Raw genomic sequence first — 60,948 nt, 5'->3', positions numbered from 1 at the left:
TTATTTATTAACACATATAATTTTTTATTTGTTTGATTGCATGCATGCATAAATTTTTTTTATTTTCACTTAGAATCTTTTTAACAACAAAAACATATATAATTTTTTGTATTAAAAAAAAATATCTGACTGCAGTGAAAGGATAAATTTATGGGCTTAATGAATCTTAAAAGGTAAATTATTGTTTAATATGTTCCTTATTTCGTTTTTTAATCACAATTCATTTGTTAAACTTCATTAATGTTTTTTTACTTATATAACTATTTAATCTACATTATTTTTAAAAAAAAATTAATATATGTTATTTTTTTTAAGCAAGCTGACAATCTATGATTAGTTTCAGAGACAATCTTAATTAGGTGTCGGTTTACTTTTCAACTCGATTAATTTCTTAATGTATCAATAAACTTTCAATTAGGTATATATTTTATTAGTTTTGCTTATTTAAAAATTAATATATCAATAAACTTTCAATTATATTATTTTATTAGTTTTGCTTAACAAAATATTAAGTATTGATTTGAAGCCCATGTGATTTTTATTTTCTAATAGTTTAATGTAATTCTTTTGATCATCATAATATTATATAAAAAATATAAGGATTTTTATATTTATTTATTTAACATGTTTTATGTGTCAATCAAAACAATAATTTTAGAGAAATTAATTTTTTCAAGCAAAAGAGAATCACGTGAATTTCACATGGATATTTTACATTTTTTTAACTGAAATTGATTGCACAATTTAATATAAAAAAACCTAATTAAGAAACAAAATAGGTTGAGAACCTTATCAAGAATTCCCCTGAAATTTGTTTGGGAATGTAGCGGGCACATCCTTATTAAAAATTTGAAGTTTTTTTTATTGTGTTTTTTAATATTTTATATATTTATATTAAAAATAAATTTTAAAAAATATTATTTTAATATCTTTAAAAAATTATTATTATTAAATTAATAAGCAATTACTTTTGCTTTACAATTGCCGCCACCCACCAGTCCACCTTTTCAGCAGTATACTGCCGCTTTACCTAGCGACGTGACGTCTGAGACAATCCCCACGAGCGCACTGTCGCAAATTTAAAAAAAAATTCAGGAAAAAGCCCATGCCTTTTTTCTTACCGATAAAGGCGCAATTTAAAATGGTGCCGTTGTTTTTCGCCTTGAGACGAAACCATAGAAAACTAGCCGTTACTTCCCCTAGCGTCTTTACATTTCATCAAACCCTAATCTGTTTCTCTCATAACTCCCTCACCAAACACTGATTTCTTGCAATCAATCCTCAAAAAAACAAAACAAAACCCAATTTTCTTGTTCAAAAATCGAAACCCACATTTGATTCTTTTGTTTGAAACAGACCCAGATTGTTTTTTTTCCCTCTTATCTCCCCGTGTAGGTTTACAGTGTTTCAGTGGTGAAAGAGAATTATGGCATCCAGAACGGTTGCAAAAGACATAATTACTCTCCGTGGTTCTGCAGCGATTGTTAGCGAGTTCTTTGGTATGTGATAGTCTCAAACTCCCCATTTGATTCCTTTCTTGAATTCAATTTGTTAATTTGTTTGTTGGGTCTTTATCAGAGTTTTTGGCTAATCTTTTGTGTTTACTCTTTGAACCCCTTTTCAGGATATGCAGCAAACAGGTATATTTTATAGGATTCTGGTTTTTAATTTATTTTATCTTGTTTATTTCTGTTATTTGTATTGTGTGTTTTGAGGTTAATCTTCATTGGTTGATTGGTGTTTAGTATACTTTACAATCGAGGGGTTTATCCGGAAGAGAGTTTTGTGAAAGTGAAGAAGTATGGGCTCCCAATGTTGCTTACTCAAGATGAAGGTGTTAAATCCTTCATTGCTAACCTGAATGCACAGTTATCAGGTACCAGAGATCTATCTCTGTGCAGGTTTCCCTCTCTTTGTTTTAGCAATGTTAGATTTTTGCTTAGAAAATGTAGATAAGGAAAGCAGATGAATCAGTTTTTCTCATTTCCTAGGGGCAACTCAGAAGTGAAAACCCTCCCTTATTGAAACCTAACGCAAGTAGTTGGCTTCCAATTCTGAATGAAAAATTGTCTACAACTTTTGTCTTCTTTTATTTTGAGTTATTCCTTAGCATCTAACAAAAATTGATGCTCCTGTGATTATTGTTGTTGATCATTGGTTCTTGAATTCTGCAAAGAATGGCTGGAAGCTGGGAAATTACAGAGGGTTGTTCTGGTGATAATGAGTAAGGCCACGAATGAGGTCCTAGAGAGGTGGAATTTCAGTATTGAGACTGATGCTGAGGTTGTGGAGAAAGGGTATGTTCTTGTCTAGATTCCAAACTCCTTTATCACTCTAACATAAACCCTTCTTAAGTCTTAGATGATTGGTTGCATGATTACTGATTTCAGACTGTCAAGGGAAAAGAGTGACAAAGAAATTATGAGAGAGATACAGGCAATCATGCGTCAGATTGCATCAAGCATTACTTACCTGCCATGCCTTGATGAACCTTGTAAGAATTATATGTTCATTCCTGATCAATGTATTGTTGTGTTTTGATGATTTCTTGATTACAATCACTGAATTATGCGACTCTTTGTTGCTTTAGGTGTTTTTGATGTGTTAGCGTACACTGATAAAGATGTTACAGTCCCATTCACCTGGATTGAGAGTGACCCTAAACTTATTGCCAATCCACAAATGGTGAAATTGCATTCTTTTGATACCAAGGCAAGTTAGGAAATCAAGTTGTTAGTGAAAATATTTCCTTTTTGATGGATAAATGAGAGAATAAATGATAACCAACACTGACTTGGTTGTTGGATGATGCAGATACACAAGGTCGACACTCTTGTTTCGTACAAGAACGATGAGTGGGATGAGCAGTAGAGGTGGCCTATCGTTGTTTCTGGATTTCTCCTTCAGTGTGTCACTGTGAATCTTTTATTCACATGTTCTAAAAACATTGCTAAAAATGATTTGTACCTATTGTAACTGTCCATCTATGTGTGCTCTTGTCGAAGTTGAAACGAAGGATTGCAAATCTAGCTCTTATCCTGCTTCCCTGTCTTGTTATGCCAGAATGCACGTCGGTAGAATATGAATGGATCTTTTTTCTTTCCCTCGTATCTTTCTTTCTTATCAAAATGTAAGTATATTATATATAGCAGATCAAAATATATACCAGCAAATTCATAAACAGGAAGCAAACTCCCTGAAAAAACATATACAGGAAGCCATAAGAATAACAAACAAACAAGCTGAAAGAGCTAGCTGAAAAAAAAGCAAAGGGCAACACCAGCCACCTCAACCAATCAAAACAGACCCTCGTATCTTTCTTGCTGCCGGGGGTGGTATGCATGTCTCAACCCCAGAAAAAGGGGGAAACTAGGATTTTTCTGATTTTATAGGGAAACTGGAATTTACTGGAAGGGGGGATAATATCAACAGCAATCGGGGCTGGGGTTTTTTACTCGATTTGCGTTGCAAGTATTTTCAACCAGACTGGATCGACAGTCTACCCAAGTAATAAATGAAATTACTTTGTTGCCAATGAAAACACAAATTTACAAACACTGCATTATCGTTAAGAAAAAACTTGATCTAGTCCTACCATTAAACAAAATTACAGCATGCTGTACAATTGTGTGATACAATTACACCGCTGTGGCATTGTGATAAAATGAAGTAGCATGATAACAGTGACTTTATAGAGGTGATGTGAGCAATTAAAATGGATAAATAGCAGATACGAGTTGTAGCATATGCTTCAACTCACACCACGGTATATAGCATCATGCCGAAGATCATCCATGCTATCAATGCTTCTATAACCATCGAACTCCCTTAGACATGTCCAGCCCCGGCGAGATAGAAATTCACGGTAGTCATCTTCGGTATAGAAAATTTTCTCTTCAGTATGCACTGGCATGTGTTCTGACTCGTCATACAGGCAAACTTTGATTGCTAGTCCTGAAATAGATGATTTACATTAGTTTTTAACAATAATTCCGCAACTTTCATTCTGAATGTCCGTGAATAGGATTGAAATGATGAAGGTCATTAAATAATGCTGCAATTGATTTTGCCTATTGGTTGCTGCTATGTTTGGTATATAAATACTTGAAATAACTTTACAATGAAAAAAACTGAACACTTATGGTTGATATGGATTGTTTTTCCCTTTAGACACTCCATGATTAAACATGTCTTTGAAAAACAAGATTATTCATGGAATTTCACAACATAGAAGCCTACAAAGGATATCATACAGATTTAACAATCCATCAGCAGGTACTTAAACATAGAGCACAGGCTTTATAAGAATAGGACTGCATAGATGCTAAGTTACCTTCATCGAGGTGAAGAGTGTAATTCCCTGGAGGCATGTCCCTGTCAAGACTACGAATTATCTGGTCTTCATCCTCCAACCAGAATGCTCGCTTACTTCTTAATCTGAAAGCAGACTTGATTGCCTCCTTGATGGCATCTGCAGTGCCATCAACGCCAATCCTTCTTGTGTAGTCCCCATACTTGACTGATATCACCCTCCCACCATATGATTGATTCTCAGCACCTGCCAATAGAGAGATAATATAAAAGTCAACATAAGATCTCATCATCTTAATCAAAACAGTTGAAAGCCAGGCTCAGGATCACAAGGCTTGAACAAATTCATCTGGCCAAGCTGTTAAGAAAAAAATACATCTTGAATGGAAATAAGTTAACAAATAAATTTCAATTTAAAAAGCTTTACCATTCCCAGGGGTCTCCCTCCAATTCCAAGCAGGAACTCCACTTGCTGCAACTGCATCAGCTGCAGTGATGGCAAGAGGATGCCCATCGTGATCCAGACGTCTTTCCAGATTGAGTGTTGGCCTGGGACTGGCTGCATAATGAGGAATTTAAATGAGAGAAAGGCAAATCTGTTTGAGAGAATCGATAGGAAAAGGAAAGTAGAATGATAATAATAGACAAGTAGAATGATGAAGTGGCCAACTGAACTTGAAAGAGTGCTTAAGAAAATAAACTTATTATTGCCACAAAAATACTCAGTAACTTGTTCATTTCATAAGGAGATCGAGAACACATATAAAGGATATGACAAATTTATGTCAATTTTCCAAGGGCTGATCTACTAAAGGAACCCAGGTTTTATCTACACTCTTTAGTGAATACAAGAGTGTGTAGATACAATTCTGTTCTAGCGAATGCAAAATGGCACTGCATTGAACCACAGCAAATACAAACAATATAAAGGATCGGCAACGGACACTAGCATTGTATTCTCATTGACCAAGGAGCTTAACTACACTAATATGTTTTCTGGGCCATCTAAACTCAACAACCACGCACTACTTTCTACAGCCAGACCATGGTCTGCTTCACAAGTTCTTCTTTTTCTTTGATAAAAAGCTTGATTTATAACATGCAAGTACACCATTTAGAAAAAGAAAACTGCAGAAAACATGAAATGGAAGAAGTTGCATGAACATCATATCACAAAGGGCACAAGCCCTGATAAAGGACCTTCAATTAAACAATCAATACACCAAAAGCCTGCCATATTCAACATACAATATCACTTTTAGCATTCATAGGTTGCTCTCTTGACTACCTCTTCTAAGTATTTCAATTAGAAGCTTGTTCACTGTGAGGCAATTTTTTTTTTTATTTTATCTATTTTGTGAACTGTTTGAAAGTTCTCTTTATTTACCATTGCATGTTTTGCGGCGCATTTTTCATGTTTGCACTTTACTCTTATTCCTATGTTTTCTCTTAAAATGAGAACAGCATTGCACTTACAAATTTTTTCATGATAATATTCATGAACTGTTAATTTTTTTTTTTTTCATCTTCCACTACACCCTTCAGAATGCATTACTAAAGTTACACATCAGTAGGATCTCTTTAAATTTTCTTGAAATGGACTACCATTGCTAAAATTATGAGTATAATATATGGGTTCCTGGGATGAGTAAAATAGTGATTGCAGCTGCAAGTCATTGGAGATTGTTTGCAGGCTAGGTGAAAACTTCAAGGCTAAATATGAAAAATGGAGAAAGAACTTATTTTGGGTAAGATCGCAGGTTCCCAATTCTAAGTTCAAATTTGGCAAAGTGATATAGGATCTGAAGAAACCTTGTAACACACTAGTGGCTCAGAATACTACATGGAAGAAGGCACTTTCCTGATGCCCCTTCTGAGAAAGCTCTTGTGGTGTTGCTGTTGATGGAAAGCAGGACCACATATGAAATGATCTTGATTCCTAAGGGCAAGAGAAATTTTTTTTTTGCGACAAGCCTAGCACAAAGATAGAGGGAAAAACTCCATTGAGTTTAGCTATCTTGCATTTATTTGAAAAAGCTTAGCATCCTAAGGGCATATTGAGATTTGAGATCCTGAAGTTGATCAATAAAAGAACATCAAAAGCCCAGGATTTGCTATTAGGCAACGAAATAAGACAGTTCCCACAATGACTTCTGGAGAAAGTATATCTAGTCAATGCAGGATACGTTTCTCAAAGCTTTGATTCAGAACAAGTAGAACAATGATGATGTTTTACAACCAAGAGGATGAGATTTGCCTGCATTGCTATATAAAATAATAAGATAAACAATAGAGTTTTTGTGTAGGTTTCAGCTTCCTTCAAAAGCCTTTTTGGGAAAAATACTTTTCAGTCGAGGCTTTCCAGTCTGCTGAAGATGTACACTTACAGTTTTTCTCTTCATGTGAGTTGAGGGCATAAAAGGAAGAGGCTGTATCTAATTGCTCCCTGACTGCTGTACTGCCAGGATCTAGTTTTCTGCTTATAAGATGATCAAGCACATTGTAAAAGATAGTTTTGATTGGTTTTTCTATACAAAAACACATTCGACATCTGGAGTTGTGCCTACAATAATGTTGCGATCAAAAGGGTAGCGTGATGATTTGTTGACCTTATAGACCATGTCTTTTCTTTGCTTAAGTTTGATTAAGACAAAAAGCTACTTAACACACTTTTATTAACCCCCCCCCCAACACACCCCATTAACTGAAAAAGGTTTGTGCTTTCCACAAACATGTAAACAGGTGGCAAATAAACACGCAAAAAGATAACTACAATGCTTAGATCAGTAACAGTGATATACCTTCCACGGGTCCAAATGATATGCTTGTATCTTCAAAGCCTGCATAAGCCATACAGATGTTATGATGAATACCCAATCACAATGACGCAGCCATTAAGTTAAGTTCCGTGTAAGTTGTAAAGTATGGATCAGGTATCTTGATGGCAGTTGGAACTAGAAATACCATATGGCATTAAATTTATCAGAAGGAAGAAGCCAAGTATGTGGTTAAGAAAAGGCTAAATATACAGTTGCGTCCACAGGTCCCAGCTAAGATAAACAAATAGGAGAAAGGAAAGACACCTAATAGCTAAACACCCATACCTATTCCCCCAGGAAAAAAAAAAAAAAAAAAAAAAAAAACAGAAAAAAAATTATCAAACATGACAAGCTTCAGAATAAAGCGAGAATGCGACTCCCTAACGTACTGCATATGAATCCTCAGAAATCTAGTTTTGGTATGACATTATGTAGTTCAGATGTCATTGAAAATAAAAGCAGAAACGATAACCAGATAACAGGTTTTGAATCAAAATCTAATAATCATCAAAACATGCATTCGTACATATGAACTCCTGCTCAGATATAAGCACATGAAGTCAGAGAGCATGGCAATAATGCACAACCACAGTTCCTGAATCATTTGTTTAACGTTTTAGATTAAAATCCACCATGTGGAGTACAATGGAGAGAAATCCCTTCAAAAGACACAGAAACAAGAAACACCTGCTAAAGCATCACAGAACCACAAGCATCAATATAGTTAAGAAGCTCCTATTAACTCACAGGCTCAACGGCCCCTAATCATTACATCACCAGTCTCAGTTTCGGTAATAAAACAGGCCAAATCTGGGCAGCTCGCAGAGTGACACAGTGCTACACTTTCTATTAAGACCCAAGAGCCTCGCAGCTTCTATAATTATTACAGAAAATTGGTTCATGTCAGTTCCACAGACCTCAGTTTCAAGTCAAACATGGATTCACTAGAACAGCCTAAGTTAAAAGTACCAATTTTTCTAGTTTCTCATATTATAAGCCAAAATAGTTTTTCCTAATGCCAACCATAAACCCATAATTATGTTTTGATAACCCTAATCACTATCCAGAATCTCCAGCAACCTAGCAAGCACAAAAATGCCACCTACCCTCGCCCTCTCAAAATATACACCGTAAATCCCTTCCACCATCCAGAGATTCAAAACCATGAAACATTCATTTTAACATGCCCCAAAGACTTAGACTAATTCCTAGGTAACATTTTGCCGCGTTCTTTTTGCTAGCTCTGTCCTACATCACATGGTAGTCTAATTTCAAGAAAGCAAAAATATAAATTTCAAGAAGAAATTTCAAAGCAACACAAACAACTCTATTTTAAGAAAATTATATATATATATATATCATGACCAATCACCTGAAAATAGAAATGCTCGGAATCAAAACTATTCAGTTGCTGTGGTCTTAGTTTGCATCATAGCAAGAGAAATCCAACACCAAATGAAACAACCCAATTACAGTTAGCACCAAAATTAGCAAAAAAAACAAGACTCAAAATACCTTTATCAGCAAATTGCATGTAAGAATCAACTTTAGAAGGAATGGGACTCTTATACTGAGGATTCTTATTCCTTTCTCTCAAAATCTCATCAATCTCCTTATAATACGACATTTTAGCAGACCCACTTCCCCTATCTTTATGTTTAGCCTTCTTGAACTCTTTCAACAAGTTCCTCCACTTGTCGGTGCACATAGTCGGCGATCGATCGAACCCTTTCTCCCTCATTTTAGCCGAAATTTGCTCCCACAGATGCTTGTTTGACTTGGAAGTATTGAAGAGACCATCCATTTCTCTGCGAAGCCCAATCAAACTCCGCGTTTCGTCTTGAACCCACGTCTCTGCTCGCTTCTTGGGTGCTTTGACTTCGTGGTTATCGTCGCCGCTACTGTCGCCGAGAATCATCTGGTGTGGGTTAGTATTGGTGGTGGTCGGAAGATGGTGAGGTGGCAAATCACCATTGGAAGAGACAACTTCGATAATCATGTTGTCTCTTGAAGAGGGTGTCACTTCTTCTTTGTAGAAATCGAGAGGACGAGGCTTCTCTGATGAGTACATGTAGGTGTATGTTTGTTTAGCTGGTAAGTTTTGTGGTCTGGAAAAAAAAAATTATGAGTTGTTATATAATTATTTTTTAAAATATATTTTATTTAAAAATATATTAAAATATTATTTTTTTATTTTTTTAAAATAATTTAATATCAATCAAAACATAATGATATAAAAATATAAAAAAAAATTAAATTTTCTTTAATCTCTATTTGAGCCACAACCCCCCTCCTCACTTAGTGATTTTAAAAAAATTATTTTTAGTTGTGGTTGGCTAAAATAAAATCTATATATAATTAAAATTATGATTGAAATTATTGTTTAATCAAAAATATATCATTAGTTATTTAGTTGAAATTGTTGTTGCACATAAAATAACAAAAAATAACATAAATTTATTCTATATATAACATTAAACATTTTAATACATTGCAAGAGCAAAGGGAATATAAAAACATTTTTTATTGTCCAATCAAATTTGATGTAATCTCATCACAAATATAATTCATCCGTGAAGGCTTGTTGCCTCTATATATTTGTAAATGTGGAACCACATCATTAAAAATATCTCGAGAAACAAAATTTGAATGGTGATCAAACTCAGTAAATACCTCATCTTGTTCCAACTTTCTTCTTATATAATTATATAGAGTCATTGACGCAATAACAATTTGAACATGTGTCTTGTACGAAAATTTTGACGTGTTCTGCAAAATTCTCCATCTTTTTTCTCACACTCCAAAAGTTCATTCTATTACACACGGTATCGAAGAATGAACCTAATTGAATAACTCCTCATGACTTTATGGGTGGCCTCGATGATAAAATTCTAGAAGATGATATCTCTCACCTCTATATGGACCAAGAAAATCATACTTGTTTGGATAACCAGAGTTAACGACGTAATACTTTCCTGAAATAATAATAATAATAATAAAAAATTCTGCAAAGTAATCCCAATCACGCAACACCAAATATTTGTAATGAAATTTATTAACATTTACATTGTTCAATCATAAATACCTTCCGGTGGCTTTGAAAATTTGATATTAGGATTATCAATTGCCTCAAGAAAAATTCTTGTATTGTGTGCGTTACCTTCTCATCCAGGCTAGACAAATATAAATTGCATGTCAAAGCTACATTTTGCCATTACATTTTGCGTCGGTATACTTTTTCTGTCAATAAATGGTATTTGATTTTCTTGTAATAAACAAGCATGTGTTCCATCAATAGCTCCAATACAATTCTACATAAAAAAAATACATAAGAAAACAATAATTTCAAATGTAGCCACAAAAAAATATTCTTGTGAAATTGACATAATTATTAAATCATTAACCAACATTAATGTTACCTTGAAATGTGACATATATCTTAGATTCATTGTGATTTCTCTCGATGTTGTTGAAAAGTTAGGTCTTTTAGTTTGTTTACTTCCACTACTAGCGAGCACACGGACCAAAAAAATTTCATTGAAATATATACTAACAGTTTCACTAGAATGTTAAAATTCCTCTTGAACTTTCCTATTTGAAGCACATTAAACAAACATGTTGACCTTCTCAATAACGCTCATTCTCCTTGATAGTTTTAATTCATACTGGGTTTCTAAATCAAAGCACAAACTCCAAAACGTGGTTACATCCATCCTAAATATATTTACACAACGTATCTGATGCTCATTTAAAAATTCATTCAACTATTTTATTCTCGTGTTGAAAGACATCATACATGATTTCTTATAAATATAATTATTATAATACATAGTAAGTGCTCTAGTTGTGCACAACACTAGTTTACGAATATCAAACTATCCCAACCAAAACAAATCTCCTTCCTCATCATCATCATCATATTTATTATTATCTTCGTCGTCGTCATCTGTATTTCTATCATCACCAACACCACTATTGCAACTGAAATCACAACCACTATTTCTACCATAATAACCATATGAGACATATTAAACAACATTATTCATGACATTTTCATAATCCCTATAAAAAATTATTAAACTAATTCGCATCCATGTCTACAATGTAAAAGAAATATTTCACTTCAATAAACACATAATATTTATTATATATAGAGAGAGGTATTACAACCTTTATGCACACATTTCAATAAACTAAAGAACTATTACAATAAATTTAAATGACATTTAATTTAAATAATCATATATTAAATTGATTTGTAATTTGATGTTTTGCAGTGTTCCTGTCAATTTTCAAAAACTTGCTTTAATTCCTACCAAACATTCATACCTAATGTCATCACCTAAAATTCTAACTTACAGTAGCTTGCAATACATGACAACACAACAACAGCCTCAACATTACAATACAAGTTAAAAATAGGGTAAGTATCTCGTACACGCAGCAACAACAAGTTAAGTAAAATACAATGTCATACACAGCTCCAAAACAACAACACATTAATTAAAATACAATGCAAGAGACAGTAACTATACATCAGCAGAGTCATGTCTTCATCTACAAGAACAAGGAAAATTTATCTCTCATTATAGTTCCAGGCAGAACAGTAAAGCATGGGGAATTTCTCATGCAATTTGTTTTTGCATGACAAATATTACATTTAATATTAGGTTGTTGAAGCATATAAGATATAAATTAACAAATTTTAGGTTTACAAAGCATTTAACATGTAAATGAACAAATCATTGTATAACATCAAATGAAACTGTAATAACCTAATCAACAACTTCATGATTGAAATATGAAATATCTTGCATGCTTTCCTATCCTTTTTTAATGACCTATTAATTTAAGATATCAATTGTCAACCACTTGGCTTACAATAAATAAAGATTTAACTTCATTAATGATGATCATAATTAGGGCATGTTTTAGCCTACCATGTAGGGTTTCTTATCCTATCATATCTTATCCTATCAATTTTTGTTTGCGTGTGCAAATTAAGTTGAATTTAATTGGTAGTTTTTATTTTCTTCTTTAGAAAACTTCTAAAATTAATGTCAAAATACAAATCAAATCATGAGTAAAAATCTTTTGCCTCCTCATCCTCATCACAAATTATGAAATCATGTTAATCTTTTAACAGTCGATTTAGCCTCTTGTAGTGTTTCCAAAAGGAACCTTCATACTTGTTCCCCTTGTTTTTTTCCTAAAGTTTCTACTAGAGTAGGAGTGCTAAAGTAATTGAATGTATCAAAGGTCTTGTTTACACATTGATCACTCAAATGTTTTTTTTTTAAAAAAATAAGGTGACATTACTACCATTATGAATATAATATATTTTTTCACTATTTTTCAATCACTACACTTATTTTCAGTTTAAAGGACACAAATATTTCTAAATCAATTTTCGTATAATAACCATACTTTTTAGACAATATTTACTCTTTTGAGGTGATATAATTATTAGAAAATATATTTAGAAGGCAATATACTTAATATTTGAGCTAATATTTTAAGAATATCATTCAAATTCCAGTAATGATGACATATGAGGATTTCTATATGCAATATTGTGCAATGATAATTAATTACATATAAATGTAACTGTAGAGGCATAGAATTCCTACCACATAATATTTCTATATTCTACCATAAAAAAACAAACATATATGATGACAAAATCGTAAATTATTATTAGATGATCTTAAATTAATTGTAACGACTAGCATATTTTCATGCGTTTATACTTATTTTCATTGATCGAATATGTAAACAAATACGAGTAAATTGTTTTTTATATAAGAAAAGTCTCAACAACCTTTCAATATTTTTTTTTATTAAAGAACACAGTTTATCACAACTCTTGTTGAAATCATATTCACATAAATTATTTATAAGCTTATCTTTCTCTTAAAATACATATATTCTTTCTTCATAAAACTAGATAACTCGGTGACCCTGAGAAACTGATGTCCTAAAAAGAATTTACCTGTGACATACAAAAAAATTAAAATTAATTCATAATAAACATTTGCATCATCCTAGTTACTAACATTTAATAACTATATGATCAAAACCAATTTCATAATTATTTCTTTAAGAACATTGATCTTACATTAATTTCCAACATTATACATCTTCATCGTTCTCTGATAAGTTTTATTTCCAACATCTTATTCGTCACATTATCATTCTTATACAATGTTTCTTTTCACCTTGGATTTATTTCATAACTCCTTTTGTTTTAAGAATATATTCAGTTTATGTTATTATTTCATATCACATGGAATTTACACCACAATTTATTTCCTCAACACATATAAATCATATGATCTTTTCCTCTCATAACCATCTTTAATCCATATCGTAAATCATTGTATAATTATGTCTAATTCACATCATAATTTAATTCACAACATATGTAATTCAAGTCGCCGTTTTGTTTCCCTAGCATTTATTATATCTATGATACATTGTACATCAGTCCATACCACCCTTGTTATATTAAGAAACTTTCTCAATTCATTATTCATTCCACTTATTTCATGTCCATTTCTATTATTTATAATTTATCACATAAACTTCTATCACTTTTATACTTAAAAGACGTGCTCATATTATTTTTCCTTTCCGTTAAACTTTGTTCGTATGGATAATTTAATACTCAAACCTTAACATGTCAGCACAGTCAAACTCATGTACACCTTGCTTCATTACATGTTATTATTGCGTTCAATTGGTCAACCGAATAACTTATTAATCCCTTAATATGACAACCCCAACCATTCGGAAACCATTATGCATAACTGTCTTTTTAAAATAATTTAATATACACTACTGAAATTCCGGTGGAGTTTTCCTTATACTGGAACTATACCAATTTATCGACATCTTCATCAATATCTTAAATCCAATACTACAAACATAATCTACTACTCGGCACAATACTGCGACGTACCTGATATTTTATTTAATACCAAATACAATTAGCTTTATACACAATGATTATTTACTATTATCTTTTCTATATATTTACCCTATCAATTACTAAACAATTAATTTTTTATTTTATCCTTAACTTCACAAATCAATACAGTTAGCACAAACTAAGGACATGCTAATGTCATTTCTAGTCCAAACCGGATATTTGTTCAATTACCAAATTATTGGCTTCTTCAATTGCCCATTAACCAAAGTACTAATCCCATTAACTAAGAAACTAGTTTCTCAAATAGCCCATTAACCAAGACACTAGTTTCTCCAATTACCCATTAACTAGGGCACCGGTTTCTCCATTTGCCCATTAATCAGGGCACTAGTTTCTCTAATTACCCATTAACCAGGGCACGAGTCCCGTTAAGTTTCTCCAATTACCCATTAACCAGGGCGTCGATTTCTCCATTTGCCCATTAACTAGGGCACTAGTCTTGTTAACCAGGGCACTAGTTTCTCCAATTATTCATTAACCAAGGCACCAGTTTCTCCATTTGCCCATTAACCAGGGCACTACTCCCGTTAACCAAGGCACTAGTTTCTCTAATTACCCATTAACCAGGGCACTAGTCCAATTAACCATGGAACTAGTTTCCACACAATATTTATTTATCTGTTGGCTATCTCATATGTAAGTTATTTTAAAGCTCCCATCACATATATATATTTTTAATCCGTAATAGATCATACATCGAATCCCGCCAATACAGTCGATAATAATTCTTACATAGCAATTCTATCGTTGCAGTAAAAAATAATATATACAAGGTTTTTCTGCCGTTACAGTAAATCACATCTCATAATAGACTACCCATTATCGCCTATGCAATTAACTAGAACTTTTCAATTTTCTTAATAATAATATCACATCAATGTTCATATTTACAATGGCATTATAAGAAAAATTACAACATCTTAACATTCATAAAATTTCCTAAATAGATTAGGTGTCGGGCACCTACCTGTAGTTTGGTCACTGAATGCACAACCCTGATGTTGTCCTCCCATAGGCAACTCTCTTGTGCCAACAGAAATTACTAAATTACTTATACAATTATTTTTTTCTGAAATTATTTAAATTAATTTCACCATCGCGATATTAAATTTAAACTTCACATTCATAAATCACTAATAAACTACTTGCAATCCATATACCCATAATAAATTATCTTTATTTATAATACATTTATCACCATGGTTTATCCAACTAATAAATTAGTTGTATTATCCATTTCATGACTTCAATTCCACCATTTTCCCTAATCCTTATATATTACAATAATAAGATTAATCAAGGATTTTGTCACAATTTAACAACCAACTTTAACAATCGAAATCATTTATTTTCATAAACTTAGCCAAACCTTTATAAGATGGAAAATTCAGATTTTCCTTCCATCCTATTTAATTTGCAATTCAAACCTTCTCACCATGTTTCTTAATGTATTTCAACACTAATTTTATCATTACCCACATCCGCATTTCATCCTTTTATTTCTTTCCTCACTTTGCCAAATTTTTTAGTTTAGTAAGGATGTTATTTTTTTTTCCCCATTTACATCCTACTTGTTTATGCATTACTTAACCCCATTAAATATATTTTTATCCAAACTAAAATCCTAACTTAGTCAAATATAATTTTTCTCTTCTTCCATTTAGCCTTGCTGAATTATTTTTTTTACATCCAATGAGGGATCAATTCTTCTTTGATTTTAGTTTTCAAAACCTCATCTAAGGTTAATTTTATTCATTTGAGCATGGTAATTTTCCATTTCATCAATCACATACATTCCCTATATTTTTCTACCAATGCCAAAATTTCAAGTAAGGGTAGCATGAAATTTCTTCAACTTTTTACTCAATTAAACACTAACCAGTTCAATTCTCATGCCAATAAATAAAATTTCATAACAATATCACAAATTACTACAACTAATATGCTAATCACAAAGTTCCATAATCTCATATGCACATCATCATCCAAGCATACATGTATGAAATTTCTACAATCAATACAATAGAATCATACTTACTACTAAGATAACAAGGAATTTAATTAGAAGAAACCTTAAGGTGAAACCATCCTTTATTTCCATCCTTCTTCTTCTTTTCTCCACACTTCATTCTTCCTCCACAAACTTTAAAACCCTTAGATCACTCAAATATTTAGTGTAGCTCACCATAAACCTTTTTAATATCTTAACTCTTCATAATCATGCATTATTTTCAAGAATTGATGAAAGAGTTGTAGAGAAGATGTAAGAAAATCCCTAACTCCCCTTTCTCTTCCTATAACCCGCTGGACACTCCAAGCAAATTAGGGTTTATATAGTAAAATTTTCATTATTTGCATTTAAGCCCTTGCCTTACATATTTAAATTTATCTAGTCCCATGAGTCATTTTCTTTTCTTCTTTTCTTTTTCCTTTTGGTCGGCTGGAAATAGCCCTTTGAAGGCTGACATTTCAACTAACTAATATCATCTTTCTTTTAATTATATTACTATGTGTCTCTAGTATATATTTATTTTTTACTCGGTTACCGATATTTTTTCTTGTATATTTTAAAAATCACCAGACATAATATTCTAAAAATTCTGAAACTTTACCCCATGGTAAAATAATATATTATAATGCTCCACACAAAGTTTCAACTCAATTTGTCAATCATATTAAAAGTTATGCGCGATAGCGCAAAACTAGTCAAATTGCAATTTTCTTAAAAAAATCTCAATTTCTCTGAAAACTCTGAAATTTTAACCAAAGCTAAGAAAATATATTAGAAGTCTCCACGCAAATTTTCATATTTTTTTGACAACCCGATCGAGAGTCATGAACTGTTAACGTAAGACTAGTCGATTTATGATTTTTCGCCCAAAAATCAAAATCTCCTTATTTCATCCTTGTGTAAAGCACCCAATCATTTTACTGTCTCATCGGAGCCACTTTACTATTTTTTTTTCTTCCATTTTTAGTCATTTATGGCTTATTCCAGTGCCACAACAACATTATCGATTTCTCGTCGGTGTTTACACCAGCACTTTTCGTACCATTCTTTTTTTTTAACAGGGGTTTATATTAATTAACCATAAAAGTTGGATGGCACCACATTAAAAACAAACGTACTCAAACACACATAAATCAATTGCAATATGATTGGTTTTAAATGTTTTGGACATAATTTTGGTAAAACATTATTAAACATGAAACTTAGATTTAAAGTAGATTAAAAAGATTGATCCTTACCTAATGGTTTAAGGTTTAATATTCTCTCCAACACTAATTTCAGTCATGCAAATTTTCATTCGTTATTTCTCATTGCCACCCACATTTCCCTTCTACTTGTAACCATAAAAAACTCAGCAGCAAAACAATACAACTCACTACCAAAAACAACATCATTAATGGAGTGAAACTCCTTCATCACCTCTTCTATGCTTACACCCTTTCTTATCCATAAACTAGATATGCAATCACTCCTAGTAGAGATGTTGTCAATTGATCGATCTAAGCAAGAGAAAAGTTGCTCTCTCATTCAAGAACCTTTCTTTTTTGTACACTCTTTTTGGGACAGTGTTGAGGGGCTTTTCTCTTTCCACTACTACTATGGTTGCTACTATTATTGGAAACATTAACACAAGCAACCATATTATTGATGTCATCAATAAGATTTGGTAAATTATCTTCCCCTGAATATCTATTACCCTTTCATCATTGGTTGTATTTTTTATCCTATCACCCACTTCATCATCATCAGAAATCATACCTTGAAATGGAGCCCACATAAACTTACCAATAGTCATAATGTTAACACATCATATCATATTTACAACACAAAGATGATTTAATATCGGAATGTCTAAACTTTTTAGCTCTTCATATTTCTTACAACAAAGAAAATAGTTGTTATTAATGAATTTGAAGGATTGATATATAAAAGTTAGAGTGTTTGAAGTAATTATACATGTTGAACTAAATACTAACCTGAAATTTTTATTTCCACCACTCACCAGTGACAAAAATAATTCCTAGTTCTGAACTCCATCCAACTCCTATTTCAGAAATCAATTTTTTTCATATTCTCCAATCCTTTTTTATCTCGTCTCACTTATTCTTCAATCGTGCTTTAGTGAATGTATGGCTAATTTGCTCTTTAAAGATATTAGTAGCAAATTCTCATCATACCTTGTTGAAATGAGTGTTGAGTCTCATTCATTTCTTAATAGTCAACTCAAAAGACTTAGCATGTGTGTCGCTTGTTGAGACATTATTATACAATTTAAAAGTTAGAGTTGAAGTTGTTTATGACATTTTTAAAAGCTTTGTATGAGATATAGTATGGATTTATAATCTTCCTAATTAAGCTTACTGTTTGAGGACTAGTACTAGAAACTTGATTTTTAATGTAATAAAGATTTTGATTAGCATAGTATTGCGAAGAAAACAATGTAAAGGCTAGCATAGGTTCGAAACAGTAGGGCATGTCAAAAATTATAAAGTTTAAATGAAGTTATCTTGTTAATAAATTATTGTTGAAGTTGTTTATGGCAAGTTTGAAAGATCTGAATGAGATATAGTACGGATTTATAAACTTCATAATGAAGTTTAAATGTTTGAGGACTAGAACTAGAGAATTGGTTTTTAATGTAATAAAATTTTTGATTAACATAGTATAGTGAAGAAAACAATATGAATGCAACCACATGTTCAAAACAGTAAGGTATGTCAAAAATTTATAAAGCTGTAATGAAGTACTAATTTTAATAAAACAATGTTGAAGTTCATGTACACTACATTTGAAGGAAAGATTGTATAATTCATTGATATGCTAGTGGATGTAATCTTGTTTATCATTTCAATTATTTGTTCCATAAGCATTTTAGCTTTCATATTTCATATGACAAACTTAAGTTTTTTGAAAGTGTTTGTTTGAATTTGTCACGTAAACATCAATTCTTTTTTTAATTACTTTAATGATGTGGTTAATGAGATATTTTTCCTTTTACTTTTGAAGTTATATTAAATAAACAGCTTATGTTTTGTATTAAATTTGAAATCAAAAGAAATCAGATCACAATATTTTATGTCTTTTCTTTTTACAAATTGTAAACATATTCAAATTCATTCAATTAAATTGATCCTATAAATGTTATGTTTGCAGCATGACAATAAATTATTGAGCTATTAAACAAGGATGATGTGCATGACTCAACCCTCTTTATAAGTAATCTAAATAACACCAAACACAACCCTATAACAAATGTAGGTAGGCATAGAAGGCACTCCAACATTGTGTCTTTGTCGACTACATTAGTCTCACCCACTCAAGGACAATTTGTTAAGTTATTAAGTTTATGAATGCTTTAAAAATTAAGAAAGCCAAATAATGCAATGTGAAATTTATAATATGTCTTCATTTATGCACTCCATTACTGTCACCCACTACTTATGTTAAGCTTTCAATATTTTAAATTCTTGCTTCAATAACATGATTTTTAGAAAGATGGATGCAGTTATGAGCATGATTATTAATTATTCTATAAGCAAAACATTGTTAATATATTGTTGTGTATATCAAACATCTGTAAACACTGATGTTTAGAATAAACAATGCAAACTAATTCTATTATAAACAATGTCATTGTTTCGGCAACTTGATGAACCCGATATTATTCTGTTATTAGTCAACTAAAAGAGGATTAAATTCAAAATAACATGAAAGTTAAATGCATATTGCAAGTTATACATGGTAAGCATGCCACATTAAGGTAATAAACAAATTGATAGAATTCAATTGACAATAAAGAAAACTTCATAGAAGATGAAATAAATTGAAAATATGATAACCAGTGTTCAGTGTATTTTGTAACAAAACAGAGAAAAAAGATTATTGGTTTCTGAGTGCTAACCGAAGTTATAGAAAGGAGATCTAGGGTTCTTACAACAAAACATTGGGAGACAATTCAAAAAATGATGAAGAAGTTAGATATTTTAGTTAATATAGCAAATTTAAATAACATGCACAATAGTGGATGAACAATTATTGAAATCCAAAATTATCGAAATTTTGCTGAAGATTATAGTGGGGTGTGCATAAAGACAAGATTAAGAGATGAGGAAACCAGATCCATCGGAGGGTTATGGGGATCTTGGAAAGGGATGTTGGTTACTGCCAACATGTTATCTTATGGGTATTGAAAAAGTTTGTGCCTAAAAAAAAATGGATCAGAGCATCTGTAACAGAGGATTGAAGGGAGAAGAATTTTGTGAAAAAAATGGAAACAAGGGGATGATGAAGATGGTCAGGGAGTAAAGCAAACATGCAAAATAAAGAGGATACGAGAGGGATATTTTGGTTAGTTACAAATTGAACGATCTCTACTGACAATCATTATGGAAGAAATCAGTTGAAAAGCAGATATTAGTTGTTTTTGCTGAACCTGTGGTTGGACCACAAAAATTTATAAGTCCCATTTTATTAAACTTATGGTTTCATCTTTACCAAACAAAACAAAATTGTGATGAGACCACAACGTACAATCTATCACAAAAACAAACACCTTTAAACTTAGTTATAACAAGAGTGAAACGGAGTTGAAGAGAGTGAGAAAGAAAGAAGAAGAAGGCGACCAACAAGGGCAATGTTCGTGGGTGGAGATTGGATTTGATTTTTTCTTTTTTCTTTTTTACAAACAATAAAAGAATATTTTTAAGGTAGCAGAAAGCAAAGAGAGAATGGGGGTAAAGTTTGCTTGCAATGTGGTAAAAGTTGAGGATGAAATAAAGATAGCTTCTAGTATTGTGATAGCGGTTATTTTTCAAAATATTTTTTACTTAGAAATGTATTAAAATAATATTTTATTTATTTATTTTTTAAAATTTATTTTTGATATTAACACATCAAAATTATCAAAAAAATATATAAAAAATTAATTTTTAACAAAATAAAAAATTCAAAATTTTATCAAACAGTATTTAGACTGTGTTCCCAAACGCTACAAAAAAATCTTACTTCCAATTTTTTTCTATGAAATTAATTTATATTTTTATCTCTTAAGTCATTTACAAACATTTTTTAATTGAACGATAAAAATTATTTTCATATCAATTTGTAAAGCACCATTTACAATTTGTTTTTCTTTGTCTACTTAATTTTAATGTTAACTAATCTCAAGTGATGGATTATTAAGGAATTATGCTCCCTTCGTCATTTGGATCTAATCTTTAGGTCAAATGTAAACATGTTTTTTAAAAAAAAGGATTTCTTTTTTCTTTTTACTTTATAAGCAAAGGAAAATCTTTATAAAAAAATTATGGTGTATCGTATGAATTTAAAAATAATTACGTTGGATCCCAGGAAAGAAATTAACATCTAACCCCACCAAAAGCTAAAATAATATTACGGGTACCAAATATTAATCTCTCTTTCTAGCAGCATAAAATTACTCAATTCTTACCAATCCCATAATAGTCTTGGCCATAAAATTAGAAAAATAGAAAAGTGAGGGCCAAAATATGAAATACCCTCAAAATCTCACTTATCTTTTTGAAAACGTAGTGGTTGGGCAAACTTATATTCAATTCCGATACCTTGCCCTCCTCGTGTGCCTCTCCTCCCAATCTCCTTCCTTCAAATACAATATTTGAAATCCTAAAGGCAATGATAATCGGCGAAGTGAAACAATGAAGCTTATTCAACTCTCCTCCATTCAATCTAGAGTTTCCTTTCTTTCCGTTGATGCTCGACCCTTTTGCACTCTCTCCGTTTCAGCCCATCAAAAGATAAGCGCAACCAACTCAAACTCTCTTTCAGGTATATTATCAAACACTTTGCTTATAACACAGCTGCATTTTCATGTTTTAGAGAATTGGGTTTCTCTTATTGCTTGTTGTGATAAGTTTTATTTATGCCTCGGAGATTTTATTGCATGGGTTTGTTAGTATTTGATTGCAAAATTTATAAGCTATGCTAAATTTGCTGGGGGTTGAAAGCTGTAAGCTTTTGGGATGGTTTTCAGTTAAGGATTTGCTTATTTGTGGTTGGTTGGTGTATTGTTGAGGATTATCTATGCAGTGAATGTAGATGCTAAAGTTATTTCTGGGAATTGGGAAAGCAAGTTTTGATTTTATCATTCTGACTTTGCATGAAGTGTCTGCTTGTTAGCATGGTTACAAGCGCAAGGCTCCAATCATTGCAGTAAACAATGGCACTTGATGTAAAGAAGATCACATGTTTAAAAATGAAACCCTCAACTGATTTTTCCGTTCAATGTGCCTAAGGTGTTTGGTAATTCTGCTAGAACAGGCTAACCTTTGTTTTAGCTTGATCCTCGTTAAGCATCAAGAATAAAGTGAAAGGATATGGCTTTTGTTAGGAAGAGTGAATTCAGTTCTTTTCCATGATAGAAAAATCAGGTACATTCCGTTGATTTATTTATATTGTTTTCTGGATGCGAGGCTGGTTGACTACCTAGTAAGAGGTGAATATGCTTCATTTCTTGAGAAGGGGATACATCTTTTTTGCTCGTTGATTACTTTTGACAACCTTCATTTGTAATTTATCAATGGCTTCTTATGCTGTACGAGACCAAGAGGGTGGTTGTATAAATTATGAAGGAAATGCATGCTCTGATTTTTATGAACTCATTTACTCTTGCTACTTCTTATTGTAGGTTTATTATCCTGCATGGAAAATTTATTGTTATAATGATTATTCTTTTTTTACCCAACTTTTTGACTAATCTTTCATGCAGAGTGCGGCCTTCGCAGGACCAATCCACCAAATAAAGGCACTAACAACAGCCTGATTTTCATGGAAATGAGCAAGGCCTGTTTAACCATGTTTCCCAGCATTCATCAGAACAAGGTGGCATCACTGTCCCCGAGGAAAAGGCATGGAACTGGATCTTACAGAATATTTTACACGTGCTCCAAACCTCTGATCTCTCGAACAGTCCCTCCCATAGTGCGCCCCCCCTCGTCACTAGTTTTGGCTGCCTGTGTTACCGGATCTGATGCACCCCAACGTTCAGAGGAATGGTTTGCCCTCAGGAGGGACAGGCTAACAACAAGCACCTTCAGCACTGCTATGGGTTTTTGGAAGGGAAAACGTCGCCCTGAGCTCTGGCATGAGAAAGTGTTTGGATCTGAGACACAGACCCTTGAAGCTTCTGCAAACAGTGCCATGCAGTGGGGTGTGCTCAATGAAGCAGCAGCAATAAATCGGTATAAGAACATCACAAGTCGCGAGGTGAGCTCATTGGGATTTGCAATCCATTCAGAGGAGCAATTTGATTGGCTTGGTGCTTCGCCTGATGGTCTTCTTGGTGCTTCCCCTGATGGTCTTCTTGGTTGCTTTCCTGGAGGTGGCATCCTGGAAGTTAAGTGTCCCTATAACAAGGGGAAGCCTGAAAAGGGTCTTCCTTGGTCCACTATGCCCTTCTATTACGTGCCTCAAGTGCAGGGGCAATTGGAGATAATGGATAGAGAATGGGCGGATTTGTATTGCTGGACACCAAATGGAAGCACAATATTTCGTGTGTGCAGAGACCGCGGTTATTGGGAGATAATACATGGGATTTTACGGGAATTTTGGTGGGAAAATGTCATTCCTGCCAGGGAAGCTTTGTTGATAGGAAGGGAAGAGGAAGCCAAGTCATATATGCCAGCATCTACACACAAACAGACAGGACTTGCCATTGTTAAGAGCCTGAAGTTAGCCACGGAATCCAAATTGCTGTGTAGGGAGATTGCAGGTCATGTTGAGTTTTTTAGGTGATGGGCTCCTGAATTACATTTTGCATTTTTCACCCTTAGAAGTAAGCTGCTTGACCATGCTGGGACCTCCCTTCTTGTTGTTTTCTTCTACTGCGCTTTTCTCTTTTCCTTCCCTCAATTTTTGCCTGAACTACCTATTCCCCCAACAAGCATGATGGATCCTCTGTAAACGACGGTTTCCTTCTGTCCCCTCTTTTGACTCTGTTTGCAAGAGTTTCATCACCATTCCTAACATTTTTTTGCTCACAAGTGGAACAAACTCATTATGTAAGATCGTGTATGATGTTAAGAGGATTTGCAGAAATCAAACACTTCAGAGCCCATCAGGTCGAGTAGTTGGAGTACAGCAGGATGAAATAAGTAAGTGAAGAGGTTGTGGCAGCATGGTCAATCAGTTCGCTAATAAGAACTGGTGAAAAGAAAACTCTCAAGCAGAAATGGAGCTCTCACTATTTTGTATTTCCATTTATGACTCGATCCATCATTTACCCCTCTAGAAGATAGTCTGCCCATTAATTTTAGTGTATACCTATTTATGTAATCTTTCTGGACCTGCTTGAAACTGTAATGGTCCTTTTCCAATTATGAATTCAAATCAGGAATTCCTGTTTTTGTAGTTATCTCTAGAGATGGACAGTCAAATTCATGGACAGCTTGTCTCCCGGAAACACAACCGTTTTGAGGATTACACGCTTGTCAAGTGTAAGAAGATGACCACCTCAACGACTATGTTGGCTAATTTAAAACAGCATTGAGCTAAGAAAAGCAAATGGCGGTTGAGACAGCTCTCTGAAACTGTTGGGGCAGAGATAACTGACTAGCACCCAACTAATCCCTCTACACAGTTGGTTAGGTTGACGTTGGTGTAAAAAAAGGGCAATGACCATACGTTGGTGTAAAAAAAGGGCAATGACCATGAAGGGCAATGACCATTGAATTTGAGCCAAATTTGCTTAGCTGTCCACCAAAAATACCTCTGCCATGTGAGGAGGAATTTAGCGAGCAACGATGATTTAAGAAATGCAATGGCCTTGACATAAATTTCTAACCATGCTCATCTAATTAAGATAATATCCAAGCAGGAATATTTCAGCAGAGATAAAGAACGGGAAAAGAGATGGAATCTGGGCTATCCTGGGCTGATCAATGGGATTATAACACCCCTGACCCTCCGCCGCAGTCATCGTCAAACAAAGATGACAAAAAGGGGAAGGGTGGGAAGAAGAAGAAGAGTTTTGGCAAGAAAGTATTGAGCTTGGCATGGATGAAAGATATTCGTAAGAAATCTCAGAAATGAACAAGACTGATTTCATCATGTTCTTCTCTCATTCCCTTGATAGAATCCATTGTCATCCAGGTTCGCATCCTTCTGAACAATATACCTTCTGGTGTTGTTCTGTCACTTCCATCTATGAATTAAAAATAAAGTTTATCCCGTATTCCTTCAGAATTTAAACATCTTTTCTTTCATTCAATCAGATTGGTAGGCCATCATTCAACGTAGGATATCTCCAATAATTCTCATGATTCGAATTCACCATATCAACTAGGGGCCGAGGGCTTAGACAACATATAAATTTCAGGTCCTCAAGAGATGTTTTTTCAGGGCAAAAACATGTTTTTTCAGGGCAAAAACCACAGCTCGAACATGCAAACCAACTATATACTCATTTGGGTCTAATATTATCATTAATGCCGAAACGTCGGCTAAGTATCTAGGCTTCCAAACCCTTCAGGTGTTATCGATTATTTTTTAAAATATTTTTTATTTAAAAATATATTAAAATAATTTTTTTTATTTTTAAAACATTATTTTTGACATTAAAATAATTTAAAAACATTAAAAAATTATTTATTTAAAGTAAATAAATAAAAAATATTTTTTAAAAAAATATTTTTGAAACGAAAAACAAAAATACCCTAAGCCAAAACAAGAGACAAGGTAAACTTATGCAACGAATTTAGTCTAGCATCAAATTCCATCACCATTTTGTAGGTCTGTTGCTGAATGCTTCTACCATCCCCTATTTCAGTACTAATTTTATGGCAGGCAACTTCTTTTGTTCATCTAGCTCGGAATGTTTTCTCCTGCTTTGATTGCATGTGTTTACTATACGCTGCCATCTCCCAATTTTTTTTATATATTTCGTTCGTATTCAGACAACTGAACTGTGTGTTTCAAATGGCCTTCAACATATCCATGGTTTAATTTCCAGTTGAAGGGATTAAAATAGCAGAAGAGGGAAATGCAGAAATGAATTTACCCATATCCATTTATACCTGAAAATATATAGGGCTTTATTTCAGCTCTCCAGCTATTGTATTTTAGCTCTCCGTTATTATTTTTAAAAATATTTTTTATTTAAAAATATATTATAATAATATATTTTATTTTAAAAATTTTAATATTAATATATCAAAATAATTCAAAAATATATATAAAAATATACTGATTTGATAAAAAAAAAATCAAAAGCATTTTATAGACAGTAAAAATAAAGAAAAAAAAATTTAAGGGGTATAGATCAACTGATCAAGCTCTATATTTGTTCTCTAAAAATCACCAATTTAAATCTCATAAATCTCAGAGTCACTAGAAATTTACATGGTCATTAATTTTAAAACCTGTAAAATTAATCGAGATATGTACAAAAAAAAAAAAAAAAGAGAGAGAGAAAGAAGGTTCCCGAGGACCTTTGTCTCCCCTACCTTTACAACCACGATGATAGATGACCATAAAGAACATCTTGCAACCTTCGAACATATGATTCAAAAAAGCACCACTAGAAACGCATATTCTTTTCTTTTCATAATTGAAAAGGTGAGGAGACAGTTCGGCACCCACTATTGGGCCCATAAAATCTTTCAATGGAAGCACTAAAATACAATTCCATAATATCAAAGTTAATACATATCCACCATGGTTGGGAAAAATAGATTCTACAAGGAAAGCAAGCTAGGAGCCAAGAATAAGATCACATATCAAACTAGCAATCTACCAGTAACAAAAGCAGCAGATCATCCCATGGTCCCGCAGTCCAAAGCTGACAGCGCTTGCCAAAAAAAGGCATGTTCTGAAACTGCACACCATGTACCAATAACGGTTAGACAGAGATCAGCATCATATGAAATCGTGCACAGCAGGAAAACTGATCACTCTATTCTGGCGACAGAGAGATCACTGATATACGCTGAGATTCACAGATAATGAAAAATCCAGCGGTTGCTCTGATGGGGACAATATAAAAGTTTATTAGGAACAATGACAGACACCACAATTTCAATCATCAAAGAAATATACATAACCCTGAGAGCGCTTAATGTGCCACACCCCAACTTCCATGCAGGTACATATGCCAGCTCTGAACAACACACAGAGGTGAAACTGATCCTCTCTTACTAGGTATGATAAAAAAAAAAAACCACGGACAAGAGTGATACTTGGCTGCCAACAGTGCATGGAGAACTAATCAACCACTCAAAATCCGTTGCTATCTGTTCTCTTTTCGGTTTCTGTTTCACTTTTTTTTGTTGCATCTCCTTTTCCACAAAATAAAATAAATTCGCATATACTTGACTCCAAATGAACCTATCCCAACTTGAAGTCTAACAGCTGCACCAGAGAGGCTCGCCAACTTGAAGGCTGCCTCATATTTTCTTCTTGGATGATCACTGATTCTGAACTAGTAAACAGAACACATAAGCAGGCTTATCTGTCTCTAGCAATGAACACGAAGACTGCAGTAAGATTTATGGAGCTCAAGAGACTTGAGGGGGCCAATCTTCCTATCCTGCATCTCTTAGCATTTCAGCAGCTGTTTCCAACAATCTGAACAAAGCAACTCCAGACAAAATGTTTCCTCATATTCACTGTCATTAATACACCGGCCACACTGAACACATCGTGCAATGCAAAGGCTGCAAGCCCTGCAAGCCTGAGAGGGATGCTCTTTTCCCTGGCAACCCTCTACAGGGCAATCATAAATTAGCCTCAGGTTCTGGCATCTTGGGCACATTTCAATATCAATTGCACGATCATCCTCACATGACAGATAAAGATTTCCTCTGTGATAAAAATGTGGCTTGTGAGCATTCTGTTGGATGTGGCTATCTGGGCCCAACAAGAACATTAACTCTTCAAAATGCTTCTGTGTCACACCATAGAGCCCACCAATGCGCAAGTGCTTCACCCCATGAGTCCCCGTAGCTTTGAATGCCTTTAAGCTAGTTACAATGCCCTCGATGCTGAGTCTTGTACATGCAGGTACACTCAACTGCATATAAACAAATGAAGAATAAAAAAAAAAGAAAAAAAGGGGAGAAGGAAAGAAATATAAGCATCTTATCAAATCAAATAAAGCAATATGGATGTAACAGTGGGAGGGGGGGGTTACAAAAATTTATAGAAAATCATAAAAAAACTGGTGCCCAAAAACCACTAATCAAAAGATGGCACTACGGAAAATGCAATAAACTGGCTTCCAATGAATCTCAATGTCTGGTCACCAATGACCAGAATCATGTCACAATAGGGGCAAGTTATAAATATAAAGTGGGCATAGCATGTGAGAGTAAGATCTTAGTCTTGCATCCTTTTTTTTCACTGTTTTTAGTGCATTTTTTGCTTGCCATACATGGGAAAAGGGATTATTGATTTACATTAGTCTCATGTGTTCATAAGAAACTATCTTGCACAACTTGTCCATTAAAACTGGATAAACCATGTGAATGATGAAACATCAGAACGAACCAGCAAAAGCTCTACACTGCTAGTTGCCTATTTCATAAGACGGCGATAAGAAATTACAGAAAACTGTAATTGCAGGCCTACATAAAACAAGCTCAACCTGTTTTTTGCTTACAATATATTTATAAAGCAGTTGATAGAGCATATGACATGCCCAGAGATGTTGCATACTGACTGTTGGTGAGCAGAAATTATGTAATCACTGCTCTACTGTATTAACTGCAAATAATTTCATCTGCTTTTCTACTTCTGAATTAACTACAGATAATTTTCTTCCATGTCTATAACAACAGACACAAATCTTTTAAACAAGGTCGGGAGAATCATCAGCATTTGCAGTATATAAGAGATAATCAAAGGGATTCACCAGCCAAAAGAGCTCAACCTGCTTCATCATAACCAAGTACCAGAAAGTAAATCTGGCTGTAGAATAGGAGGAAAGTTAAAACCTGAATCGTACTGATGGTAAGATCCATGTAGATATTTTAAAACCAAAAAGAAAATGCAGAGCAGAGCAGAACACGATCCATTTTAAGTCAAAACCATTAAAATAAATATAAGGCAATTAATTGAATTACATATGAAAATTAACACATCTTCCAACATCCCAACAATCAATAGCTGGGATTGAGGAACAAATACAAAAAACAGCGTTAGATGAATGTGAGCTCACCTTGGTCAGCCTTGGATTATTTTCGAGCACATGCTTCAACCCGTCATCAGTAATCCTTGGACACTCCACTAGGCTCAAACATTGCAAGTTGCCTTGAGCCCTATTAGTTAACTGCAAAAGAACATCATCAGTGATCTTCTCATTCAATGGTTGATCTATGTGGATACTCCTCCATAAAAGCGGGTCACTTTGAACAGTGGAACGCAGGGATCGGCAAACAGTTTCAACAACAAGAAGATCCCGCACACCCAGATAACCAAGAGCAAAAGCAAAAGCTGCATGAGGAGCTTCTTTATCTCCCTCAGAGCAAACCAAATGACCATTTTGGAATTCTCCACTGCTCTCATCCACAACCCCAACAGTTTCATTGTCTATGATTTCATTCCCCGGACTCAAAACATCCTCCATGTCACAATCTGATCCAGGAGCCTCTTGATGAGGTGCATTCCCAACTTCATTCGCCTCCGAACGCTCATCACCATACCCACCCACTACGTTAGATAAATCGAACCCCATGTTCCCAGGAAATTGTTGAAACCACATGGCATTATTGCAAATAAAATTCAAGTCAGCAAACAACTGGTAATTTCCATCTCTCGTGGAAACCCGATCCCTACCATAACCACCATAATCCACCTCCAGATCCTCAAGCCACCCCGTAACAGCAGTAAATGTCGTACTTATATCCATGCCAAAGGGATCGGAAGGCAAAAGATCAAGAATATCCTTATGCACAGACTCCTGTGAGCCACTCCTATCCCTTCCATAATCAAAACAATCCTCCACTTTCTCCTGTATCGAAATCCTCATCGGTGAAACCAAATTATCCTCAGATAGACGAGGAAAGAGGGGTCTATGCGAAAAATTCAACGCCATTCTACGCTAACCGAATCCCAATTTTTTTTCTTGTGTATGTTAACAAGATATTCTTAGCAACCCCAAAAAGGCAAAAAAAAATCTAATCAAACAAAAAAAATCAAAGATAGAAAGAAGAGGATTAAGAAAAAGGGACCCAACAAGAAAATCCTCGATTCCGGATAGCAAACTAAAACAACGCAACCAAAAATTTCAAAGAGTTTCTTGTTGTAGGTAAAAAAAAAACAATAACCAATGGATACGACGATGTTTTATCTATACAACCAGTCAAAGTTTTTTTTCTTTTTTTTTCCTAATTAATTAGGGTTTGCGATAAATAGAATATAAAAAACGAATAGACAGATCAATCAAGATACGTAATTGAAGAGAAAAGAACCTGAAGAAGAAGGAGAAGACGATAATTGAATGGAAATTAAAGAAGTAAAACCCTAAATTGGTTTCTCCCAGAACGCAACCGACAGTCTCTTGGTATCGAATCCTCGAGATACAGAGCAAGAAAAAACGAAGCTTTTCCTTTTCCTTTCTTATTTTCCAAGTAAAGATGAAGAATTAAAACCAGAAAATATGATAGATTTTGAGGATTTTCTTAGGTTTTTTTTCTGGTGGGGAATTCGATCCAGAGAGGGAGAGGGAGGAGGGGGTGTCTCTCGACGGAGCAGAGGGAGAGAGAGAGAGTTTTAACAGGAACAAAATTGGAAAAAAAAAATGAAATCTAGAAAGTGAAGGGTAACGGTGAAAGTGTCCCAATTTTAGGGAGGAGAGAGAGATGGAGTGAAAGTATTGACACGTGTGTGCGTGGTAGTATTTACTGGGGAGGGTAAATGTTTACTCTCTCCTTGCACGCAATGTTCGTGGCGGGAGAAGCCTTGGCTTCACCTCCCCCCTCCTCCTCCCCCGCCTTCGTGTCACGTGTGTCTTTTTAAACACACCCGTATTCTACCTTTTTTTTAGGGTTTTAATATCGGGTCCACAGTTTTTGAATTATTATCTCATTCTTCATTTACGTGATGTTTATCACAGCTTTAGGTGTTTTTAAAATATATTTTAGTTTATAAATATATTAAATTAATATTTTTAATGATTTTGATGCACCGTGTTAAAAATAAAATAAAAATTATTTATTTTTAAATAAAAATTTATTTCAAAAAGCAAACAGGTTAATTTAAAATACTTTTTATAATTTTTTCAATATGATTTTGTAAATTATTATTATTATTATTTAGTTATTAAGATATTTGTTTAATGTATTTCTCTTGCAATTAATGTAAATTAATTATTTCGTTTATGAATAGATTTAGCATGTGTTGTAGTATTAATAATAAAAAAAATGTTGAAATGGTAAAATTATTGTTGCTAATAATAGTGCTAGAATAATTATGCATGTGATAGTGGAAAGAGTATTTTAGGAAGGAGGAGAGAATAACGACACGAATGGATTTGCTATGCGTCATGGGTCCTGTGTGAAAGTATGATTATGGTTGTTTTTTATATCGAAATATATTAAATATTTTTTTATTTTTTTAAAATTATTTTTAAGATCAGCATATCAAAATGATCTAAAACACATAAAAAAATTAAGTTTTAACAAAAAAAAATTTGAATTTTTTTAGAACACGGTTTACACCAATATTGATGGTGAAATGAAAATGATCTGTGCATATTTACACGTGTCACCAATATTGATGATGAAATGAAAATTAAAAAAATATATAAATTATTTTTTTCAATAATAGTACTCCATTATATTAAATATTTTATAAGAGAAGTGAAAGTGTGTTTTGCAAGGAAAAAGAAGAAATCTTAAGAGATCATGTGACGATAGAGAAGATATGTTTTATTTATTAACTTCCTATGTTCAAATTATCTTGTCGACAACAATACTCTATCGAATTAAATATATCATAAAATAAGGAAAAGTGTATTTTATGAGGGAAAAAAAAAACTATAAGAGATTGATGTAATATCAAGGAAGCATGTTTTATTTATTGACTTTCTAGATTCAAATCTTGAAGTCAACCTCCAAATAAATGCACGAGATTGATATGGGGTGTATTCCTGTGATCATCTAGCAAAAATTAAATTTCTGCTATGCCCCGTCTATTTATCGGGAAGTATTTTTATTTTTAAAAGTTGTTTTCATTTAAAATTAATTATTTTTTTATGATTTATAATATTATGAAAAAATAAATTGATTTTTTTAATATTCAATTATGCTATAAAAAATAAATTAAAAAATATTTTCCTTAAACACTTCGTGATCATTTGACGGCTAAATCTGCTGTAAAGGATTTTGGTAAGATCCCGTTTGTTTTTAAGTTTTAAAAATATTTTTGAAAAAAAATTATTTATTTTAAATTAATTTTTTTGTTGTTTTTAGAATGTTTTGATATGCTAATGTCAAAAATATTTTTTTAAAAAAATAAATATTATTTTAATGTATTTTTTTTTAAAACATACTTTAAAAAAATAATTATTATCATATTTTTAAACACCACTTATGCATTTCATGAGAAATTAATCACATTACATATATGAAAGAAGAATTCGGTATGATTAATCTATCAACTAGTTGAAAGTTTTTTTTTAAAAAAATCATGAATATCTGGATTAATTTATACATATCTTAACTAATTCCCTGAAATCTGAAAGTTAACAACAAGTTGAAAGGCTCTCTTGATTTGATTTGTCATGACAATAAATCGGTAAACTATGAAGCAAATAGAGGAATTTATAAAGGAAAAAAAAAGAAGGAAAAATAGCTTAGAATATAACTGACCTACAGCTCCGCCGATTCTCCATGGAATTTAAATCGTGAATGGGTGGGGTATATATGCGAAAACCTGCCCCCTTCACGAGCGCCACTATTTTTACAGATTAATTGGATTTATAAATATTTAAATTTATATTAATTTAATTTGTTTTAATTATTCTATACTCTTGTTCGATAGATTTTTTTAAAATATATTTTTTTAAATAATTACCGCTATTATTACTGGTGGACTCCCTTTGTTGATATATTAAAAAAAATAAAAAAATCACTGCAAATAATATATTTAAAAATATTTTTTTTATCATTGAACAGAAAAAAAGAAAAGAGAGTTCGTAGCAGAGACTTCCGCTCTCCTCTTATCTCGTCCTCCTGCGCAGAACACTTAACAAATAGTTTTGCAAGTGTCCATCTTTAAACTGCCATCTTCTAAAATATTGATAAAATAAACGAGGATAAAGAAAAATAACAATAATAACAGGTAAAAAGAACTTCTATGAAAAAACAGTGAATTTTATTTTGAATTTATCATGGTTTATAATTTATATTATAATAACGATTGTTTTTTTAAATATTTTTTATTTGAAAATATATTAAAATAATATTTTTTTATTTTTAAAATTTTATTTTTAACATAATATATCAAAATAATAATATGAAAACATAAAAAAAATATTACTATGAAATGAAGAAAAAAAAATATTTTTTTAAATGCAAAAATATACAGGCTAAAAGGAAGGATGGATGGGTGGGTTATCGGTGTCGATTCAGCCATTCAGGTAGATGGTTTTGAGAGCAGTCTGTGGTTTTGTGGGCGGCGCTGGGTCCAGATTGGATTGGAAGTGGAAAATGGGTTAGAGGTTTGACTAATGGTTGAGATGGATGAGTGCGTGCGTGTCGTCCGTACATGATAGGCTACTGTATATCGAATATTTTATCGGTCGGCTTTGTCTGGTGGCGCGGCGTAGCTGGGTGCTCTTCTATGATTCTTGTGATAATGGGATTCCATGAATTTTTAGGCGGGCAGAGAGACTCCTCTCCTCAATTTTTGCTGCAAATTCCATGAATTTTTTAAAAATTTATTTATTTTATTGTGTTTGATGTGATAGTATTATAAATAACTTTTTTAAAATATATATAAAAAAATATTTATGTATTTTTAAATTTAAAACACTTTAAAAAACAATCATTATCACTATTCATATCAAAGAACCATCTCAACTCAATAACTGAGGTTCCAAGATATAATTTATATTATTTTTTAACATATTCTTTTAAGTGAAAACCCTCTACACTTAAAATTTGTATAGGCCTACGTCACTTTGTGCTTGATTTTTATTAAATAAATTAGGATAGTGAGATTTAAACTCGTAATTTTTTAGTCATCAAGATTCTAATACTATATAGAAAAACCATCTCAATCCAATAACTTTAACAGCCGGATAAAGTCTCAATATATTATTTATATTATTCTTTAACAATTTCAAACACCTCTTTATGATATTGTTGATTCCAATTGTTATTATACCAATTTTAAAACTAAAAATCTCATATTTTAGCATATTGAGTAAAATACTTGTGTTGTTTTTTTTTAAAAAAAAGAAAAATATTTTTTTTATTCTCATATCTAGTTTTCTTGTTTATTGTAAAAACAACTGCCAACAGAATGAAAGAAGGTAGATTTCTCTTTTGACTATGGAATATTTGGATCTGGTGAAATAGAAGAAGCCAGACTTGTAAGCATATTAAAAGTGCAAGTCGTGTCTTAACACTTAAGCAAACTCATAGAGGAAGCACCGTCTAACCAAAGGTGTTTTATCTGTCCCCCTTGCGAGTGGCGAGAACGCAGTGCCGGGTGCGAGCATGCAAGGCTGTCCTTCACTCGATCAGCAATTACTGGTTTTAATGGAGGTTTCAAAAGATGCTCAAAGTATAACTAGAGAGATAAGTCAAGAACTTTTCACAACAAACCCTTTTTGAATTGAATTTCTATCAGTTGACTTGTATTAATGCAATATAAATCACTCTTTAGTTTCGTCGGCTGGTTAATTGCCTCCTTTAATAAAATTCATATTTTTTTTTATTAATAAGAGTTATCAGACCAGTTTTTGTGCAACTCAATTAATTTTATAGGTTATAAAGTTAACAACCATATAAATTTCTAATAGTTTTGAGAAAACTGAAACTCGTGATATTTAAGAGAAAATTCTTATATTCTAATGATTTAAAAGGGTGTCTGAGAGTATAGTAACGACTATTTTTTAAAGTGTTTTTACTCAGAAATATATTAAAATAATATTTTAAAAAATTATTTTTAACATCATCATTGCATATAAAAAAAATCATAATACAAAAATAAACATGTAGTATTGAGTATTTACAGATAATTATTATATTAAACTTGGATGCAATGTCATCACGTACGTACACGGGATGGCTACAAGAAACGACATCTTTGTCTTCAAACATTGGAAGATACCGAGGGAATCCTTCGTGACAAAGTTCTCCGAAGCATCCTCTCCGAAGCATCGCATGTCCTGAAAGCCAACCAAAGCTACCAGCTTCACACGCAAGTTTTCGATGATAGAGCGGATGAAGTCTTTAGACAAGCAGATAAATACATAATTTATTATTGTTTTTTACCATTCTAGCAATTGATGTCAGATATTTTATTTTTTTATTTTGAGAAAAAAGGAGTCATGATGGTTTGGCCTTCTTGGGATTAAGAGAGGACAAATAAAATCGTTGTAAAAAGGTGCATGACGGAAAATAGTCGGTGGACACAATTCCGGTAACTGGAATGGCCAAACCTTGTATCGTCGGTTTCTTTGGATGAGAAGATTGACATTAATCATTTTTTATCATAAATATGTATGAAAAAAAAAGAGTCCAGTTTTTTTTTTTTTTTTTTTTTTATGAAGCTGGGTTTTTGTTTTGAGATCAATATGTGGTTTAGATAGGTTTTGTGGTGTTTTTTTTAGGTATTTTAAGATAAAAAAATTAAAAGCAGCACTGAACAATGCATTGTCCGTTTCCTTTTTTTTTTTTTTAAAAAAAAATGAATAATTTATAAAAAAAAATTAAATAAAAATGATATAGGACACGAGCATGTCCCAGGTCCACGTACCTGCGTTTTTCTCAAGCCCCTGCAATATTGGGCCACCCATGCCCACACACCTAACATTTATTTTATTTTAATTTAATTATTTGACTTTAAGTTTCTTAATTTTTTTTTGTTATATTATCTATTTTCTAACTTTATCATTTAATATTTAGTTTATCTGATTTTTATTTTTTATTAGATAATTAAATAAGAAAATGTTATGAAATCCACCGGAACCCATAATTAAAGTCATGAGTTTGAGGAGTTAACTAATATCCACAATTATTTTTTACTAGTTATTTATATTGTTTTTGAATGTTTTTTTTTTAAATTTGTCAAATTAACCTGGTCATGTTAAAATAATTCCCACAAGATTTAATTTGAAACTTGAATTGGATAAGAAATCAAGTAAAAAGTTTTTAAATTTGACTTGTTAGGGTTAAATGATAATATTAAAAAATTTCAGGTGACCTGATTTTTTTTTAATGTTTTTAAAAAATTAATCAAACCTATATAGTGTAACGCAGAAAGTAATAAAGTATATGCGAAGAAGAAAAATAAAATCGAAACCTAAGAGATTCAATTAAACATGTACAAAAATTGTTAAAGATAGTGGAGATAACCCTTGATTTGAAACAGAGGTTGCCACAAAAACAAATTGACCTCTGCATATTTTCTTCTAAAACAAATAAATTAAAAATAATATAAAAACCTTATAAATGAGTTTGAATCAGAACCAGATCGATTTGCATTCAGCAGAATTTATTATTTTAAATAAATAATAAATTCAAGTATATTTCAATTCTTTTACAAAAAGCAAATTAGCAATAGCAACGAACTGAGCCCAAGAAAGATGGAGTTGGACTGTTGAGGCCCATGGACCCAAAATCTCGTGGAATTACCCACTACAGATCGCATTTAGGCCCAAGATACCATGCAATCAATGAAGGTGGCCCGGGCCGGCAAAGATAACATCATCCTAGTCACCATCTCCTCCTCCGGTCCTCCCTATGAAATAAAATCAAGGGAAGGTCAATTGTCATTTTCCCTTCAGCTACCTAAAATTTCCCTCCCAATTGAAAATCTGAATCTGGCTTCGAGAGAGATGGAAATGACAGAAAATCAGAGCGACAAAACGAGTAAACACAAGAGAGAACGAAACCTACTGGCCTTCACTGGAGCTGCTGCTCTCGCTGCTCTTGCTCTTAGCCTGGCTATCTCCGCCCTCAATTCCCGCCGCAAAAAGTCCAACAAGAAAGGTTCTGCTCTTACATTTATCGCTCTCTCGTCTTAGCCTGCTTCAGCATTGCTTGAATCTAATTACTTGCTGTTGTTCGTGGTTATTTAGATCTTTCGGGGTCCAATGCTCGCATTAATCTCTCGGCATCTGAGATTCTCAAACTAGCTGACCGAATCATTGCTAAGTCGAAAGAGGTTCACGACGCCGTTGCTTCAGTTCCTCTTGACAAGGTATTCTCATTTTTCTTTCCTTTTTCATGCAATTAAAGCCCTAATTTTGTAGATTTGTTCATGCTTCTCTTCGGTCGGTTAAAACTTGCAGGTTACATATGCGAATGTAATGTCGCCCCTAGCTGATTTGGAGGCACATCAATTTCCTCTGGTCCAGTCTTGCGTGTTTCCAAAGTTGGTTTCCACTTTAGAAGATGTGCGGAAAGCGAGTGCGGAAGCAGAACGCAGAATCGATGCTCACGTTTCGATGTGCAGGTTTGATTTATTTATTCTCATTTTTATGCACTTTAGAAAAGTTTGGTGCTGCTTTTATCGGTGTTCGCGAAGGAGAGGCAGAGTTATAGAGAAGTAACAAATATTGGAAGGTTTAGTTGCATGCATGATGTCGCTACGGGTTGAATTTGAAGACAATGGTCAATCTATAGATGCGTGTTTGGGTTACATATGGTAAAAACAATGTCAAGTGTCCATCATTAAATTGTTTATAGTTTAGAATCTAGGTTTTGATTCTTGTTTTTCAGTTTTTGACCTCATTCATACAACCTAAATGTCAGATTATCTTGATTGGATGGTTGGGATGCATGGTAACAATGGAAAGGTTCTTATGGGATGTTCTTTACTGTTTTACCTAGTTCAGGCTGTTAAAATGCATGGAGCCTGTTAGAAAAAAAAAGAGGAAAGTAGCTACAGAAAACGTTTTAATGGTGTTCTACAGGTGGTTTGATTCATGATGGCTGCTTCAAAATAGTCAGAAAGATCACCGTGGCAGGAAATGGTGATCGGTAAGGTTGCAAGCAGTGCTTCTCAGGATAAATCTTAAATCAGTTGCTTTTAGTTGGTGCAAGTCTTTTTTAGTCGGCCTGTCAACAAGTTTAGTAGGGATGCTCTTAGCATTTGTGTTAGAGCAGCTCCCATAATCATATATTTTGGCTTACTCCGGTTGTAAATGCAACAATGTGATATTGCTAAATTAAAGTGTTGAAATCCAATAGTTTTGATTGCATACAGAAATGAACATTGTCTTGTTTCATGCTGATCAGTAAACGTGAAGATGTATACCGCGTGGTAAAGGCCTTTGCCTCAAAGGGGGAGTGGATGAATCCTGAAGCTAAACACTACATTAAGTGCCTGGTAAGGAAATTTATACGTTTTTAGTTTCTTCCAGGCTTGGAACCTGATTTACAGTGCTCTGTTTATTAGTACTTGCATTCACTGAATGATTGGCATTGCTCTTAGGAATATATTTATCTTTTATTTGATGCTTTCTCAAGATTCTTGTTAAACAGCATAAATTTTCAATGGAAGTTTTGATTTTTTTCCTGATCAGTGACAGGTCAGAGACTTTGAGCAGAATGGTTTGAATCTCACTGTTACCAAGAAAGAGGAAGTACAGCGTTTGAGAGCTCAAATTGAAGAGCTAAGCTTGCGATATGTTCGCAATTTGAATGATGATAGCAGTTGTCTTCTTTTCAGTGAGGCAGAGCTGGTTGGATTACCACCAGAGTACCTTAAGGTACTCTTACTTTTCGTTTTGTTTCCTGGGTTTTTTGCTTTTCATTCCTTGAATTTTAACTGTCTCACTTGATTTCACCTTATCGATGGAGGATTCTCTGCAGTCTACAGACAGTAATTTGAAATAATATTTCCTTTTCCTTCAATTCTCAAAGAAGAATTTCTATATCTCTTTTAACTATGGAGTGTCAGAACCACAATTATTTAATAAGTTTTTTGGATAATTGATGTGAGGAATTCGGTTGACAAACGAAATAACTTGAACTAGGTGTCTGGCTGAAAATGGAATTAAGTGAATATTTCAATTATATATCTTGATGGTTGCTAGTCCTGAAAAACGATATTGACTCACCATGTTCAGAGTGCTGAAACTTTCTCCATCACAAACAGATCCACAGTTTATACGCGAAGCTGTTGATTTGGGAAAGTAAATTTTTGATCTTGGTTAAACCTTGATATGAGCAAATTATATCCCAAGGAAAAAGCAAATAGAAACAAATGAGAATTGTTGTGTAAGTTCTGCATTGTCTTCTTATAAGTCAGACGAATTGTCCCTTATGTTTGTCTTGTTATATTGGAACTACTCCACTTGTTTTTCAGAGCTTAGACAAGGCTGGAAATGACAAATATAAGATCACATTGAGAAGTCATAATGTTTTAGCACTGCTGGAGTTTTGCCAGGTATGATCTTACAGGGTTCATTATTTTGTGTCTTGTGTCACCAGCTGGTGCCAACATTTTGCTTGCCTGTTCTAAACCTGCATCATCTACTGCTCTACCACTTTTGACTAGAAAGTGTTTTCATATTGCTCCTACTTTTTAATTTTGGTTTTTGGACTTACTACATATCTTTGATGCAGTTTTACTTGAGCATATATATTGGAATATTAATATGAATGCTTGCATTATCTATTTTGAGCCTGTGAAGGTAGGAACAACGAGGAGGATGGTTGCTGCAGCATATGGGAAGAGGTGTGGAGAAGTCAATCTTTCTGTGTTGGAAAGTTTGGTAAATATTGCATATATTTCTCTCTGGGATTACAATTTTGTTTGAAATTGCCAGAATGCGTCTGTTTTATAAGATATGGTCCAAGGCTGTGCTCTTTTGTCTTTACACTAAAATCTTCTATTTTTCAAGAAGAGAACCTTTTACTTGACTATTAATCACTTGACTATTAATCTAGTATACGATGCTAAGATTTTGGCAGTAAAAATCCTAAAATTCAGTGTCAATAGTTTTAGTTGCAACCGCACAATTATGTGCTGCTTTGTCATTTGGACACAACTAAGACATTTGAAGCGTTGAGGTGATTCTTATTTTAATTTTAGATTCCCTGGGACAAAAAACTTCTTGGTATAGTTTTGATTGGCACAACAGTTTGCTAGTTGCCAAGTCTAGAATGTATCTGTATATCAAATCTTATAACTGCAGTTGTCATTTACTTGCATCGCTTTATAATATCATTTCAAATGCATTTTTATGCTCTCGTATTGTAGGTTGAGTTGCGCCATAAATATGCTCGGTTATTTGGCTTTTCAAACTATGCTGACTATGCTGTTGATCTAAGAATGGCAAAGACATCCACAAAGGTTAGTGTGATGTTATTTCCTTAAAGCAATATTACATATAATGTTCATTCAGAACTATGGATAAGGCTAAAAACGTGAGTTTGTGCGATTTCATTTCCATAAAGCAACGTTACATATCATGTTCATTCTAGAAATACAAGATGAGGCTAAAAAAAAAGTTTATTATGCTGATTTAGCTTTCAGTTTTTGCCTAGGCTCATTCCATATACACCACAACCATTCAATAATCAAAACATCAAATTATATCATTAGCTGATGTTATTTATTTTCCTTATATTTGTTGGCTAGTGGATATGCCGTTGCTATTTTAACTCTGTAACGTTGAAATGGTCTCTCCCTCGATCTGTGTTTCTTTTAAGAAAACCATAGATAAAACATGCTGGCAGGCGCATAACTCGTTCTTTTGAGTTAGATTCATCATTTTATCTACTCCGTCTATCTCATAAAGAAGCCAAATTTATAGTTGCACATCTTTTAAGCAAGTGCATTAAATATCCAACTTTCACCTCTTATGTTTACAAAACCAAAATCACGTTTTATTTTAGAATGCAATTACATTTTTTTAGGCATGGAACATATGAAAAAGAAATATAAAATGGTACAATGAGCAATCGAATATCACTTATGTTCTAGACTGCTCAAATTTGGAAACAAAACCAACAAAAACTCAAACATGGATTGTAAATATGGGATAGCAAGAATAGTAGTTACCTAAATAAGAAGAGTCTTAAACTGTTTTACATTTAAGTCATTCCTCCTATAGTCCTGTTTATGCTTGCAAATCAGCCAAGTCAGTGTCCAACTACTCGCGAGCTGTCTTCCTTGCTGTTTTGTGAATCTTGGTCTGAATAGATTTGCTGAGTTGAGGACTTTGATTGAATTGCTTGTTAGTTCTGTTTGAGACTTGGTTGTATAAAACCTATTATGTTAGGACATTGACTGTTTAGCCAGCACATCTTATTATATGTTCTATTGAATGATGCTTTTATGCTTAAATTCATTTATAGCCAGTATCCCTATTTTCTTTAGGTATTTGAGTTCTTAGAGGATATCTCTGCCAGTTTAACTGACTTGGCAACGAGGGAGCTTGCCTTGTTGAAAGACTTGAAGGTTGGATCTTGTTTTGACATCTTTCACCCATGCCAGTTTTTTCTAATGTCCCCATACTCTTACTGTTCTTCTTGTGGCAATGCATCAGAAGAAAGAAGAAGGAGAGCTTCCATTTGGAATGGAAGATCTACTGTACTATGTGAAGAGGGTTGAAGAAGCACAGTTCGATCTGGACTTTGGAGCTCTTAAGCAATACTTTCCTGTGGATGTTGTTCTGTCTGGAATCCTCAAAATAACCCAAGACCTTTTTGGTAATTATCTTATTTGCAATACTAGAATTTAGAGTCTTCCTATTTTCTTGCTTGCCTTTCGTTTAATGAAGTCCATTGAAGAGTGATGTCAAGTATATTATGATCAGTGCCCCATCTTGCTTCATGCAGGATTAAGATTTCAGGAAGTTGCAGATGCTGAGGTTTGGCATGGTGATGTTAGTGTCTTTTCTGTTTTTGACTTAAGTTCAGGTGAACTTCTGGGTTATTTCTACCTTGATATATACATGAGGTTTGCTTCTTACTTGGGTTTCTAAATCTAGTTTTGACTCGTAGGTTTCTTTTCTGAAATAAATGGTATTGTTTTATGACAGGGAAGGAAAATATGGTCATACATGTGTAGTTGCTCTTCAAAATGGTGCATTATCATACAGTGGTGAACGACAGGTGAGTTTTGTAAACAGGTGTTCATGTCTCTAATCCCTGACAATTTCCACTCAATTCTGACAGCTCGTTTCAAGAATCTTATTGTTAAACAAATTCTTTCATTCTTTTGTGGTCATGTGGATATCCTATGGCTATTTCAGATGGTTATGCCTGTTCTCATCAGTTTGAATGAGTCTTTTATCCTTCTTAGATTTGTTTGGTTGAACTAGAGTAATCATTAGTCAGCCATTGGTTCAATGACAAAAAAAAATTTTTATTTGAAAAATAAATTAGCTAAAGGAGTTGATGGCTTTTCTTCTTTGAGTTGCTATGACTCCTTGTCTTTGTTTGTTTGCTTGGATTCATTCAAGTTTACAATCCAATAAACTAAAAGTCCCATAAGCACATGTTTGTCCTTGAAAATAGCTGTTATACTGATTTGACTGTGATTTTCTGTAACTAGATACCAGTGGCATTACTTATCTCCCAATTACAAAAAGGCAATGGCGGGCACTCTGGTTTATTAAGATTCCCTGAAGTGGTTAGTCTTTTCCATGAGTTTGGCCACGTGGTACGTTGCGTTCTGTTAATGCCATTTGTTTCATTTCAAAATCTCTTTCAGTAGCTTGACATGTTGAGGTGGTTTGATGCCAAGGATGAGTAACTTGGCTTTTATTGATAATGAGGTTCTAGGTCCAACATATTTGCAATCGTGCATCCTTCGCCAGATTCTCTGGGTTGCGAGTTGATCCTGATTTTGTGGAGATCCCCGCGTTGGTGCTAGAAAACTGGTAAGCAACTTTATGACATTGAACCTTCTTATTCTGTCAGGGCACTGACTTACCTTTTAATGCTTGTGGAATGCTTAGGTGCTACGAGAGCTTCTCGCTGAAGTTGATTTCTGGTTTCCATCAGGTGACATGCTTGTCCTTTTCAGTAAATTCTTGACCGATAACATGGTCTTGCGCTCTTCAACACTCACAAAGGAGAAGGAAAGGGAGGATAGGGGATGGCAACCATATTCTCCCTTCCTCCTTCCCTCTTTTTAAATAAGTGTGCTCGTGTATATGGTCTCATAATTGTGCAGCATGCGAAAGACATTTCTTCCTATCATCTATTTTGGTTGGTTCTTCATATGACTATACCTGGTGGTCATTTATTAACTCTTACTGAATGGAATTTTAAGTCATCCCTTTAGATCTGCTGACACTGCTAGTGATTATGTTTATGATATTTATGATTTGTAGGATATCACAAAGCCCATCAATGATGAAATATGCAAATCACTTAAAAGATGGCGAAATTCCTTCTCTGTGCTTAAATTGAAGCAGGAAATTCTTTATTGTAAGTCTCGCAATATCTTTTGTTTTGTGAACATGGTTGTATAAATTACTGGAGACATCCTTGAAATGTAAGAATCCTTAAAGTTGTTTATATCATATTAGCGATCTGAAGTTTTTTTCTCTCCTTTCATTTCAATTGTTTTTTGTGTTGGGCATTTCCGACACAGCTACGAGAAAAAGGATATTGGTAGATATTCTTTATATAATTTCATATGGTGGGATTTTGTTGTGCGTGATCTTGTGATAAAAGGATATTGTTCAGTGTAGTACTGCAGTTTTTTAAGTTGAATCAATGTTACTTTATGTTTGAGGCAGTGTCTGGTTGGGGGGTTCATTTTGAGTGACAGTTGAATTTGTAAGTAGGGGAAGAATCAGTTTGTAAAATACTAGGAAAAAAGCATACTGGTATTTTGGTAACTTGAGTCAAATCTAGTGTGTTTAGAGTCTTAGGCATATTTCTCAGGATAGAAGTCTTTTATCTTTTATTAGGATTTTCCTATTCAGGAATAAGATTTGAATAGGACAAGAAAGAGTCTACGAGTCTAAACACATTTAATCTAGTTATATTCTATTTTTAACGGGATATTGAGTGTTTGATGTTCTTCTACTTTATTTCTTCTCTTTCTTCAAACCCACTCTTGCACTTATGCATATAAACATAAAAGATGCCTATTCCTGGATAATTTTATGAAGATCATTCTCTGTATCTTGAGCATAGCTTAAAGGTTTCCGGGATTATGTTGTCAGGTCTTTTTGATCAAATTATACATTCAACTGACAATGTTGACATTGTCGAGTTATTCAAGCATCTTCATCCTAAGGTAAGAACTACCCCACTATTCCATTAGCATATAGAGCAACAAATGAATTAGTGCAGAGGATGGGGAATCTTATCCACACCACCCATGTAAAGTTATGTTTATAATAATAATTTATTTACCTTTGTTTCTCCAGGTCATGTTAGGCCTGCCAATGTTGGAAGGAACCAATCCAGCTTCATGTTTCCCGCGCAGTGCTATTGGTTTTGAAGCTGCTTGCTACAGCCGTATTTGGAGCGAGGTTTAAATAAATCTGCTATCTAAGTTGTCTACTGCATGACCATAGAGTGCCATATACAATACATTAGTATTTTCTTCAATTATTGCATTTTTAATTGCTCTATGTCATGGAGGATTCATTTCCCCAGCAATGGTGCCCCCGGACAAAATTCAATACTGATTCCTTGAATGCCATTTAGGTGTTCGCAACTGACGTATTTGCTTCAAAGTTTTGTGATGATCTCGTAAACCACCATGTTGGCATGCAGTTTAGGAACAAGGTAATCTTGCGATTCTGTTCATTTATTTGACATGTTGACACTCATTATTGTAGAAGGTTTGCCATTAATGTCTTGCTTTGTTCCCTGGAAGACGCTGCTTATGGAAGGATGCGGGTCTCCAAGGACTTGTCTGTGAAAAAATACTATATAATCTTTGATGGAAATTATTTTTTAACCTTTCTGTTGTTTATTTTTTTACCAGGTATTGGCCATGGGAGGAGCAAAGGAGCCCATTGAGATTTTGTCAGATTTTCTTGGAAGAGAACCATCTATTGATGCTTTTATTGACAGCAAGACCAAATATAGCCCATGACGCCAAATTCTCATAAATCAGGTTTAGATTTGCATTCGAGATTCTCATAAATCTATGCCACCACTTTTTATTCGTGTATATAAATTTTTATCGCTACTAGTAATCAATTGTGCTGTAGTACCTGGACTCCAGCTCAGCTGTTCATCATTAATTTTTGAGAAAAAACAAGTCCTCCGCGCTTGCCTGCCCGATAAGCAGTAATGATGCCTTTGTAATGGCAAGTCAGAATAATTTAAAGGCTTGTAGTAGGTTGCTTGGTTTGGTGGTCACAAGTTTTAGGGTTTTTGAACGGAATAATTAAAATAAACAAACACGCTGCTAGTAGTATTTTCTTAGGATATGTTTAATGACCATTCCCACTAGAAAAGGCTGTCAAATGGACCTTCAACGTTGTGTTTTCTAAATATATTAGCAAGGGAAGGAACACGCAATTGAAGTAGGTAGAATGAGCTGTGGAACAAGAAGCAGAATCATAATTAATTCATCAACTCGTTAATTTCTCACAAGCTCCTTAAAAACCATAAAAGCGAACAACAATTCAGACCTGGCCGGTCATCCTGCATCATGCTGACTGATAAATTAGCAGCAGCAAAAGGCATCATGCTGACTGATAAATTAGCAGCAGCAGCAGCAAAAGCGTGTTTTTTTTTTTTTTATGACTTTTATCCCATCAACCACATCTCATTCTTTAAATCACTTGAGACTTTCATCAAAAACTTCATACAACAATGGCCTCTTTTTTTTTTTTTTTTTCCTGACACCTGTTTAAGCTGGAAGCCATGCTTTCATGTGACCCTTGTTCAGAAGGTTATCGACTTTTAATTAAATTCTAATAGACTACTTCCATTCATCTACTCACACATTGCATGTGATAAGACCACTCCCAATCTTATAATGTTCAGGCATGGCAAGGCTCATCATTGATAGCATAATCTCTTTGTTACAGACACAAACAAGCTTCTTGTGCCGTTCCCAAAAAAAAAAAAAAAAACAAAAACAATTCCTGTGATGGAAATTTACCAGAACAAATAAATGCCCAAATTCAAACCTAGACACATGAATTTACTTACATATTTATCTACACGTTAACCAAAAATACCAGGCAATTCTACATAAGAAAACACTTTGTTACAGGAGACTTGAAAGAAGATTTTTCCTAGTGAATGATAGCTAGTATTAGTGTACGTTCAGGACAGTATTTCAACTGAAGATTTTAAAATTTTTTATTTTTTTAATTTTAAATTAATTTTAATAGTGTTTTTTTGTATTTTTATTGTGCTGATATTAAAAATAAATTTTAAAAATTAAAAAAACATTATCTTAATATATTTTAAAATAAAAAATATTTTAAAAAATAACTCCCATCCCAAACACCAACCTAATATTTCTATAGCACAGTGATAGTAAGTTTATATATATATATATATATATTAATTTTTATGAAAAAGCCCTATATATATATTTTTTATAATTAACTAAATGCATATTTGAAAATATAGGGGCGGCTGCGATGTTAGAACTTAGAACACAGGTTAATCGCAGCCGTTTGAAAACACGGGTTGCATGCCAGCGGCTCTCGCGTTCGCAAATGCGCCTAAAACGACATGACACAGTGACGTTTATGGAGAAAAACGGGCCTTCGGTTTTGAAATTGCAGCGACCGCGTGTGTTCGTATTTTGACTGTATCACAAAGTAGAAATATACATTATATAATAATAAAAAATAACAGAGTATTAAGAGAATAAATTAAAATACGCAGCCCATCCCATCTCATAAGCGAGAAAAAAAAGTGAAAGAAATTTTCCCAGTCAACAAACAACATCGAGAACATCAAGCAGCAAAATTTTGTGTTCTCCCGTCTCTGTAAGGTTCATACTATCTGCATCTTTATTTGGTTTCTAGATTTGGGTTTCTCCTTTTCTCTTCCTTGCAACTCTCTTTTTACTGGAATTTTGTTCAAGAGCAGAACACTGATTTTTTTTTTTTTGCATTTAATTCAGGTTTTGAAGTATATAATTTGATGACGGAAAGTGTTGAGTATGCTATATAGTTTTCTCCTTTTCTAGTGGAGAAAGGAATACGTACAGAGAAGAAAAGGGTTCTTTTTTTCTCCTTCTACTTTCTTGAATTCAATTTAGAAAGTTGCTCCTCCTCCTGTTTTTAGAGTTATTTTGCACTTTTGGGTTTTTGTAATAGTTGTAAAAAAGTTTTGATTTTCGGTACTGGGCTTTTGGCGAAGAGAGAGGAGGGGTTTTCAGATCTTTGGAGAGGTAAAAAAGTGTTACTAATAAGGGTTTTTGTATTGGTTGATTGAGATTGGGGAATTAAATGATTTTGTGTGTTTGCTGTTGATTTTGTGAATAGGGAGGGGTTTTCATCTCTGTTCTTTCCTTGACTTTTTGGAAGTATAGATTGGAGATAGAGTGGCCTTTGGTTGGGTACAACACAATGGTTTTATTCTATAGCTTATCTTGAAGTGGGTTTATTTGATACTAGGGATTGCAGATTTTGGTTTCGGTTGATGAATTCTGATATATTTTGGATTTTGGATATTTCGGGAAACATTGTTGTTGTTCTGTTAGGCTGGGGAGGCATTTTGTCTTGTATTTATAAATTATGCTCAAACAAATACTTAGTAAGCTTCCGCGAAAGTCATCTAAGTCAACTGCAAATCGTGACCACAGTGGTAATCATGCAGCCAATTCAAATGCTTCTAGTGGCTCAAGAAGTAGTGGTGGCAAGTCCGCCAATTCAAGCATCTCATCCATAGCAGTGAATAGTTCTGTCCCAGATGTAGCAATTCATCATGGAGTGAATTCGAAGTTGAATGGAACTCTAGGGTTTTCTCAGTATGAAGGACTGCCTGGATTCAAGGATGTTCCGAACTCTGAGAAGCAGAGTTTGTTTATTAAAAAGTTGAACATGTGTTGTTTCTTATTTGACTTTACTGATCCTACGAAGAACCTCAAGGAAAAGGAGATAAAGCGACAGACATTACTGGAGTTGGTGGATTATGTAACTTCCATTAGTGGTAAATTCTCTGAAACTGCTATGCAAGAGGTTATGAAAATGGTGTCTGCAAACTTGTTTCGGACATTCACCCCTCAACCACGTGAGAACAAAGTTATAGATGGTGTTGATTTGGAGGAGGATGAGCCTTCAATGGATTCAGCATGGCCGCACTTGCAAATTGTGTATGAACTTTTCTTAAGGTTTGTATCTTCTACCGAGACAGATGCAAAATTGGCAAAAAGATATATCGATCAACCCTTTGTTCGTAAGTTGCTGGACTTATTTGACTCTGAAGATCCCAGAGAAAGGGAATACTTGAAAACAATTCTTCACCGCATCTATGGAAAATTCATGGTGCATCGTCCATTCATCAGGAAATCTATCAATAACATTTTCTATCAGTTTATTTTTGAGACTGAGAAGTACAATGGTATTGCTGAACTTTTAGAAATTCTGGGCAGTATCATTAATGGGTTTGCTCTGCCATTGAAAGAAGAACATAAAATGTTTCTTGTTCGTGCTATGATTCCTCTGCACAAGCCAAGATGCTTAGCGATGTATCACCAACAATTATCTTACTGCATTACACAGTTTGTGGAGAAAGACTGCAAGCTTGCTGATACTGTAATACAGGGATTGTTGAAGTACTGGCCTGTCACTAATAGTTCAAAGGAAGTCATGTTCCTAAATGAGCTGGAGGAGGTTTTAGAAGCAACCCAGCCATCGGAATTCCAGCGCTGTATAGTGCCCTTGTTTCAGCAACTTGCTCGGTGTTTGAACAGTTCACACTTTCAGGTAATAAGATTCTAATATCTAATACTTCATAAATGTGCAACTCATTTCGCTATTGTAACATGCTTCCCATTATTTATTTATGGAAAAATATGAACTTCTGCGAAAATGCTTCATATCAGCAAGATTGTTATTAACTTCAGTATTGCTTTAGTCATTATATCAGCGAAGAAATCTCTGCAGTCAGATTCTAGAAGTTTGTGTGATTTTTTTTGTTACTACTATTTCCTCTCTTCTTTGTTTAGTAAGTCGGTTAGTGTTGTTGCAAATCATTCTCTCAAGTCTCATCTACTTAGAATTTGTATGTTGCTCTTGTTATGTATTTCTTTCAGAATTCATATCATAATATTACCATCACCTGTGAAATTGGCTGAGAAGATATGAAAAGAGAGAAGTATAAAGGTTTCTTATGTTTTCTGTGAAGAAACAGAATGTTGAAGACGATGTTAGACATGAGTGTTCCAACAGGAAACTTATCTGAGAAAAAAAAAGAAAACTATATAGAGGGTAAAACTGGATGTAAAAATTTGGTGCTTAGCCATCCCTTAAAGCAACTGATAGTTTATTTCTTGGTTGTAGGAGGTTCAAATTAGGCCTATGTCAAAGTAAGAAAATTGCTGGAGACTATCAAAGTTGGTCAATGCTAAATCTTGTTAATTCTCTATGTTCTTATTGAAAACATACATCAGATGATGAAGCTACAATTTAGTATCCATTTGTTCAAAAGCAATATAGGTTCTAGAGTTTTATTATGCTTTTTGGCTCATAATAGATTGCTAAAGTATCTCTGAGAAAATCAAGCAATTTTATTGGTTTACAACTATATGGTAAAATTTTAAATTTGTAAAATTAAGTTGTGCTCCTTTTTGCTTGAATGAAAGGTCATGAATGGCCAAATGTTTCTTCCCTTGTTGTTAATCATTCATTTGGTTATAAATCTGAGTCTGGTAACCTGCATCCTCATGTATGATGACATTCTGTTTCAAGTTTCAGCAGCATTATTGTCCCCCCCCCCCCCCCCCCCCAATCTTTCCTATTGTGTCTTTTCCTTCACCTTTTATTTTTTAGGTTAAAAAAGAAGTTAAAGAATAGATAACTTTAGTATTGGAATTGATTGGGGCCTTTCCATTTCTTGTGTAACATGGTTTGTTTTGCAATAACAATGATTAGAATTCTGTATGTAGTGAGATTTTGTATTTTAACAGTGATAAATTACTCTGTTTCTTTGGCAATATTGAGACTCTACTACAAGTAATTGAATAAAATAAGACTAGAATGTGAATCCCATCCAGAATTATATTCTGAATTCCATTTCTGGTCATGTTTGAGTGTTTGTTTGCCCTAGGATGATGCACATGATAATGTGTTATGTTCAGTTCTACATACTAGACATAAAATGTTGAAATACAACTATGGCCATATCTGTTGAGAAAAATGCCAGCCATTACGATGAACTTGCCATTAGTATGTTCAAAGCTGTTGTGGATTGAATCACTAAATTTATTGTGGAAACATGTTCCAAAGTGAATGGGTTTCCTTTAATCTATGGTGTTTAGTTTTTCACTGTGATATGATAGCTTCCATTCTTCTATTTAAGTTGTTAAAATCAGTATATGCGACTGATGCTTTGCAGGTGGCAGAGAGAGCATTGTTCTTGTGGAACAATGATCCCATTGAGAACTTGATCATACAAAATCGCAAGGTTATACTACCCATAATCTTTCCTGCTCTGGAGAAAAATGCTAGAAACCACTGGAATCAAGCTGTCCGTAGCTTGACTTTAAATGTACGCAAGATCTTTGAAGATCTTGATCATGAGCTGTTCAATGAATGCCTACTAAAGTTTCAGGAAGATGAAAAGAAGGAAGTTGAAATTAAAGCAAGAAGTGAAGCTGCATGGAAACGGTTAGAAGAGATTGCTGCTCAGAAAACTGCAAGTGATGACACGGTGGTTGTTCCTTGCTAAACAATCACTTGCACCGCGTCAGGTTTGCTGTTTGCTGAAGCTTAGATGTTTGTTGGTATCAACATGGACTGAAATTTTTGTTGAGATGGATTCATTATATTGATAATGCTTCTCTTAGGTGTTTGATATGGTTTAAAATTCCTTTACTGCCTAATAAACATTTTGTATATTGATCCTTCCATTCTCACCAAGTTTTACTCTTAATTTTGTTTTTAGCTTAAGAAAGTCAAACGCAATCCCGTCTGGTAGATAGTTGAAAGGCAAATGATACTAGGAAAAATAAGAAAAAGATGAAAAAATTCAACCATAAAAGTCAAATCGTTTAAAGCATTCAAATTAGTGTTCTGAATGCCCATCACTCTCTCATTTGCGCAATTGATAATTTGCGTGTCAATGGAATTGTCAAGCGTTCAGGGAAGCAGTGCTCTTCATGCCCCGCATTATGTCTGTCGATAATTCTGTGCATGCATGACTGGGGCGTGAGCATTCCCCAATAAAATCTGCTCAGTATATTTTTGAGACCACTGCTCTCCCAGAGATTGATTGACACAAGGTTGTTCACTATTTACTTAACATTTCTTTGCCGTCCAAGAGTATGTTTGAAAAACAACAACAACTATGATACTAAATAAGCTTTAAACCCCTTCACTACTTAATGTTGTTAACCTAAAAAAGCCTGCTCAGTAAAGTTTTCAAATTTACATTTTAGCTTGAAATGCTGGCCAGAAAATGCTGATAGAAATCCCATTTCCATGGATTAACAGAAGGCCAATTCTTCTGGTGCAAGGAGTTATCATCATTATAGATAGTGAAATAAGTAGGCTGGCAATGATGGAAATACCCTCTTTCGATGAAGGTGCAATGATGCCAATTCCACCATATGACTGTAGGAATTGTCATCATCTGTGTTAATCACAGACACAAAAGGGTAAATTTCATTTCATAACTAATGGTATTTGATTCCACACGAATTTGGAACCATTCCTCGAAGCTTCCCTCCTCGCCTTTGCAATTGGCACCTGGGTTGGGTTTGATGGACCTAGCTACCATTGTTACGGGTAAATCAAGCATCTCTTTAAATTAAATTAAATTAAAAATCATTTCTAGATAAACACAATATACAACACAATTGTCACTCCTCTGTTGTCCATCATTATCCTGAAACAATAGCAGTAAAAGAATCCTCAGTCAGAGGATATAGTTTTGAACTTGAGTTCCAATTAATCCTCTTGTAAAAATATGTTTTAGGTTGATCAATATCTTAATTATTTCTAATGATCTCCACATTATTATAAATAAATTATTAAAAGAAATATATATATAATCCGGATATAGATATCTTATTTTTGGCTGAACATGGGCCTTAATTTTCCACTAATAATTTGAAAAAAAAAAACAAAAAAAAGGACGAATAACAAAAAAAAAAAAGTAAGATCATAAAAGAAGGATAATATTATAATAAGTCTCCAAAGAGCGTAACGTGATGACAAAGAGCTTAAGATCTGCACAGCAAGTCTCGAGTTCGAGTTAGGGCGTACATCTCTTGTAAGAATCTGAGACAACCGGGATTTTACTCGCTCATATGGATTTCTAAAGTGCGCTTTCCGGGAAGTAAGGTTTCCACGAATCTAAAAAAAAATAATATTATGATAAATATATCAACTTTGTAATCAATACACTAATAAAAACACCTTTAGATAATATTTAATTTATTATTTAAGACATAAGAGATACAAATATAAAAGACTAAAATGACATATTTATTATATTTATTATTTTAAAAATATAAAATTTCATTCTAAAATTATTTTAGAAGTAAAATTACTTCTCCTCCCCGTTTAATATCATCCATAACGCAAGTTAAAGATATCTTATCGTAATTATTATCATAATTATTATCCTTAAAAGTTAAAACTATTGTCCGAATGGATGGAGAGAGTGGCATTGCTTTAGGATTAGAAACTGTGAATGTCTAGAGGGTTGGTTTGGTCACTTTGGTCTCCTTCTCTCGCTGTCTCTTCTCTGGCCCAAAGTAATCGAGGAAAAAGAAAAAGAAAAAACAAAAATAAAAGCTTTTCGTGCTCTGCTTCTTCTTTTTGAAGTATCTGCTTCTTCTGTAAGTAATATTAAACATTCCTGTTTCTTCTTCTCCTCTTTGTTTTTCTGTTTTAACTTTCGTATTTCCCATCCCCATAATTTATGGATTTCGATTCTGTCTAATATGATAAAAAAGCTACTTTTTTTTTGTTGTTGTTTGTGATCAAGCCCAGATGAGATCGTATCACTGTCTGAATCAGCTGGTTTTTGGTCTACAAGAACTCAACGAAGGAGATACTACTGGTGTGTGCGCATGATTTTCTATTGCTTCAGTTTCTGCATCTGCTTTCTTTAATTTTTTGAATTTCAAGTTAAAGGGTCTCTCTCGATTCCCATCTTTGGAAGTTTTTAGCTTTTCAAAAAGCCAATAAAGGACAGCCAAGTCGATGGTAATTTCTGCAATAAAAAATGCTTCTGGGTTTTGTTTGATTTCTGATAGCAATCCTGGGTTTGTTTTCTTCTGTGGTTTCCTTTGATATGGATTCTATGCATCTGGTTACTCTTCTCTGATTCTGTAGTTGGGGTTGTGCTGTCTTTTAATGGACTGAAATCTGCTTTAGGGGACAATCTGTATGCGCCTGGGTTTAACAGCAACTTTGATCCTTGTGCGCGTAGAATATTTTTTTTTTAAGTTATGATCAAACAAATACTTGGTAGGCTTCCCAAGAAGCCTTCCAAGTCATCCGAGAATCGTGAATTTGGGGGTCCATCTATTGCTCCTTCAAATACTTCCTCAGCTTCTAAAAGCACCAGTGATTTCCAGAGCAACAGACTTGGAACTTTAAACAACTCATCTCCTCCTGGTCTTGATTCTGCTCCTCATTTAGGTTTTAGTCATGGAATGAAGCCTACCCAGGCTGGGAATCCAAAGCTGAATGGCAGTTCAGTGCCTCCACCGTATGAAGCATTGCCTACATTCAGGGATGTCCCGAATTCTGAGAAGCAAAACTTGTTTATTAGAAAGCTCAACTTGTGCTGTGTGGTGTTTGACTTTGCTGACCCCACTAAAAATTTGAAAGAGAAGGATATCAAGCGCCAGACGTTGCTTGAGCTCGTGGATTATATTACTTCTGCAAACGGGAAGTTCACGGAAACTGTCATGCAAGAAGTTATAAAGGTGGTATCTGTTAATTTATTTAGGCCGCGTACTCCACAGACCCGGGAGAATAAGGTATTAGAGGCCTTTGATTTGGAAGAGGAGGAGCCCATGATGGACCCAGCATGGCCTCACTTGCAAATTGTGTATGAATTCTTTCTTAGATTTGTTGCATCACCTGAGACAGATGCAAAGTTGGCTAAGAGGTACGTTGATCACTCTTTTGTTCTCAAGTTGTTAGATCTCTTTGATTCTGAGGATCCAAGGGAGAGAGAGTATCTGAAGACAATTCTACATCGCATCTATGGAAAGTTTATGGTGCATCGTCCATTCATCAGGAAGGCTATCAATAATATCTTCTTCCGTTTTATTTTTGAAACGGAGAAGCATAATGGGATTGCTGAGCTTTTAGAGGTTTTGGGTAGCATAATCAATGGGTTTGCTTTGCCGCTAAAAGAAGAACACAAATTGTTCCTTGTTCGGGCACTGATCCCCCTTCACAAGCCAAAGTGTTTACCTATGTACCATCAGCAATTATCATACTGCATTACACAGTTTGTGGAGAAAGACTGCAAGCTTGCTGACACTGTTATAAGAGGTTTATCAAAGTACTGGCCAATTACTAATAGTTCCAAGGAGGTCATGTTCCTAAGTGAGTTGGAGGAAGTCTTAGAAGCAACTCAACCAGCAGAATTCCAAAGATGTATGGTACCCCTGTTTCGTCAAATAGCTCGTTGCTTGAGCAGTTCACACTTCCAGGTAATATACTATAAATATCTTCTCTCTCTCTCTCTCTCTATGCTAGATAAAGGATCATTAAAGTTACCTCTCTATGAAGAACAATCAAAGTTATCTCGTTCTCATCTTTGATTTGACAAGAATTTAATGTTTTATTCAAGCCATGATGAAGCATGGCTGAGTTGTTGAGAATTTCTAGGGTATCTGGCTATTGCATCAGTTAGCTTCTGGTCTGTTTTGACTCCTGTTGTCCAGTCTTCAAATATCAAAGTTTTCTTCATCTTGCTTTTCTATGCAGCGTAATTTTGTTACGCTACAATTGTGCAATTTTCAGAACTTTGAGCCAGATTTATTTCTTTTGCGTTGGTGGTAGGCTTAAGAATTTTGCACCTGGCCTCAGTTTTTTTTGTAACTATTTCCATTTTATCTTCAATTAATTATTTAATTTTTTAAGGTTTTAAAAGAGGTGACTTGGCAACTGATTCATGTTAGCCACTGATGTAGTGACCAGATTCTGTACCATTTGATGTCTTTGGTGCGATGTGTGTTACCGGGCAAATGCTTATGCTATTAGTTAGTAGGTTGACTTTTTAACTGGTTGATGATTTGGGCTTCTCAGTCCGAGTTTTTTAAAGAATTTTCATGTTATTGATATACAAAAGTTGAACTAGTGGTATGCAAATAGAAAATTATGAAAACACATGGGCTATAATTGTATTTACCTGTCAAATATAGAAACTGGCATTATAAAAGCATGCTTTCCACAATTGGAGCTGCTGTAACCGGGAATTTGTCATTGGGTTACAGTTCTAGTTGAATTTAATAACCATTTTGCGAATTGGGTGAAAAACTGGCTGACATGAATCGGTAAATGGCCCGGGCTTGACAAGTATGATGGTAAGTATTACTTATTCCCTTTGTGCCACAAAGATTGTCTTGTTTGACTTTTCATACAGTTTTAGAAATCTCAATAAATACGACACAATGCCAATGTTTTTTTTTGCACATTTTCAAAAACTGCTCCTTCCTTCGTTTAATGAGAAGTAGTTGTATTTAGAAGTTTAACTGGTATAATAGGAAAATAAAGGAATTAATTCCTTGACTAGACATATATTTGATAGCAAGATGGATACTCTTTCATTTACACTGTTGGTCACTTGCAGGTTGATCTTTGGCTTATATTAACATTTGAACTGAATCCAAGTTTCACACTTCTTTTTTCTGGATTTGTTCCCAAAAACTTACCTAAGTCTCCGACATATTTTAATAAATATATATAGTTTTTCAATCCTAGTTTAACCTTGGTTCAACTTTTGTTTCTTGTCCTCTCCTTCCTTTGTTTGATGATGGTGCTAGTTCTGAAAACATTCAAGACAAGTAATTATAATAAAAAAATCTAGTCGCCAATAATAGCCACCAGTAAGGAATCATGTGCCTTCAATATGGGGTGATGGCCTCTCTAGAAGCGTATAGTTCTTAGGAAACTGTCCGTGGTGATTGCAAATCATGCAGGAGCTGTGTTACTCGGTACTGTACTCAAAACTTAAATAAATTTAAGCTGATAACATGGTTGGTTGCGAAACTGGTATTGCTAAGTAAACAAATATAGCCTATCAAGAATGAGACTATGAATGTTGTTAACATCTAAGACTTGAAGAAACATATTCATCTGTTCTCAAGATTTTCCTTTCTGTGCGTGTCTTCATGTGGTGTGTACTGCAATACTTCTTGACTGTTGAGCTATATTCTCTTTTTAACCACCTATAATTAAACATGCCATAGTTGAGAACCAAAAACATAGGAGTGAATATAAGCCTTTTCTTCTGTGTTGAGTCAGTTTTCCTCTGCACAAGCTATATTATAAATTAGTACCCTATGTTGAGAGGGAACACAGCTACTTCAATATTAGTTCAGGCAGTTCTTATGGGTTAGGATTGTTTTTCTTATTTCCTAATGGGGACATGCTGCTTCTTAGGGCAGTTCTCTAGCAGATATTTAAAGGGACTGTAGCCTATGCAGTCTTCCATAGCGTGTCTCTCGTCCCATGGATGGTTGATGGACCCATGTGCTACTCAGTGGTAGCCTATATTTTGGAATGCTCTGGCAGCTTGGTCCCGGCTCCTAAGAACTGTACATGGAGTGCCATTTTTGCTCTTTTGTCACGAGTCAGACTTAGGTTTTCAACTTATGTTGTGCTTAAATGAAAGATGAATTGTTGAAAAGCTAATTTTTTATTGCTAATGGAATGTCGTATAAAGTGGATGGAATCAATCAATTAATGGTTATCGCGCACTATTTGTTCGAATACATGTAGATCAAAAAACAAAAGAAGCTGAAGCACTTGCAACAGAAGTAGTAAATAGAAGATTTCAGGATCTCTATATTTAAGGAATAGCAATTGGCAGGTGTCATCCTAGGGTGCTGTTTTTGCTCTTGTGGAGTGTCGTTTTTGCTCTTATGTCTTGACTCGGACTTGGGTTTTCAGCTTATGTTGCAGATAAATGAAATATGAATAGTTGAAAAGCTAATTTTTTATTGCTAATGAAATGCCGTATAAAGTGGATTAAATCAATCAATTACTGGTTATCACGTACTATTTGTTTGAATACATGTAGATCAAAAAACAAAAGAAGCTGCAGCACTTGCAACAGAAGTGTAGTAAATAGAAGATTTCAGGATCTCTATATTTAAGGAATAGCAATTGGCAGGTGTTAACCTAGGGTGCTGTTGTCATGCCAATTTTGGAAGCACTTGATGTGGGGCCATTCTCTGATCTCTCCTTGTCGTTGTCTGGATTTTGCTTTGTTCCTTACATTCTCCATGGCATATGTCTTCAAGCAGTCCAGACACACTAAACATGCTTGTTTCAACACTAGGCCATATATGATTTATAGGTTCCACATCAGTTGTAGCCTTGAAGTTAGGCTTGACAAAGATGATGGTATGTGTGCCAATGATGGTATTATAATGATGGTATTATGAGTGATGGTGCCAGATGGCAGGAGTTATTAATTTGGTGGCATTGTAGGTGTATATGCAATTTTGGTGCCGGGGGTAATAGTTTGTGGTGTTAGGGTGACTGAGTGGCAAATGGCGACTAGGGTAATGTGCTAGTGGTGAAGGTGACAATTTCAGTTTGTGCTTGTGGTGTTTGATGTTTATTCATTGGTCTGGATGTTAAATGATTAAATGATGCATGTGGAGACCAGTCAAATTATATTATAAACTAGTTTCCACAGAACTGTTTTGATCCCCTCTTTCTAGTCCGGGAATTGCTTTATCATTGGCAGGGCCAACTGTAAGACAAGAGGCTGTAGTGCTGGTTCTGCTAGTTATTAGGCCATCTTCAGATATTATCTCTTCATAATCACCAAATGCAAATAGTACGTCTAGTTTCTTTTTAAATTGCAGTCTGATCAATGCTATAGCCATGACTTCCAAAGCTTTTAACTTTAATTAATTAAATCAATTTGGATTCAACCAAGGTGTTCATTTCTGAATTATTTTCCTTTTTTTTTGGATTACCATGGATAAAAGTCCTGGTTGAGGGGCTTACTGTAAATGTTTTCTGCTCTTATTGTAGTCTTGTTTATCTACTGTTATCATTTTTTTAAAATATTGAGATTCAGGTTGACCTCTTATAATGTGCTTATCATTCATGGCACTTGTTTCCTAATTCAAAGGCAAGCTTACTAATTCTTGCTCTTACAGGTGGCAGAAAGGGCTTTGTACTTGTGGAACAATGATCATATTGAGAACTTAATTAGACAGAACCGCAAAGTTATACTCCCCATTATCTTTCCTGCCCTGGAGAAAAATGGACGTAACCACTGGAATCAGGTGGTGCAGAGCTTAACGGTTAATGTTCGCAAGATCTTTGCTGATATTGACCCTGAGCTGTTCGAGGAGTGCTTACGCCAGTTTCAAGAAAATGAAGCGAAGGCAGAGGAGATCAAAACAAAACAAGAAGCGACCTGGAAGCGCTTAGAAGAGATTGCAGCAACAAAAGCCACGAGTAGTGAAGCAGTCCTTGTTCCCTGGGCTATACCCACCTTAACATCTTCCGGCTAGAGATAGTGTTATCCATATGTTGTATAAAATTATTCAATTTCATTGACTGGTCTCAGAGTGGCAAGATGGTCATTATGTTTTACGAGTTTGATATTCTCATGGATCCATGCCCGATTTCTCTTTTCTGGTTCCCAACGTCAAGATTTTCAGGGTATGATATCATTGTGTAGCAATGTAGCTGACAACTCTGCTGTTTGCTCGGGGGACTATATACAGGGTAAGGCCAAGTGCAAGTGCTAATAGCTGAACTCACATTTATAATGGAGAGGGATAAAACTAGTAATTTTGTTAATTTTTATCGTAATTGATATTTAGAGCGTCACATGAAGAAGCTACAGATCACACAGGTGATTTAAGAACTGTCTTGATTTTAGTTTGGTCTTGTGTATTTACCAAACACTTTGATCTCATTTCTTATTTGCATGTATCATATATATGTTTTATTGTGTAAAAGTGAAACTTTTTGTGGGTGTGAATTGTGCTTTTTACTAATACGATAGATTTGAATGGGGTTAATTGCAAAGAGACTTTCTCTGATGGATCGTTTTGGATTTTGTTTGTCTCCGCACTCAAGACATCGCAGCATCTCCCATATAATTTTCATGTCGTTGATTTCCACTTTTATTTATGGTAATGGTGTCCTAATTTTGATCCTTTTAACCATGTACATTGGTCACTGTCTTTCAGCAGCAGGCATGTTTCTGGGAAACCAATCCATCTCCGATTGGATCTTCGTAGTGGATTCCTGGTTCGTTTTTATGCACCTAGGGCGAGCAATTATGTTCATCTATATATTTGTTCCTAGCCCATTAATTCTTGAAAAACTATATTTAATTATCCTTGCAAGGCAGTGTTTGTCTCAAAAACAGCAGGAACACGATGTCTCTTGCAATGAGAGGTGAGATCATGCAGTGCGAAACTATCAAACCATCCTCTCCAACGCCCCTTTAGCTAAGAACACTGAAGCTCTTTCCTGTTGACAAGTTCATTCCAATATCGTACACTTCATTGGTTTTCTTTTACCCCATGAATACTGGTGATCACCTTGCCAAAGCCACTGAAAGGTCGCTGCTATCGCTTCTTCCATCGAATGTGATGACCATGGGGCTGAATATATTGAGGGTCGAGTCAAATGTATCCTCTCTGACATTCTCAAAAACCCTGATACAGAAATGTTAAAACAATTCCTGCCTGCAGCTATAGAATCCAATGAAGCAGCCATAGGTAGTCAATTACTTGTCCAAGCCAGTTTATCGGCTTGGCAATTGGGGTGTGCCTTTCACTCAAGATTGCAGATGCATCAACGTTAGCAACATTGCAATTGCTCTCAGCTCAAGAGAAGTGGCGAGTCCGTTATTCATGGGTGCTTTTTTCCCACAAATGGATCTGCCAGTCACAGTTCTTCCAGTGCGCAACGAGAATATATCAAAGATTACTGCTCTCAAGGCTAAAGCCGCCAGAACAAGCGTTCGGGTGGAATCTGCATCAGCACTTATTTGGAAATGTGCAATGACTGCATCAAAGTCAAACTTGGGGTTTCAAGAAATTCTATGCTGTCTCTCAGCTTGAAAATGCGCAAAAGGTTTGTGCCCACCGTTACCAGAAAACTATGCCGGTAACTGCTTGGGGAATATTAACGTAGCATCCATGGAGGATGGTGATGATAAGTTAGAACTGCAGGGCTTGGTCAGCCGAATAAGAAAAGAGCTCGAAGAGTTTGGAGAGCTAGCCATGGGTGATGATATCGGATTTTTTAAGTTCACCTCAATTTAATTGTGTAGAAGGAGAAGACATTTGTAGAATTTGCGTGCTCCTCC

The 60,948-nt window shown here is 34.2% G+C and overlaps 8 protein-coding genes across 15 annotated transcripts; 6 read left to right on the top strand and 2 right to left on the bottom strand.

Moving 5' to 3' along the window:
• Positions 1–1,124: 1,124 nt before the first annotated feature.
• LOC7460041 (mitotic spindle checkpoint protein MAD2) lies at positions 1,125–3,103 on the top strand. The gene is made up of 7 exons (XM_006378217.3): positions 1,125–1,499; positions 1,625–1,640; positions 1,746–1,876; positions 2,177–2,297; positions 2,391–2,494; positions 2,591–2,712; positions 2,815–3,103. Exons 1-7 carry the CDS (start codon positions 1,427–1,429, stop codon positions 2,869–2,871), a joined length of 624 nt encoding a protein of 207 aa, XP_006378279.1. The 5' UTR covers positions 1,125–1,426; the 3' UTR covers positions 2,872–3,103.
• A 408-nt stretch (positions 3,104–3,511) lies between these two features.
• On the bottom strand, positions 3,512–9,233 carry LOC7477045 (trihelix transcription factor GT-1). Its single transcript, XM_002315599.4, has 5 exons — positions 8,646–9,233; positions 7,113–7,151; positions 4,739–4,870; positions 4,334–4,558; positions 3,512–3,954 (listed from the first exon to the last, which is right to left on the bottom strand). Exons 1-5 carry the CDS (start codon positions 9,199–9,201, stop codon positions 3,752–3,754), a joined length of 1,155 nt encoding a protein of 384 aa, XP_002315635.2. The 5' UTR covers positions 9,202–9,233; the 3' UTR covers positions 3,512–3,751.
• A 12,411-nt stretch (positions 9,234–21,644) lies between these two features.
• Positions 21,645–24,521, top strand: LOC7460042 (uncharacterized). The gene is made up of 2 exons (XM_002314519.4): positions 21,645–21,937; positions 22,878–24,521. The coding sequence occupies exons 1-2, from the start codon at positions 21,808–21,810 to the stop codon at positions 23,900–23,902; spliced, it is 1,155 nt and encodes a 384-aa protein (XP_002314555.2). The 5' UTR covers positions 21,645–21,807; the 3' UTR covers positions 23,903–24,521.
• Positions 24,522–24,839: 318 nt separating this feature from the next.
• Positions 24,840–25,432, top strand: LOC7477046 (uncharacterized). The gene has a single exon (XM_024609287.2). It carries the CDS (start codon positions 25,019–25,021, stop codon positions 25,196–25,198), a length of 180 nt encoding a protein of 59 aa, XP_024465055.1. The 5' UTR covers positions 24,840–25,018; the 3' UTR covers positions 25,199–25,432.
• Positions 25,433–26,685: 1,253 nt separating this feature from the next.
• LOC7477047 (F-box protein SKIP14) lies at positions 26,686–30,927 on the bottom strand. Its single transcript, XM_002315600.4, has 2 exons — positions 29,322–30,927; positions 26,686–28,175 (listed from the first exon to the last, which is right to left on the bottom strand). Exons 1-2 carry the CDS (start codon positions 30,195–30,197, stop codon positions 27,702–27,704), a joined length of 1,350 nt encoding a protein of 449 aa, XP_002315636.1. The 5' UTR covers positions 30,198–30,927; the 3' UTR covers positions 26,686–27,701.
• Positions 30,928–37,080: 6,153 nt separating this feature from the next.
• On the top strand, positions 37,081–45,526 carry LOC7460043 (probable thimet oligopeptidase). Of its 3 annotated transcripts, none has more exons than XM_052456033.1 (20): positions 37,081–37,326; positions 37,416–37,537; positions 37,629–37,792; positions 38,578–38,668; positions 38,871–39,050; positions 39,650–39,730; positions 39,978–40,058; positions 40,547–40,639; positions 41,669–41,749; positions 41,841–42,000; positions 42,130–42,250; positions 42,333–42,405; positions 42,848–42,955; positions 43,078–43,175; positions 43,254–43,299; positions 43,632–43,728; positions 44,475–44,548; positions 44,682–44,786; positions 44,965–45,045; positions 45,248–45,526. In XM_052456033.1, exons 1-20 carry the CDS (start codon positions 37,173–37,175, stop codon positions 45,356–45,358), a joined length of 2,121 nt encoding a protein of 706 aa, XP_052311993.1. In that variant the 5' UTR covers positions 37,081–37,172; the 3' UTR covers positions 45,359–45,526. The 3 variants fall into 3 exon arrangements, with proteins under 3 accessions (XP_052311993.1, XP_052311992.1, XP_052311994.1); XM_052456032.1 differs by having other exon boundaries at positions 41,838–42,000; XM_052456034.1 differs by lacking the exon at positions 41,669–41,749 and having other exon boundaries at positions 41,838–42,000.
• A 1,547-nt stretch (positions 45,527–47,073) lies between these two features.
• Positions 47,074–51,333, top strand: LOC7477048 (serine/threonine protein phosphatase 2A 57 kDa regulatory subunit B' theta isoform). Of its 2 annotated transcripts, XM_052456510.1 has the most exons (4): positions 47,074–47,222; positions 47,360–47,629; positions 47,724–49,166; positions 50,797–51,333. In XM_052456510.1, exons 3-4 carry the CDS (start codon positions 47,976–47,978, stop codon positions 51,127–51,129), a joined length of 1,524 nt encoding a protein of 507 aa, XP_052312470.1. In that variant the 5' UTR covers positions 47,074–47,222; positions 47,360–47,629; positions 47,724–47,975; the 3' UTR covers positions 51,130–51,333. The 2 variants fall into 2 exon arrangements, with proteins under 2 accessions (XP_052312470.1, XP_024466571.1); XM_024610803.2 differs by having other exon boundaries at positions 47,079–47,227; positions 47,360–49,166.
• A 1,735-nt stretch (positions 51,334–53,068) lies between these two features.
• LOC7477049 (serine/threonine protein phosphatase 2A 59 kDa regulatory subunit B' eta isoform) lies at positions 53,069–59,607 on the top strand. Of its 5 annotated transcripts, none has more exons than XM_052456399.1 (4): positions 53,069–53,245; positions 53,395–53,469; positions 54,054–55,081; positions 58,772–59,607. In XM_052456399.1, the coding sequence occupies exons 2-4, from the start codon at positions 53,400–53,402 to the stop codon at positions 59,129–59,131; spliced, it is 1,458 nt and encodes a 485-aa protein (XP_052312359.1). In that variant the 5' UTR covers positions 53,069–53,245; positions 53,395–53,399; the 3' UTR covers positions 59,132–59,607. The 5 variants fall into 5 exon arrangements, with proteins under 5 accessions (XP_052312359.1, XP_024466128.1, XP_024466127.1 ...); XM_024610360.2 differs by having other exon boundaries at positions 53,070–53,245; positions 53,400–53,469; positions 53,787–55,081; XM_024610359.2 differs by having other exon boundaries at positions 53,070–53,245; positions 53,787–55,081.
• Positions 59,608–60,948: the final 1,341 nt, after the last annotated feature.

The sequence above is a fragment of the Populus trichocarpa genome, chromosome 10 (assembly GCF_000002775.5).
Source record: "Populus trichocarpa isolate Nisqually-1 chromosome 10, P.trichocarpa_v4.1, whole genome shotgun sequence".
In the NCBI taxonomy this organism is placed as follows: Eukaryota; Viridiplantae; Streptophyta; class Magnoliopsida; order Malpighiales; family Salicaceae; genus Populus; species Populus trichocarpa.
The sequence above is the reverse complement of the archived record's forward strand: the minus strand, read 5'-3'. Positions and strand labels throughout refer to the sequence as shown.

Coding starts and splice junctions, on each gene's coding strand:
- LOC7460041 (XM_006378217.3), top strand. CDS start 1,427: ATGGCATCCAGAACGGTTGCAAAAGACATAATTACTCTCCGTGGTTCT. Junction 2,298..2,390: donor GCTGAGGTTGTGGAGAAAGG/GTATGTTCTTGT, acceptor TACTGATTTCAG/ACTGTCAAGGGAAAAGAGTG. Junction 2,713..2,814: donor TGCATTCTTTTGATACCAAG/GCAAGTTAGGAA, acceptor TGGATGATGCAG/ATACACAAGGTCGACACTCT.
- LOC7477045 (XM_002315599.4), bottom strand. CDS start 9,201: ATGTACTCATCAGAGAAGCCTCGTCCTCTCGATTTCTACAAAGAAGAA. Junction 4,871..7,112: donor ATCATTTGGACCCGTGGAAG/GTATATCACTGT, acceptor CTCATTATGCAG/CCAGTCCCAGGCCAACACTC. Junction 4,559..4,738: donor GAGGGAGACCCCTGGGAATG/GTAAAGCTTTTT, acceptor CTCTATTGGCAG/GTGCTGAGAATCAATCATAT.
- LOC7460042 (XM_002314519.4), top strand. CDS start 21,808: ATGAAGCTTATTCAACTCTCCTCCATTCAATCTAGAGTTTCCTTTCTT. Junction 21,938..22,877: donor CAACTCAAACTCTCTTTCAG/GTATATTATCAA, acceptor TCTTTCATGCAG/AGTGCGGCCTTCGCAGGACC.
- LOC7477046 (XM_024609287.2), top strand. CDS start 25,019: ATGGAATCTGGGCTATCCTGGGCTGATCAATGGGATTATAACACCCCT.
- LOC7477047 (XM_002315600.4), bottom strand. CDS start 30,197: ATGGCGTTGAATTTTTCGCATAGACCCCTCTTTCCTCGTCTATCTGAG. Junction 28,176..29,321: donor ATAATCCAAGGCTGACCAAG/GTGAGCTCACAT, acceptor GTTTATATGCAG/TTGAGTGTACCTGCATGTAC.
- LOC7460043 (XM_052456032.1), top strand. CDS start 37,173: ATGGAAATGACAGAAAATCAGAGCGACAAAACGAGTAAACACAAGAGA. Junction 38,669..38,870: donor AACACTACATTAAGTGCCTG/GTAAGGAAATTT, acceptor GATCAGTGACAG/GTCAGAGACTTTGAGCAGAA. Junction 39,051..39,649: donor TACCACCAGAGTACCTTAAG/GTACTCTTACTT, acceptor CTTGTTTTTCAG/AGCTTAGACAAGGCTGGAAA.
- LOC7477048 (XM_052456510.1), top strand. CDS start 47,976: ATGCTCAAACAAATACTTAGTAAGCTTCCGCGAAAGTCATCTAAGTCA. Junction 49,167..50,796: donor TGAACAGTTCACACTTTCAG/GTAATAAGATTC, acceptor GATGCTTTGCAG/GTGGCAGAGAGAGCATTGTT.
- LOC7477049 (XM_024610360.2), top strand. CDS start 53,861: ATGATCAAACAAATACTTGGTAGGCTTCCCAAGAAGCCTTCCAAGTCA. Junction 55,082..58,771: donor TGAGCAGTTCACACTTCCAG/GTAATATACTAT, acceptor TTGCTCTTACAG/GTGGCAGAAAGGGCTTTGTA.